Source organism: Doryrhamphus excisus, linkage group LG9 (assembly GCF_037039965.1).
Source record: "Doryrhamphus excisus strain RoL-2023G ecotype Guam linkage group LG9, RoL_Dexc_Guam_v1.1, whole genome shotgun sequence".
NCBI classification, from domain to species: Eukaryota; Metazoa; Chordata; class Actinopteri; order Syngnathiformes; family Syngnathidae; genus Doryrhamphus; species Doryrhamphus excisus.
Genome location: NC_136365.1, coordinates 15802403 through 15874491, shown reverse-complemented (window position 1 = coordinate 15874491; position 72089 = coordinate 15802403). Strand labels below are relative to the sequence as shown.

General features: G+C 39.5%; 3 protein-coding genes and 1 long non-coding RNA gene across 6 annotated transcripts in view; 3 read left to right on the top strand and 1 right to left on the bottom strand.

Annotated features, from left to right (window-relative positions):
• palm3 (paralemmin 3) overlaps positions 1 to 31526 on the top strand; it is a 34855-nt gene extending 3329 nt beyond the window's left edge. For both annotated transcript variants that reach the window (XM_058091594.2, XM_058091593.2), the window contains exons 2-8: positions 18583 to 18635; positions 20201 to 20281; positions 23066 to 23181; positions 25683 to 25743; positions 27199 to 27229; positions 27495 to 27551; positions 29659 to 31526. In XM_058091594.2, coding sequence (XP_057947577.2) covers positions 18591 to 18635; positions 20201 to 20281; positions 23066 to 23181; positions 25683 to 25743; positions 27199 to 27229; positions 27495 to 27551; positions 29659 to 30488 — 1221 coding nt within the window. In that variant the 5' untranslated portion in view covers positions 18583 to 18590 and the 3' untranslated portion in view covers positions 30489 to 31526. The remainder of the gene's footprint in view (positions 1 to 18582; positions 18636 to 20200; positions 20282 to 23065; positions 23182 to 25682; positions 25744 to 27198; positions 27230 to 27494; positions 27552 to 29658) is intronic.
• Positions 31527 to 41112: 9586 nt separating this feature from the next.
• On the top strand, positions 41113 to 51561 carry misp3 (MISP family member 3). Of its 2 annotated transcripts, none has more exons than XM_058091589.2 (4): positions 41113 to 41259; positions 43689 to 45700; positions 47707 to 47780; positions 50525 to 51561. In XM_058091589.2, exons 2-4 carry the CDS (start codon positions 43765 to 43767, stop codon positions 50612 to 50614), a joined length of 2100 nt encoding a protein of 699 aa, XP_057947572.2. In that variant the 5' UTR covers positions 41113 to 41259; positions 43689 to 43764; the 3' UTR covers positions 50615 to 51561. The 2 variants fall into 2 exon arrangements, with proteins under 2 accessions (XP_057947572.2, XP_057947573.2); XM_058091590.2 differs by having other exon boundaries at positions 41134 to 41259; positions 43750 to 45700.
• A 4749-nt stretch (positions 51562 to 56310) lies between these two features.
• Positions 56311 to 66177, bottom strand: LOC131141440 (uncharacterized). The gene is made up of 11 exons (XM_058091598.2): positions 66051 to 66177; positions 65807 to 65955; positions 65560 to 65716; positions 63800 to 63865; positions 63436 to 63717; positions 62461 to 62484; positions 58818 to 58919; positions 58691 to 58721; positions 58568 to 58617; positions 58472 to 58506; positions 56311 to 57141 (listed from the first exon to the last, which is right to left on the bottom strand). Exons 1-11 carry the CDS (start codon positions 66103 to 66105, stop codon positions 57064 to 57066), a joined length of 1029 nt encoding a protein of 342 aa, XP_057947581.2. The 5' UTR covers positions 66106 to 66177; the 3' UTR covers positions 56311 to 57063.
• Positions 66178 to 67115: 938 nt separating this feature from the next.
• LOC131141503 (uncharacterized) lies at positions 67116 to 69803 on the top strand. Its single transcript, XR_009132539.2, has 2 exons — positions 67116 to 67150; positions 69595 to 69803. It is a non-coding gene; the product is annotated as an uncharacterized LOC131141503 (long non-coding RNA).
• Positions 69804 to 72089: the final 2286 nt, after the last annotated feature.

The following is a 72089-nucleotide window of genomic DNA, read 5'->3' as shown; positions in this document are numbered from 1 at the left end:
CTTCTTTAAATGGGTCTCCTGAATGCCTTGTATTTTATATATATGCTCTTTCAGCCAATTTTATGCTTAAAAATGCTTAACTTTAGGCCAAGACTACATAAGAATGAATCATTTATTGACTAGTATATATTTGAAAACAAGTGATAGAGCAGTGACTGTATTTATCTCCATCTGTCTGCTGCACCATTGCTGAAGTCTTCTGTCTGCCTTCCACTTTGAAAACATCTGCTCTTGTGCTGTTGTTGTGATGTAGCTTTTGTTTAAATGTGTGCTGCACCTTAGCCTCACATTGACGGGGTAGCCGTCTATTGTGCTGTTGTATTGACAGATGTCAGATTCATATCGGATGCATCTTTATTTGGAAGAGCCTGATTCAGAGCTGAGGATATCGAACTGCATTAATTTTTCTCTTTTGGCTGCCATGATGCATATCAAAATCGGGACACTTGGGAGCAAAAAGTCAGACACGTGAACCTTGAAGTGTAAATCCGGGCTAAGACGTAATTTATTTTATTAAAAAAAAGGGGGATATTCTGACTGAAAAGGGAGATGGAGGGAGATTTTGGAACCGAAATCCGATGTGGCAGGAAGGAGAGATGAAATTCACCTCTTACACTAACTTGTCAAACTGGTTGATGGATGGATTTTCAGGAAGAGAGAAATTCCTCACTTCAGCAATGCTCTTGGTGTATCTCTCCGGCTCTATCCACAGTTGGTGATATTGGACTATCTCATCTCTTTTCCATTATGAGCAACATCATGACCGTAGCAGTTTTACACGTTACAGCAGGGGTCTCAAACACGCGGCCCGCCGGCCAAATGTGGCCCGCAGGACACTAGTTTGAGGCCCCCGCCTTGATATGAAAGTTTAATGTTAGTGCGGCCCGCGCAAGTTTGATATGGATGCTGTATGGTATCATGTACCCAGAAAAAAATATTACATTTGATTAATGTTCATGTTAAGGGTTAAATAACTGTTAATAGTTATCTTCCCTATCCTAAGTTTTTGGCTATTTAAGTTTAAAGGAAATAACTTGAAGGCTACCGTTTAGGTCGCTAGCTCTCTAGTTTGCGAGTTAGCATGTGTCTCAAGACCCTGCAGTTGCACAATATGTTGTAAATAATAAGAATATAAATGTGACTATAGTCGTGTTTTGTCATGTCTACAGGGCTCTAATAATGCTTTGTTCATTTTAATCTGAAAAAAATAATTTGTCTACCCACCAACTATATGTGGTTTCTTAAGTTTTTATTATTTGCCGTTTTATTATAATTATTATATTTATTTATTACTGATTGATTGATTTTCTTTATTCTTGATTTGTTTATTTATTTTTCATCTTATTTTGTGCAGAAAAATAAAAATTAAGATATTTGAGAACAGTGGAATGTTTTATCAGAGCTTTTATTGTAGAAAATCGGAACCAGAGCACTGAAAAAGTTTGTATATTTTTCTGTTTTTAATAAATGCGTTGGCACGGCGGTCTAGTGGTTAGTGCGCAGACCTCACAGCTAGGAGACCAGGGTTCAATTCCACCCTCGGGCATCTCTGTGTGGAGTTTGCATGTTCTCCCCGTGCACGCGTGGGTTTTCTCCGGGTACTCCGGTTTCCTCCCACATTCCAAAAACATGCTAGGTTAATTAGCGACTCCAAATTGTCCATAGGTATGAATGTGAGTGTGAATGGTTGTTTGTCTATATGTGCCCTGTGATTGGCTGGCGACCAGTCCAGGGTGTACCCCGCCTCTCGCCCGAAGACAGCTGGGATAGGCTCCAGCACCCCCCGCGACCCTGAATGAATGAATGAATAATAAATACGTTTTTTTTCTTTTGGAAAACCTCCAGTGGCGCCCAGGTAAATTGAGTTTGAGACCCCTGCTTTACAGTCTTTCATAAAAATAGCATGTTGTTGTTTCTAATGCTAAGAGTCCACTGGGCCGGCGCCAGTTGGTGCCAGTTCACGCCAAAGATTATGTGATTGGCGCGTAGTTGCTTGCTGTGGCGCTGAATTATATTCGCTTGGCATGTTGCCATGTTGCTCTTAATTTAACGCCACAACCACTACGTGGCAATCACATAATCTTTGGCGAGAACATGATGCTAGGAGTCCACTAGGCCGGTAGCAGTTGGTGTCAGTTCGTGCTAATGTAATTTGCTGTGGCACCTAGTAGTGTCGCCAATAAGGTGCCTCGTGGGGTGCAGTGGCTCAAACTGCCTCTAAATGGCTTGTGGTGGCTCGTAACAGCGGCAAAAATTTAGTTTGGCGGCAAGAAAATTTCAAATTTGTGTAAAATCTTTGTCGCGCCAATTGCTTGATGCAAGTGTCCACCAAGTGGAACCAAATTTCGCTTATTGGAATCCACTGGAATGTAATGGCGCAAACAATCCGCCTATTGGAATTTACTGGAATGTAATGGCGCAAACAGTCCGCCTATTGGAATCCACTGGAATGTAATGGCGCAAACAATCCGCCTATTGGAATCCACTGGAATGTAATGGCGCAAACAATCCGCCTATTGGAATCCACTGAAATGTAATGGCGCCAAGTTGCGCCAATGATAAGAAGTCCAAAATGTGTGTAGAACAATGTGGTGGAGTCTTCCTTCCTTTTGGCGAATTTTAAGATCCATTGTACGAAGCCCAGTTCACCTAAACAAAGTTGTCTTGCACTATCCTGGAAATGCCAACAATCCAAGGACTACTAGAATGTCCTGAGCAATTGGCTCAATGACCATTTTAGCATTCCATCCAAACTGTGTTTAAAGATCGCACAAAATCCCTTGGGTCACTTCTGTTAATATGAATGAACCAGAGATTCCAAGGACAATGGCCTTATTTGTGTACAGTTGACAGCAGGTGTGGTGAATAATAACTCCATCATACTAGGACTCATGAGCCTCACTATTATTTTTCACTATGCCTTCAGTCGGTGTACACATGATGCAGGCTTGTGCTTGATGATTGTGTCCATAAAGTATGAAAACGGTCTAGAACTGAAAGTACATCATTTTGAAGTACGTAAAAAAAGAAAGGTCATGTATAGCCACAACACAGGAGGGAATCCAGATATCATTAATGATGGATAGACGTGCTTTAAAAAAAAATCTAATCAATTGTTGAAGTTGTTGAAATGTATGATTTTATATTAATCATCGATTTTAGTCTTGGGGGCAATCAAAGACTGCCTGTATTATTTAAAATTGGCCTGTATTTGCCTGCTAACAAAGAAATGATTCTGAGTCTGAGATTGTATTCATGCCTTAACATGAAAGTGCAAACTGTCCTCTGATGTTTGCTTTGCAAGGACAGCGTGTGTGTGGAGAAAACACACTTTCATTTGCAATTATCTGTTGATTTAAAGTCTCAGATGTCCTGTTGAAGTAGAGAGGGTGGAGGAGGGAAAAACATTTCACACGTTCTGTTTACTCTGTTGTTCTGACTTTGCTATCCTCTTGACCTTCTTTTGACACCGACTGCAATGTATTGAGCCAGCAGACAAAGATTAGACTGTAAGGACGTATTGTGTGATTGTGAAGGTGATCAACTTTCTTTGTCGTTAGCGTTGCATTCTGGAGTCCTGGGACTTGTATCACAAGTTAATTCTGGAACCTCGAATGTTGAGCATCTGGATACGGAATTAATTACAATGTTCTGTTGTAGTACGCAACTGCTAGGCTACAATTTTGTTTTCCTTCGCTCTTGTCGGCATTGTTGTTGTTTTCCCGCTTCATCAACCAAACCTCCGCTTGAATATGCTTTTGGTGACACGCCCCAAATACAACAATGGAGCACATAATCAGACCAAATTTTGTACCGGATGTTAAAGGCAAGTTGCCAGCAAGCTTTCTCCTGTTACACATCTTCCCAACATTGATGTGGGACGCTGTTTTCCTCATTTTACCGGACTTTGTTGGCCTTTGCTTGCAGGATGTACAAAATAAATATCCTTCTTTTGTGTCTTAGTATTTGTTAAGAATTTCATTTTCCGTTTACGGAGACATGCAGCATTCATGAAACATATGATTATGTTGAGGAGAATTCTGTTGTGGAGAACCTGGTGAGTTCAACCCAAGTTTTTGGAGGCTTTTGCTCCGTAAGCAGCTTTGTATTGACACTGCATTAAGTAAATCATACTGACAAACTGTGAACTGTGAACAGAGAATACTCTTTGGTTAAGAAGATCATGACTTCCTGTTCTTCAGCTGTACCTCCATAATCAGTCTTGGCTTTGGTTTTATTTATTTGGTAATCAATCTAAATCCATGTGTTCCATCTGTGAACTTAGGAAACCGTATGGCGCGTTCAATGGTCAAAATTCTAAATTACTGAAATAAATCAACTTTTTGGTCATATTTTAATTCATCAAGAAGCATCTGCATACTCCTAGCTCCCTGCTACAATGGTGAAAATATTAGGAAACATAATGCATGTCCAGGATATAGAATAGAATATTCTATTCTGTCTAGAATAGGAAAGCACTAATGTACTAATGCATTATGTTTCCTAATATTTGCACAATTGTAGCAGGGAGCTAGGAGTATGCAGGTGCTGCTCGATGAATTTACAATATGACCAAAACGTTGCTTTATTAGAGAATTTAGATCAGCCATTGACTGGGCAAGTCCCAAATATTGACTGGTCGATCCCAATCGATGGGTTGGCGACCCCAGCTTTAGCTATTGGTATTAATGGTTATATGACGTAAATGTTTGATGTAACTGCTGGATTTAAAGGTCATTTTGGCACACAAGTTTTTTTTTTTCCTTTATTTCAACTATGCATAATATCGGTAGCAATTTGTCCTTCACCAGACACTAAATTGGGGGTGTCATCAGTCTAATTTGTTCAGGGGTGGTGTGGAATGTCCTCTCCATGTTTGTCCTCAAAGATAATTGGGAAGGAGGAAAGTTAAATATTGGCCTGCCTGAGTTTCAGATGTTTTTTTTTTTTTTTACGTGACCAGATTAAAATGAATTCTCATAGATGACCACAATGTATCCCACAGACTATCCTCTTACTGTTAACTGTACCTTAAGAATTGTTCAAAAAAATGAATAACAACTCTCAATGTCAGCTCACTGATGTCATATGGCATCAACAAAGTGACGTTTACGTTATCGACGCAATCGACGTACTGAGCACCTCCTGTATTTGAGTATGTATGTATAGTATGTTGATTCTTTGCTGTAAAGAGAGCAACATCTTGTGGCTCCCAGCACACAAGCCTACAGGCTTTTGATACTTTTTGACAATAGTGCAAATGGGCTGAGGGCAGATTACACTAGCGCTGCATTCTGCTCCAAACCTGTTTGACAGACATTCTCACATATACAAATCTTGCAAACAGGAACAAAGTCACCGCAAGTGAAACACTGGTGCAGGGAGAATGATTACCGACAAGAATAGCGCGTTCATGTGTGTTCATGAGGCGTTCAAAAACTGATTAAGAACAACTCCAAAAATGTAATTACAGAAACGATGATCGTGAGTGATTAAAGGCATACTGTACTTTAAAAAAAGTCTCATCATCCACAGTCAAACATGAACACGTCTTTCTCGTTTCTGTGCAATCTAAATATTGAATACTGCTAGCATGTGGCAGCTAGTCATACACTTCATGGGATTCACTTAGTCTGCCTATAGAATCCTCCTATTACAACCCATCTTCTCACATTTCTCTCTTGTTTAATCACTCTCAAAGTTTGAATTTTGTTTGTAATTTTAATGATCATCCTCCTAGGTTGGACATAAAAAATTATGAAATGACTCATATGTATCATGCATTGTTCTGGTGCTGTTCGGCTGTGGTGTTTTTGTATCCTCGTTAAAGGATATTGCTCCTGTAGTAGTATTTTACTCCTCCTTGAACTGTAGATTAATTTCCAGTTTTCCATAAAGGCGCCCTACATTTGCGTAACTTCTACTTTCCTTTAGCATGTATAATCGCTAGCAAACAGCTAATGATCATACAACAGAAAACAGTGTTGCATGAAGGAGATTGGCTGTAGACCATTGTCAACCAATCAGAATGCCGAACACCATGGGCAGATTCTCCTTTAGCCAATCAGGACTGTTGCAGGTTTGTATTGAGCTGGCTAGACATGAATTTCAATTTGTAAATGTTTTAAGGCAGTTAAAAGCGCAATTGTGTTACATGGAGGAGTTGCCATAATATGGATGGCTCAACATACATCGTATAGTAGTTAATATTTAGTACACAAAATAGTTAGGATTGAATCAACAGTGCCTCTGCTGTTGGTATAACATTAATATTTGTCTCAAGAGCCTGTTTATGAGCACCAAACATAAAAAAAAAGTATACCATCTCTCTCACTTGTTTGCTCCACTTTTGAGAATATAATCCTCGTTTTTGAAGTTTTGGCTTCATGGACATGATACCACGTCTGACTTGCCCCTAGCGAAATGGTCTCGCTACATGTATCTGCCCACCACTTCACCACAGGACAGCGTAAAAAAAGTCTTAAAATTAAGCCTGGAGCTCTGTCAACTCTAAGCTACAGAATCAAGGGTAGATTTTGGCCAGCACACATATTGTGGGACCTCTAAAATGAGTAAAACTAGTATAATATGGGACCTTTACTGTCAGTGTTTGTGTATGTGCATGTCCAGACAAGTAAGCATGGTGACATAGTGGTGTGAGCTTCATGTGCGTCACTGAGGTTTCTTTAGTGAAGTGACAAAACGAATGTATCGCATCCTCAAGTACCTTGTCGAGACTTGTCAGAACAGTCACCAAAGTCGCCGTCTTAGCAACACGCCGTCGTTTTGAAACCTCTCGCCCTTTGCGGTGTTTTCCATGCGCATGATGTCTTATTTTACCCTCAGTTGTTGTTGCTTACTTGTGTTTTGCAAATTTAATTCAACCTATTTCCTGATTAGATTAGTCAGCAATTGTATGAGCGCTGTGTGACTCTTTCTGATTCTCTTTTTTTATTTGATGGTATCAAACTGAGATAAGACACAGTTTGTACTTGTTGTAATTGTTTAGATTAGAACAACATGAGTGATAATTCACAAAACCGCACGGTTTGTAAATCTGAAGGTGAACCGCTGTAATGACCTTCAGTCACCGTTTTTCCAGACAAATTTGCCTTTAGTCATGCTGTCTGAGTGCCCCATGAAAATACTGCAAGCTTGTAATCCCTATTCATTGGCAGAGCGGAACAACAAACACACACACACACACACACACAGCATTCCTTGTCGCATTTAAAAGACAATGTTCATGTTCTTATCGTATGTGGCTTGACTGTCTATACACAAACTTTGAGGGATTAAGCGACAGACGTGATGGTCCATAAATGCCAAAGCATTTAGAAGTCGAGACCTTTAGTTTACTCACCATTTTAGCACTTTACTTATTGGTAAGTATCACTTATTAAAATTAAATTACTCTGCTAAACAGTGACTCCCCTCCCCTCATCTTCAATTGGCATTAACCTCTGTTCTTAAAAACACAAAAAATCTCCAAAATAACCAGGTGACACATGTCCTGCACGTCTGCGGAGTTGCCTCGTTGGCCGTGCAAGAAGGCAGCCACTGTCGGCGGTTCTCTTGACCCCTGTGTCAAGGTGCGGTGCATCTGTTTTTGAACACTTCAATATCCGCTAAGGCAGGGGTCTCAAATATGCGGCCCGTGGGCCAAATGTGGCCCGCAGGACACTAGTTTGAGGCCCCCGCCTTGATATGAAAGTTTAATGTTAGTGCCGCCCGCGCAAGTTTGATATGGATGCTGTATGGTATTATGTAACCGGACAAAATTATTACGTTTGATTAATGTTCATGTTAAAGGTTAAATAACTGTTAATAGTTATCCTCCCTTATCCGTGTGGAAGTGGTAAGTTTTTGGCTATATAAGTTTATAGGAAATAACTTGAAGGCTACCGTTTAGGTTGCTAGCTCTCTAGTTTGCGAGTTAGCATGTGTCTCAAGACCCTGCAGTTGCGCAATATGTTGTAAATAAAAAAGTATAAATGTGACTATAGTCGTGTTTTGTCATGTCTACAGGGCTCTAATAATGCTTTGTTAATTTTAATTTGAAAAAAATAATTTGTCTACCCACCAACTATATGTGGTTTCTTAAGTTTTTATTATTATTATTATTATATTTATTTATTACTGATTGATTTTCTTTATTCTTGATTTGTTTATTTATTTTGTGTAGAAAAATAAAAAGTAAGATATTTGAGAACAGTGGAATGTTTTATCAAAGCTTTTCTTTTAGAAAATCGAAACCAAAGCAAAGTTTATTCATTTTTCTGTTTTTAATAAATGCGTTTTTTTTTTTTTGGAAAACCTGATGCGGCCCAGTCTCGCCCAGATCCTAGCTCCAGTGGCCCCCAAGTAAATTGAGTTTGAGACCCCTGCGCTAAGGTCTCGGGGCTGCGTGGCTCAGGTGGTAGAGTGGTCGTCTCCAAACCTGAAGATTGCGGGTTGGTTCCTTCGTCCGTCCGTCCGTCCGTCCATGATCATGCATCATGCCCAAGGATACTTGGTCCATGATCATGTATCCTGCCCAAATATCCTTGGGCGAGATACTGAACCCCCAGTTGCTCCTAATGCTGTAGAAGTCAGATGTCATCAGTAGGTAAATATGCTTTGAGCTCCTTGGAGGTGAAAGACCATATACTCACTTTACAACAAGGTACACAAAAGGAACTAATGAGCAACTAATAACTAAGGTACATACAGTAAATTTAGAGTAGTTGGTAGTGGTTCGGGTTAGGTAGGCTTGTTTTTCATTAACTTGTGTAATTTTGCTGACAACTCACATTATGTAATTTACGATGGTGGTTCAAACCCTGTGAGGCATATTTTACTTTTAAAATTGTTCGACGCCATTCTATATCATCAATGTACATGGCCGAAAAAAAATCAAACATTAACATGCACAAGGAACAATGTATCTGCAATCCAAATATTGTATGAAACATCACTGGCTTTCATTGAAAGTGCATTTCAAAACCGAGTCAAATTATAAAAACCATTAGATAGCGTCTCCATAGAAGCGGAAAGACAATATAAAGCATGCGTGGAAATAACATTAACCGTTAAAACTGGAACACCATGTTCATCACACTTAGCAAGCCAAGATGACTAATTTCAAATACACATTTTTTTTTACTATATATAGTCCAGACGGCCGCAATAACATGAGGGCCCCAGATGAGCTTTGTAGAAAACCGTCACCATGCTGTCACTTGAAATCTACTGCACAGCTCAGAGGCTGTAAAACTGATTTTCCTCACAGAAAATCTTTCCACTTTTCATTTTTTTAAACGTGGGTGGCAGATGGTAATTTGACATGGCTTGTTATCAGACGCGTGTCCAGATTGGGAGCCATTCAGAGGGCAATATCAAGCCATTCACAGCTATATCAAGAATTAAGTGCTCTATCAATCATGTGTGTGCCCGACGAGATTGTGGCTGCAACTGTGCTCTGACAGTATTGAGAACTTTAAGTCAATGTGACTTCACGTTTCCAATTTACTCCCAAAAGTAGCCAGTATATGCAGTATACTGCATATTGTATTGGTGTGCAACCTTATCAGACTTTCAGTGGGTTTGCTTGATAATACCACAAACCATGTTTGTTTGAAACATACTGTATTGGCCCGTTGTGGTAATGCAAATCTGACCAAAAACCCCAAAGCTAAAAGCAAATTAAATGCTGTTGTTCCTGTTCCATCAAGACAAGAAATACATTTTCACGTGTAATTGTTCAACATTATTTGGAAAGCATGGTAACATGGCAGAGATGAGTGCAGGAAAACAGCTGCTGATTGCATAGCATTTTTAGAACTGCAATTAGCACAGTGATTCTCAATTATTTTCTGTCATGCTGCTACTGGGGGACAGAAAAACAAATATTTTTGTGCACACCCCCTACCACCACCACCACCACTGGTATCTATTTATTTATCTGTACTTATACAGACTGAAAACAGCAAAATGCAACAAAATGAAAAGCAGTGAAACATACACGCGTATTCAAAAGTCAAATTGCATGCTGAGTATGACAAATTTATACATGTTGGCATGCTGGTCTACACCCCCAGTTGTGTTCACCGGATTCCCCAGGGGGGCTCATCCCACTGTTTGAGAAGCACTGACTTAGCAGCAGCATAATCATTGGTTTAAATTAGGGGTGTTCATACTTTTTCTACTGAGAGCTGCATACTGATTTTTTATTTTTTATTGTAAACCAGCTAGTTGGTTTAATTTGTTGGATAATGAACCATTTTATTCCTTAAATTGACATTGTGCATAGTGTAACTGGTGGTTATTTTTAGGACTATATATACTATATGCAATTTGACTGCACATTTTTTATTAAAGTGAGTTTATTATGCTCATTTTTTTACCCTTTGTATTGAGTTGTGGACTCCTATAAAGCAACCACACACAATAACCCCCGCAGTTATAGATCTTCCAGAATCTGCACCTATTCCAGAGTATTCCAAGGTACACCCTGGACTGGTTGACAGCCATTCGCAGGGAACAAATACAAAAACCTTCACACTCGCATCCATACCTATGGATAATTTTGAGTCATCAATTTGAACCCAGGCGTCTTGACTGTGTGGCCAACATACAAACCACTGGTCCAAAATGCAGCCCTAATAAAACAATAAATAAAATAAAATTAGGTCAGTGTCTCATGCTGGGTTGAAAGCCAAAGAATAAAAGTAGGTTTTGTGATGAGTTTTAGAAGTTTACTCAAAGAGAGCTGTCCAATTTCTAATACACTCAAAATCATTATTACATTTAATAAGTGTTTCAAATTTCTGAAATAATCGCCTGTCTCTCCAATTCTACCTCTGTCTTTCTGTCATAGATGATTAACTCTTTACATTGTGAGTTGGAGGACACTAAATTGTACAGTTTGTGTGTCCTCTCTGTGAAGTACAGAGATTAACTGGATTAAACGTGCAATGGGAATTGTTGATTTAGGTAATCCCCATCGCACTCCAAAGGCTACTGCACAATCAAGGACAAATGTCCCATTTTAAACAAACATTTGTATCATAAACGACATGCATTTCACTCCTGATTTAAGGTGCCATTCAAAGTGGCTTGGCTGCATTGTGGTTCAACCACCATTCCCCCATAGATTAGCTTGTGCTGTGCAAACATACATGTGTAAATTCATTCCATCCCGCTGTGACACATTCATATCCATCTAGATTAGCAGTAATCCATTTCCAATCATGTCTGTCATTTCTGTTACTGTCTATAAAGGAAGGGAAAATCGGTGGCTGATGAATGGCATTTTAGCAGCAGTTGTCAGGCTCCTTGCAGCTCAGTTTGATCTCAGTTTCTACTAACGTGCAATCTAATTTCAAAGTGACATTAAAAACAATTAATAAGCTCCATCACAAACAAATACTGCCATTTTTACTCAAGGACTTGCGCAGAACTGACATTGGAATGATGGCCAACGCAATCAGGAGGCGAAGCAATCACATTAATTAATAGGACTTTTCTTTTGACATATGTTTAATTGCATTAATGTTCTGTGTATTTGTTCATTTCTATAAGAACATGCCCCGTTAACTCGCTTCCTATAGGACCTACTGGGAAGAAGGACAGAAAAAAACCATTGGAAGTTGGTTTAAAGCAGAACAAGAACGAGGAGGTTAATAATAACGATAAGAATAATACAAAAATATAGTGTGATTTCTTAATGTAAGCACATGGCTTGTGTGCACACAAGCGAGAAAAAAATCCTCCCAGAGAGATCACCATTCAATTCTAATTGCGTCTCTAGGAATTATTCTGTTTTTAGATGTATAAATTGGGTCTTTTCCTGAGCAGCGTACAGTGACGACAAGCAGAGGATGTGCAAGTTCAGGGATCAGGGACTATGCGATTACATGTTCTGTCGTGAATCGTCCGGAGGAGAGTAATGTAATGTTTGTGCACTTCCTTTTCCCAAAGACAAGAGTGGAAGGATGTATTCCGTTAGCAGTGGCCTTGGAATACTTGCCAGCACATGTGAAACTGTTTGGAAGGACTAACTTTTTACCTTTTAGGCCGGAATTTAGCATATACTATATCTTCTTCTCCATATCTCAGAATTACTCATTAGTATGTTTATGTCCAGTGTTTAAATGTTAAATAATAGATGAATAACTAAATAGAAAATATATGAAAATATACATAAATGCATACTTAAATAAATACAAGAGTTAAAAAATTGTATAATGTGTAAATAATTGCAGTATATAGACAAACCAATTCCATATACTGATATACCAAAACCCTTTTAGTGTTGTTTGTGTATAGATGTTTTTATATTACATATTTGTTCCCTATATTTCTCCCTATTGTTGAAAAACTGTTGTACATGAGCAGGGTGGTTGGTGCTTTAAATGTGAAATGTACCAGATCTGTGAAATTCATTATTTGTGATTTGGAGAAGGGGGGTGTGTGTATATTCTGTCCAGCATTATGTGTATTTTGTGCAGTATCCTAAATGCCATTTTCCCCTTTTACACATAGTTATTTTCCCATATTGCCACTCAATAAAAACATACTCAGATAAGAGTCAACAGGCACAAGGTTCTGCCTACCAGCTAAATGTCATCACTAAAATACAATGGTATTCAAATAGGACTTGATATAATTACTTCTTAAAATGTATATTTAATAAAACCACACCAGTCTGAATCACTGATGTGTCTATTACAATGTTGGCGGTAATACAGGGTTACAGTTAACACCTGGACATTTTACAAGTTACATTTTACATAAAAGTTCAGTATTATTTTCTATAATTTATATCGGGTCTTACATTTTTTTATCAGGAGTGTATTTATTCAGGAGTGTAAGTCCTCAGAACATAGAACACAAATTAGGTGGTGATCAAGGCTCAAAACTCTGGAACAAGTTACCTTTCATTGTCACGCAGTTACCTTCAGTGGCTTTGTCTTTAAGTCTCATTTTAAGACTTATTTTTATTGCTGGGCTTTTGACTCGTTAGCAGTCTTTGTCCTCGTTGCCTGATTTGTATTGATGCGTGGGTGTTGTTTATTGCACAGCACTTTGGTCAGTTCTGTACTTTTTAAAGTGCTTTTGTTTGGACAAATGTCTATCGTCCAATCAGCTTGGGATTTTATGCATATGTGCAATGACAGTGTTTACACCGCTGTAACTTTTCTACCATTATTTCCTACCTTTTAAGAATTCCCATGTCTGAGTATATCTCTGGGACTGCACGGCGGACAAGTGGGTAGCGCGCAGACCTCACAGCTAGGACACCCGAGTTCAATTCCACCCTTGGCCATCTCTGTGTGGAGTTTGCATGTTCTCCCTGTGCATGCGTGGGTTTTCTCCGGGAACTCGGGTTTCCTCCCACATTCCAAAAACATGCTAGGTTAATTGGCGACTCCAAATTGTCCATAGGTATGAATGTGAGTGTGAATGGTTGTTTGTCTATATGTGCCCTGTGATTGGCTGGCGACCAGTCCAGGTTGTACACCGCCTCTCGCCTGAAGGATAAGCGGTAGAAAATGAATGAATGAATAGTACATCTTTTCACTTCTTCACTTTACCATCCGTTTTTGTAGTTCCAGTAGTTCCCTGCTTGGCTCAGCATCGGCAAGGCTTTGTCAACAAATATCCCAGTTCAGTGAAGCCTGGCATTAGAAATGGCCTGAGCAGCAGTTTTCATGCTCCACACCTTCCAGTCACGTAAAGGCCGCTGTCCCCTAACCTCACCCGAAAAATATGCACCCGTAACCGTGCTTTGAATGAACTAATTCCTCATTCATGACTTGAATTCCTGAAGCGCTGGCCTTTCCTAGACAGCAAGCTGATGTCATCGGTTAGACCTACTTTCACAACAACATTCAACATTCTTGAAGTGGCATGGGGCACTGGAGGTACAGCATGTAAATACTGACTTTTGGCAAAAGACCTTTAAGCCGTTGGAGGACCAAATACTAATGCCTGGCCTTTGTGGAATTACTGATTGAAAATAGGATGAAAGCTCGTCTAATTGTGGATTAATTTGGCATGTAGCTAAAGTCTCCAGGCATGGTTTTCTACTCTTTTGATGAAAAGGAAATATGTGTCGATACTTTGTTTGGTTAAAAAAGCTATGATATTAACAAGATCTTAAAAGATTTTCATTCTCGACACCCTGCTGTTCTTCCATCTGTTCCCGCAGAGCCAATGTCACAGCACCTGTACTGCTCAGTATATAGAATTCACGGCTCCCTACTAAGCAAATATACACTCTTATATAAACATGCACATGTGCACTGAAGGTAAATATACTTTTGCACCAGGGCAGGAGCAATGTGTGCAATGAAACCATGAAGACAGCCAGGCTTGCTTGGAATGTTTTTGGCCAGCCCACCCTGTCATGGTTAAAGTATTTATTTAAACCATGTACGTTGGGAAGTAATGAAATAATTCCATTGTGTTATGCAGAAACAGTGCAGGAAGTCACTGTTTATTCTGTCACTCGCTGCTGATTGCAGTTGATTGATGTATTGTTTTAATTGGCTTTAAATTTCCGAGCTAACAAGCACATAATCACTTTCTGCTTGGACTATCATCAAGATTGGCGTTTTTTTTCGTATTTTCATGTGTAATGAAGATCTCATGACAACAAAGATTCTGGAATGAAAGTGATCAGCGCACCGCACTCCCTTGTATTTCTGTTCCATGTGTTCACCAGTGTTTCACTGTTTTCTTGACTGATGGGGCGGGCGGGTCATACCACTCGGATTGAAATAGCGCCAGTAGATTCTAAACTGGTCTCTAGGTGTCAGTAATGTTACATTGATGAGACGATTGTATTATATTGTATCAACTCGACCTAATAACTTTTACAGTGGTACCTTGGTTGTCATGATTAATTCATTCAAATAAGATAGATGAAAACTGAAATGCATGACAACCAAAGCAATTCTTCCTGTTGGAATTAATGTAAATCCAATTCATCTATAATATTAACAAATGCAAATCATTTACATGAAAGAAACTCCCAATTAGCACCTCGTTGGGAGTGACCAGGATGGATAGGATTAGGGACGAATACACCAGAGGGACATTACATATTAAAGGCTTCGGAGATAAAGTCAGAGAGGCCAGACTGAGATGGTTCGGAACTGTAGATCATTTTAATAATCAGTGTTGGTTCCCACAGACACATGAATACTCCTCCACAGGATAACCAGTATGAGCTTCCTTTCTTCCACCAGATACAGTATATTTGCATTTTTTGGCCTACTAGTAACATCCTACCTCTTCTGAGAGCTGTCTGAACCACCAGGAAAGCAAGGAAGCCGAGTGACCGCAGTTTACCTCTTAATGATGAGGGTCTTATAAGAAAGAGACTTTAGTCCTAACATCACCTCATTCCCCTTCTCATCTTGTCTCTGTGGTTCTTGCAGTGCATCCGACCACTTCAAGTTTTCTTCCTCTGTGTATTAACTTTTTATCTACGTCAGCATCCTTGCTCTATCCTCCTGTATTACATCTAATTATTGGAGTCAGTGTATGTCTTCAGGGAGATCCTCAATATCGCTTCATCAAAGCTGCCAATTGGGTTTGCTTGTTTATCTCTGGCTGGGGCCATGTTGAGATGCAAGTCTCTGGTCCCTCTGGAGGCTAATACTGTAAGCTGCCATCTCCACTCAGTGAGAGCAGTAATGATCCTAAATATTTGTGGTTTTTGTCTTGTTTTTTTTACACAAATTCCGTAATATTGCCACATCAGAGACTCTGACCAAAGGTGTCTTGCCCACTGAACTCAGCAAAGCAGGACAGCCCTGTAGTTGTGCGAGTTGTGAGTGACTTCAGAGGGGAAAGGAGACGGAGTATGAAGAGGGTTTTAATTTAAAGTGACAAATTTAGTGAAACTGCGATTTTACAATACAAACAGTCCAGTGTTGTTTTGATGCATTTGTTAAAGATTATGTATCAAATACATACAATAAATAACCTTACATGTAAAAAAATAATAATTAAATACTAAATTAACTTTAATTACCACGTAAACACCCACAAATACCAATACCATATCGGTTCAAATGTGAAAAGTATAGTATGTAGATCTTCTGTTCTTCATCTTGCCACCCCTTTTCTTCATAACACCACTCTGAGTGTTAATTTCCTTGTTTTTATTCTTATTTGATCGTTTTTCATTTTTTGCTCCCACAGTAGACTTATGATACATTGGCACGACCCACCCAATAGCTGAAGGCAGTTTTAGGGCTCCCTCAGGTGTTGGCTTGGATTCATTTTTCACTGTGATCTCTAACATCCCTAGGGCTGTAGAAGATCTATCACTTTGGAAGACCACAACATTTGCTAGGTTACCCTAAGACATTAAATAGTCTTGTGTATATCTTCCGGATTTTGTTTAGCCGAACACCTATTTTCTAACTCCTTAACCTGGTTTTCTTATGTAGTCGTATTAATCTGATTGGGGTTGTACAGAAATTTGCCTCAGATGTTACAGAAAGCTTTATACTAGTTGTTTCTCTGCAGGTCATTTCCAGAGAGACACTCACATTAAAAAAGTTATACTCATACTGAACAAAGCAAAATTTGTTCTCAATCAGAAATCACTACACACTCTTTATTGCTCTCTGGTTCTACCATATCCTACTTATAGTGTGGAAATATGGGGTAATAACTATAAAAGCAATCTTCACTTGCTAAAGGTACTGCAAAAAAGGTAAGTAAGGATAATTCATAATGCCGCCTACAGAGAACATTCTAACTCCTTATTTCTAAAATCACAAATACTTAACTTGCTGATGTAGTTAATCTTCAAACAGCTAAAATAATGCATAAGGCTAAAAATAACCAATTACCTAAAAATGTAATCTAATACTTCTCTACAAGAGAGGAGAAATATGATCTCAGGGAAGAACTACATTTGAAACACTTATATGCTAGGACTACGTTAAAAAGCCATAGCATTCTATATATATCACCATATTGACAGGTACTGTGGTACCCATTATTGTATGTCATTGTATGGTCATATCACCTCGTACTTTGGTACGTGACAAAAAATTAAAAAATAAAAAAAACAAACTGTATTATGGAAAGCAGGAAGTGAACATAAAAAACAAATTGTATTATGGAAAGCAGGAAGTGAACAAATGTAACAGTTACTGATTGTAAAAGTACCAGATGGAGGGGTAGGATTTAATAAGCTTTGCTTCTTCCTACTCCTTTTGGACATGTGGAACTGTGAATTGATTATGTGATGCACTCAACTGTAATCTGATGCATGTTCAAATTAAATAAAACCATTATCATTACCATACTACTTTATTCGTGTTGTCACTACTGGTCACTATTTATTGTTGTTGGAGTGTAAATGTGACTATAGGGGTGCTATTTCATGTCTACAGGGCTCTACTAATGGTTAAAAAAATATTTAAAAGTGACAAACAGGTTTTCAATTCTACTGCGAAAATATTCTGTTCATTAATATTGAACCCTACCAATTACTCCTCCGATAAGCGAGGCACAACTGTACAGTACGAGTGACTTAGTAGCTATACTTAGTATAATTTAGGTGTAATATCTGACTTACATCGCTTTCTTGTAAGTCAACAGAACTTTTATGTGACCCAATGACCACCGACATTGGTTCCACTGTAGTGTGAAATGTGCATTTGTTTTACTGCTGCCTGGATTTCTTGTAAAAACTAGAGATGGGTTTAATCTCTCCTTTGCTTTCCTCAAACAAAAGTTTATGAGAGTACATGGAGCGTGTGTGTTTGCGATTCCATTGACAACAACGAATTTGCTGCTCAAGACACTTTTCATGGAATTTAGTGAAAGTAATTATGACATTTGTTAAAGAAAATATAGCTTTGATCTTTTTGTTGTCATGCAGAACATTTGCCAAACCCCGGGTAGAATGACTTTTACTGTGAAGTGATTGTTTTCATTATATAAGAATATTTCCACAACCCCAAGTAATAAATGGTAGCAAAATGAAGTTCTCTTTCTTTGGGTTTTCCCAGTGTCAGCAGTCGGATGAATTCAATTATTTGTGTGTTGACTAAATTAGCCATTGATGCAGTGTGAGCCTCGTAAACTAACTAATCTTCGTTAAGTGTTTGTTCTTTAAATGCAGCATTAAAGCTTTTTAACATGCAATGTATTATTCGTGGATTGTGTTGCAGGGTGTAAACTTAGTACAGTATCATTGTTCCAAGTTCCACACACTGCATACCTGCACATTTTTTTTCATTGTGACTTTTTCTGAAGTTCAAATGATGCCTCGGCATTTACTGGAGGTACCCAAACATTTCCTCAAAAAACTTGTTTGGAAGGGTTGTGTCATGATGGAAATTTGTTGCATACTGGAAGGCCAGCTCCTTCTCAGGCCGGGGGACTCAAACGAATGCAACCATAGAGTTAATTTAACGAAGCATGAAAAGATGCATCCATGACCAATGACTTGTGAAATAAGCAAGGTCCATTCTGTAGAGCGGGTGGACTCAGTCAAACCGGACAATGCGTTGTTTTGTTTAATCCCTCGTCTTTAACCTTTGACCCCTTTTGTCTGTGTCTCAGGTGCAAGGATGGATGAAGCGGAGAAGTACAAACAGCGTCTGGAGGCCATTGCTGTGAGTCCACTGTAAAGAGCTGTTGGGAGCTCATACATAATTTAGAAAGAATGGAAAACAACATCAGGTTGCACTGAGCGCTACGGGGTATAGTCTTGTTAGTATTAACAGTGGCCAAGGCACAGACATGCCTGTCATGCTTTTTCACTTATGTTCTAGTCACTGTTATTTCTTCCATTTTTGTTCATTTTTATTCACGTTATTGAACCAAAAATCTAAAAAAGATGAATTATCTTATATTGACGTTATTGAAACTTATACATGCAAACCAACGCCAAAAACCTTCAGCCCTAGCGAGTCTGAGCTTTTCTTCCTGTGACTTACACACACCAGTGACCTGGAGAGATGGATTCCCAACACAGGAGTTACGGCTGTTTATCCTCAAATAACCATTCCACGTTCAAGACATCTTCTTCGTACTGGGGTTCGACTCCGACTGGTTGTGTATTAATTAATTTTTACGGTGTTGGAGAATCACTCCTGTATCAATCCTGTCCATTTACATGGACCCAAATATTCCAATTTCCTTTCAATTTATTTGCTCAAACGGAAAGAATGTAACTTTTGTATGCACCTCATTCCGAAAGAAAAGTGTCAATCCAAATGAATGTATAATCGGATTCAAAGGGGTGGAATATTCCTTTCCCCAATCCGATTGAGGTATCTTGTACCCGCTCAATCAGAAAGTTGTCAGGGTGCGTTCTTCTTCGTGGTGTTTTTCTTCGTGGCAAGCAGCTTTTGAGTGCATTACCGCCATCTGTGGAACAGAATCTAAACCCTTCTATACGCCATTCACAAGTCCAGTTTTATTAAAAAAGAAAATAATTCTTAATTATAAAATATTAGCAAGATTGAACTTTATCTTTTCCTGTTCCCGGGTGCATTCTTTCAGCGAATGCTGAGATATGACATAACACGCAGCTGGAGATGTTCTTCGAATTAAAAAAGATGGCGGCGAGCAATCTGCACTGGACTGCTGCAGAAAGTTTGTTTTTGAAACGAGATTTCAAGACTGGACGAACGAAAAACTGGCAATACGGAGTTATTCCAACAAGTGAAAGAAAACCTCGAGGAAGTCAGTATCACGTGATGTTGGTGTTTACGCTTTACTGCGCATGCCCCATTGACTATTCTGGTTGATTGTAGCGGCGCATGTAGACACGCGATTGGAATATTCCTTTCCACAAATATCATTGCTTTTGGAAAGGTCGATCGGAAAGATTCCATTCGGAAAGAGAAAAACTCCTCATGTAAACGTGGCTAGTGTCAGTGCCGACTTAATACCACTTGGAGTTGGTCTGTGTGGATCGAGCGCACATCTTTTGACAGTTGTGACTGAATCAACAGCACCCCTGCTGCCATCAGCCAAGTAGTGCATTCCATTTTACCTCCATTGCTTCAAGACACAATAAATCATCAAGCACTTCTACACAGTACTCTTAATGATAAATGAATTGAGTAATCACTTTTATGCCCGTCTCTCCAATCTGGCTACTTAATTTATGCCACAATTCATTCTCTTATTCAATTTCTGGCCTTCCTACCGCCTACATGTCTTCTTTCAGGAGAAGCGGCGGCTGCAGGAGGAGCAGGAGCGAGCCAAAAGAGAGATGGAGGATGAAAAACTGAGACTGCAGCAGCTCAAGGTCTGACACCTACCTGATTACTTAAGATGTCTCACTTCATGTCCTACCTCTCTCTTACACACACACACACTCAGATTCCTCAGTAGACTCATTCTGACTTGTTAGAGAGCAGATAGCCTTCATGTGTGTTTCCTGTTCACAAGCTCTCAACCTTTTTCTCCTGTTGAAGTGTTTCCACCCAGTGCAAGTCACAGAGGGCCTCCATTGTTTTCACATCAACAGCCTTTCCCACTTCCTACTCTGCTGTGTTACGCAGCCTGCGGCACATTCCTCAAATTGTGCACTATAGTGCAGCCTGTCGTATTGTGCATGCAGGTATGACTGCATCTGCACCCCGTAGGATACATGCATCCATGAGTTTGTTGACGTTGTGGCCATTAAAGCAAGTTGCAGGATGCTTTAATTTTTCATGAACTTCCGTCCTTTGGAGAGAGTTCTAAGTAGTACATTTATTACCTTTAACAATAGTGTCGCAGTCATAAAAGGAAGAACTTGTGGCAGGGTTATTGTATTTTACCTTCCGCTTAATCCATCACTGTCAATGTCAGCTGTTTGTTAAAAAGAAAAGAGAAGCATCAGCTTGAATATTGCCCCTAGCCTTGGTGGAATGTTTTGAGGTAGGCTGCATCAAGCCAGGGAAAGGGGCATGCAAGGTAACAGAGAAGAGCTTGTTCTCTGCGGCAGGAGAAGACAGAGATGGTTTTGTGCCCATTATGGTTAAGGACGCGAGCAAATAACTGTTGGCAGACTTTTTGGAAACCGGAGGACATTGGCTGGAGTGGAGACAGAGATTTCGGAAGCGTGTCATGGTGGCCAAATATTGCTGCGTTGGTGCTTTGTGTAATATTTTCTTTATGCCCTTGGAGACATGTTGTTGTGCAAAATTTATTTTACTTGATAAAACTTTGGAACCTCTATAAAGTGTGGCTCCTCGGAGAAGATAATACAAGTGGGACCTCCCCTAATCCCAGAAAAAGTGATTTTTCTGGAGCATGTTTTATGGGGCTTTCTGACGGTGTTTCCTCTCTCGCTGTAGGACCTAGAAAATAATTTTACTTTTAAACATAACTTTAGGTCACTTATTAGGTTTGAAGATGTCTGCATATATTTCTACCATGCAAATGTAGTTTTTTTTGGATTTTCATTTATTTTAAGGTCACCTTTGCAGTTCAGTTTGACAAATATATATGTACATCCAGTATCGGTATCAGATTCTTTCATAACTCACGCATTGGGAATTTCCAATGGCACCTTCGGAGAAATCCCATCTAGCTGTTATTCCTGCCGGCTGGCTTGAAAATGTAATGCAATGCGTCAGAGTTTGTGGAGAAGTATGTTCTTCCGGAATGCAGAACCACTATTTTCAAGTTACTAATCCTCGCCTCCGTGGTTGAAATAAACTATATTTGTCTCAAGTATCATTATCACTGAAAGAGGACGAGGAATAGGGCTAAGCCGAGACAGAGAAACAATGCTAACCTCTGAGCTCGCTTGAATGGAAAGTAGCAAAACAACAAGTACCCGAGCAAGTACAAGAGCAAGTGCTTAGAAAATTCCGAATTAGATTATTCATTCATTTTCTATCCCGCTTGTCCTCACGAGGGTCGCGGGCATGCTGGAGCCTATGCAAACTGTATTTGGGTGAGAGGCGGGGTACACCCTGGACTGGTGGCCAGCCAATCACAGGGCACATATAGACAAACAACCATTCACACTCACATTCATACCTATGGACAATTTGGAGTCAATTAACCTAGCATGGTTTTGGAATGTGGGAGGAAACCGGAGTACCCGGAGAAAACCCACTCATGCACAGGGAGAACATGCAAACACCGGAATCGAACACTGGTCTTCTACCTGTGTAGCCTACGTGCCAACCACTCAGTAGATTATTCATTCATTCATTCATTCATTTTCTACCACTTTTCTTCACAAGGGTCGCGGAGGTGCTGGAGCCTATCCCAGCTGTCTTTGGGCGAGAGGCGGGGTACACCCTGGACTGGTCGCCAGCCAATCACAGGGCACATATAGACAAACAACCATTCACACTCACATTCATACCTATGGACAATTTGGAGTCAATTAACCTAGCATGGTTTTGGAATGTGGGAGGAAACCGGAGTACCCGGAGAAAACCCACTCATGCACAGGGAGAACATGCAAACACTGGAATCGAACACTGGTCTTCTACCTGTGTAGCCTACATGCCAACCACTCAGTAGATTAGTAAGTGTCAAAAGAGAGAATATGTAGTTCACTCATGGGACAAAAATGAGCTAACAAGGTGCTGCCAGCCATGGAAAGTGCCGGAACGTCGAATGAGATTCAAACATGTGCGATCACACACGTTGGCATAGATAGGCTGAGCATGTGACACGCTGTCGGACTATTGCTTATTTTCCCGATATGTATATAGTAAGAAATATGTTTGATATATCTTTTACAGATTGCATTCGATTCATAATATGTCAGGCCACTATTTATGGATTTGAGATCCTGCAGAGCATTTAAAGAATGTTACAAATAATATCCTATCATATCCCAGGGAGTTGGGAAATGTTCAAGCAATACGGGCAAAATAGAAGTACTATTTTAACAGGAGGCATGCAGGGTGAGCCAGGAAAAGGCAATAGTGAACCAGCAGGAGGAAAAAGAAGAGGAAACAATAATGAGGATGAATGTGACAAAAGATAATTATAACTTCAAGGCCAATTACATAGTGCAGACCTCCACCAAGGCTAATAGTCTTCTTCTGATGTGACAACGCTCTGTCTTCCCCCCTAGAGGAAGTCTCTGAGGGATCAATGGTTGATGGAGGGAGCTCCTTTGTCTCCATCCTCCCAGGATTCCCAAAGCCCACGCTCTTTTCCATCGGCATCTCCGGAGGTGGGAGAGAACAGGTATGAACACAGCCACAGTGTACAGAAGACATGCTTTAGTCGTGATTTGACACCTCATGCATAACCTATGACGCCGTGCTCCCCTTTTTGCTGCGTCTTTCACTTGTAAGCTGTGCTGCTGTTGTGCATTATGTATGCTTTGGCAAGAGTTTTTACTCTGCCAACTCTTTTCTCTACCACACGGAACAACATTGTCAAGTCCCCAAAGACGACGCTCCCATGATTGCATGTGCTTTTATTATTGTAGAGTGGCTCAGCTCCACCTCGTTTAGCCAAAATTTTAAAGTATGGGTGTGCAGCAGTGTGACCATATTGCTATCATCATAATTAAAAGGAGTTTTCAACGACTATACTGCTGTAAAAGTTCATTGTTTACATTATTGTATGGGTATCTTTAAGATGGGGATGACAGAAAGTGGCATAAGACTGAAATATGTTGTCAGCTACATTAACTCATTCAATTCCAACAATTTTTCAAAAGCCATCCCGCTCATTCCCAGACATTTTGGATGATTTCGATGAGCCTCCCATCTTTCATCAGGAAATTAAAAAAAAACATTTTCTGTTCTTTAGTAATCAGCAGTCGAACTTAGGTAAGTTTCGGCAAAATATCAGTTCTCAACAAAAAAAGCATAACTTTCACTTTGACAAAAATGTAGTCATATATACCGTATTTTCTGGACTATAAATCTCACTTTTTTTCATAGGTTGGCTGTTCCTGCGACTTATACTCCAGAGCGACTTATAAATGGAAAAAACTGTCTAGATTTCCAAACATTATGTGTGTAGCAGACATTGCGTGCATATTTTTTTTGCAAAAAAGCACATCAATCATGATTTCCACTGCAAATCATTTAACAGGATGCAATTATAATTCATATCATATTCATACCACTCAATAAAACCACGATATTCCTGCAGATTTTTTTTTGGTCCTACCAGCCTATCCCACTAATACCCAGGATTAAATCATCAGTCAATAAAAGCCCAAACGTGACCTAAGATTCATTTTATTGTCACTGTACCGTACCTCAATGATGTAACAACTACACCCATGGAGTTTGTATTTCACCTACGGCTAACAAATTCTAAAAAAGTATTTTCCGGACTATAAGTCGCACTTTTTTTTAGGTTGGCTATTCCTGCGACTTATACTCCAGAGCGACTTATAAATGGAAAAACTGTTTATATTACATAAACACTGGACACCTTTTCTGTTCGTTTATTTTTTGTGTAGCTGAATAACCATTGTGTTAGCATATCTTACACCTATTCAGCCTGTTTTCTATTCTTTTATTCATGTTAGAACTTGCCTTCCAAGAGGACGTAATGTCTGTTTTGGTCAAGTAGTTTGTAAATTTGTAAAATAAATTACCCGCAAAAAGTGTGAATTATGTATGGTTTTTTTCTACCAAATTATGCATTTTTGGCCTTATACTCTGGAGCGACTTATAGTCCAGAAAATACGGTATTTAACCAAAATGTCTAAACAACGATGCCACAACATAAACAAAAAAAAAGATTATTTTACGTGAAAATTACCATTTTTTTTAAAACGATAACACCATGAACAATTTACAATTTCCACGTTCGTAACTGGACTGTGTGCATGCGTTAACATTGCCCTTTCCTTCTCGCTTCCCAACAAGATGCCTTTTTACTTTGTGGTTGCTGCTGAGCATGTATTTCTATGGGAGAGGTGGCATTTCTGCCACCTTGTGGCTGTTTTGTTGGCTTAAAACCACACCACACACAATCTATACAATTGTAGAGTTGCATCATCACCTCTTTGTGCCTCTCACTCCAAAAAACGTAAAAGACGTATAGATAAGTGTTTGGTAGCGGATGACTTGAGCTACAATTGCATTTATGTTACTCAAAACCTATATAACATTGATGTTATATGTCAATATGCATAATTGGAAACAAGTAAATACACAGTGTGTGGAATGAATAATGGCCTAAAAGATTGCTTCCAGCTTCTCTGCTGTTGCAAAGTGTTAAGGAGAGGACGACAGGGATTGTCCGTGATGGAGAGTAGTTTGCTCACTGAACCTTTGTCCTTGACTGACTCCAGTGTCTGAGGCTGAAAAAGACAAAGCAATGGATGTTTGTGCTAAACATGAACCATCGTGTCTCAACATGGACATTGTGTGGTACAATGATGTCACCACAACATGAGAAGTGTCCTTGCCTGCCCACTAATATTTTAGACCGAGGTTACAATGGAAAAATGTTTCAGTTTACAAAGCAGTGTTGAAATAGAGTACATAGATACAATATTGTATAATATTGAGCCCACTTCCATCTTGCACTGGATCTATAAGCGCAAAAAAATGTTAGCTCTGATGCTACGTTGCTACGATGATACGTTGGCGAGTCCACCAATATCCTCCTCAGTCGCCATGGCAATAAGAGAGCTACTATTCTCCTTATTACAAGCCAGTGTACATTATTGCTATCAGTGCATTTTTGACTCTGTGTGTATGTACCCATTTTAGATCAAAGAGTGAAGAGGTTTCAGGGGAAGAGGAGGAAGAAGAGACCACAGTGGGCCAAATGGTGAGACACACACACACACACACACACTTGCCTTCATCGTGAACATCAGCAGGTAGAATCTGTGTCAAACAAGCTTTTTCTATCATCTTCCATTCGGAGGATTTATCCCAACTTCAAAAAAATAAAGGATTTATGTTGCTAATGTTCTGAACTCCTGTTGCTATGGTAGTATTGTATTGATCAGAATAATGCTGCCTGGAGGAGTTGTGACATAGCTGGTCTGTGTGAATGGACAGTACAGTAAATACTGTAATTAAAGCCGGGATGTTTATTTACCTAATCTGGAAATAGGACGGGCGGTTAATTGGGAGCAGGTGATGATTTGGAGAGAGATTGTTATAGTTATTATTATTATTATTATATTAGATTATTATTATTTGAGAAATTCCATCCATTTGTTTTCTGTACTGCTTGTCCTGCTTAGGGTCACGGGTATGCTGGAGCCTATCCCAGCTGTCTTTGCCAACCAATCGCAGGGCACATATAGACAGACAAACATTCACATTTACATTCAGACATGTATGCCAGAGGTGTTCATCTCGTTTTCATTGAGGGCCACTTGTAACTGTCAATATATATATGAATACTCTATGAATGTCAATATAACCTCATGATATTATTACATAGTTGCATGGGATTACTGCATTATATTTTTACTAACAAATGGATGGAGAATGTCAAGGCGACAGGTAGACATTCGGGTATTTATTTTGGTAACAAAAATGCTTGAAATATCTTGATCAGATAATATTGAAGTTGAGAAGCAGAACTGAAGGTAGCAATGATGTGGATGCTGAGGTTCTCATTGGGAGTGACCAGGATACATACATCAGAGGTACATCGCATGTTAGAGGCCTTGGAGATAAAGTCAGCGAGACCAGACTGAGATGGTTTGGACATGTCGGGGGGGTGGAATCAAAATTTCTTCGAGGTTGACAGGTGAGGAATATAATTACGACAATCTCAATAGATGTAGTTATTTAAACATCAGTCAAGTTCAGTTAGAAAAGTAAGTCATTATTACTCTTCTCTTGCTGTTTTTTTTTCTGGGTGTTTTTTTTAATATCCATAGGAAACCTTTTAGCTAAAATCAGCCAGTTTTATTAACAAAAAAAAAAAGAATAGCGTAGATGAGTGATGCAGGCTGTGATGGAAGAGACTTTAATGTGTGACCTTTACATCAATTTGCCGGCAACAAACCCTGCCAGAAAATCTTTTAGTGGGCACGCTGAGGGTAATTGACAACAAATGTCTGTCACTTTTCTTTTTTTTTCCATTTTGGCATCTTTTTACTGTATTTTATCTTGGAAGCAGGCTGATCTTTTCTCTTCGATGCACTTCTGTTTTATGGTGATATTAATGAAGCTTTATGAATTCACATACTTGAAAGACAATAACTTTGCAGCTCACTATCACAAACTCAATCACCATAAATACATATTTGCCTTTTTACAGGAAGCAGTGGAAATGGAAGAGGATGGAGTGGGTAAGTGGGAGGACTCATTCTTTGGCAGGTGTTAAACAAAAATGGCAATGTGCACGTCAGAAAATCTGATGTTGTGGAAGACTCATAGATATGAAAACAACTTGATGACATCCATCTGTCTGCATCGTGTTTTATTTTATATTAATAACACTGTGCCACATGGTAACTGTTTGCTCCAATTTTGACTTCTCCCAAACAAAATGTGAGTTCCACAATACACCTGTACGCAGAACAAAACTTGACAACAAAACATTTCCCTCTTCAGAAATGTTACGAGGTGGCGTTCTGCAGAATGGAGACGACAGCAACACAAAGAGATCAGGTGACCTATTTGTAACAACACACACATACGACCTCGTCATAAATATCCACTCACCCTGAAGCCTATTATGCATTGGATACAGACATACCAGCTTGTTCATGTCAACATGAATCCATGTCAAATCTTCTTCAGCCTTCTCCTATAAAGTCACATTTCCCTCAGGCCATAAGTTTCAATTTCAGTTTAAACCACTCGTCATGCATCGCTGCACGTTATTAGGGAATTTTCCATCTAGGAAATTATGTAAGTCCAATTAATCAGTTCCAAAATATACATTTAATAGCGTTTCTCACCTTCTTTTTTAAATTGTTGTCACTCACAATTTTTTTTCGACCCCATGGTGGGTTATTTAGTAATCAACACTCAATACAAAATGCACAGACAGTGAGTCAGCAAAGCAAAGGTTACAATTATTCTGAACCAAATAGTACAGCGCAAATGGTCAAGGTTGTTACATGTAAAATTGTATGAAAACTGAATTTAAAAAAATCTATTTTGTATGGCAAAGATTGGTGCTAAATCCAGACAGATGGGAGGTTAACCAACATTTTGGAACGGTTAGTGTTCACCCTCGGGTGTTACTGTTAAATATTTATAACAGTATTTATATATTTAATTATAATTATGTATAATTATATTCATTCGTTCATTCATTTTCTACCACTTGTCCTCACGAGGGTCGCGGCGGGGTGCTGGAGCCTATTCCAGCTGTCTTCGGGCGAGAGGCGGGGTACACCCTGGACTGGTCGACAGCCAATCACAGGGCACATAGACAAACAACCATTCACACTCACATTCATACCTATGGACAATTTGGAGTCGCCAATTAACCTAGCATGTTTTTGCAATGTGGGAGGAAACCGGAGTCTCCGGAAAAAATCCATGCATGCACGGGGAGAACATGCAAAGTCCACACAGAGATGGAGGGGGTGGTGTATAATTATATTTAATTAAAATAATATAATAATTCTTATATATAATTATAATAATATAATAAAAATAACTTAAAAGAGTTATATTTATGTATAACAGTATAACAATATATTCATATTTGCACATGTGCTCATTCATATGCATACCGTCTTTTAATACCACCCGGGCCTAAATCCATGTGTCGCCTGGAGTTTGCAGTTTTAGACGGCACTAAGTTATGCAGCCTTGTCCCCGCTGCGCTTCTCAAGGTGATTAGTCACATAGCAAACGTATCTTAATTAAAAAACATTTATCGTGGGTGATTGACACTGTTGGCATACAAGTGTAAAAATAAGTTAACCGCTGATAAAAGCCAAAAATACATAATGAAGAGAAATACAGTATATAAAAAGTATGTAAGACAAGTCGCATTTATTTAGACATGTTGTAAACATGTTAATTAACTATGTTAACAGAACACATTAACTCAGCTGCATCATGAGTAGGCTAAATTAACATGACAAGCCAGCAATTCAAACAACTAAGTTACCGATAATCTAGTATAATTAAATTTTTTTCTTCAGGAGTACAGCCGTCCCTTGCAACCTCACTCTATTACGTTTTTTTTAATTGTTTGATTAGTAAGTGACACACTGTTTTGTTTGACCATGGACTATTATTAGTTTCCGTCTTCCTCCCACATTCCAAAAACATGCTAGGTTAATTGGCGACTCCAAATTGTCCATAGGTATGAATGTGAGTGTGAATGGTTGTTTGTCTATATGTGCCCTGTGATTGGCTGGCCACCAGTCCAGGGTGTAACCCGCCTCTCGCCCGAAGACAGCTGGGATAGGCTCCAGCACCCCCGTGACCCTCGTGAGGAAAAGCAGTAGAAAATGAATGAATGAATGAAGTTCTATGGTTATCATCATTCTTTGACTGTGTGACTTTGGTCAGTTTCCAACGTTAAGGGCGTTGCAAAGAGAGCTGTTCCGCATAAAAATGAGAAATGAGTTTTTCTGATGTATTGTTGGCAAAGCATAGTCTAATTGCAGTGAAGCGATGAAACACAATCATCCCCAAGGATGTGGTTGCTAATAAAATGAGCATATTAAACGATGAAGAGCACCATCTTGTCATAATCTAATATTTGATGCTCTAATGAGCAGGAGATTAATTGAAGTCATATCTTCAGGGAAAGTTCACGCTGACGTGAAGGCGAGCCAAACCTCATGGCGGCGGGATGAAGATGGAATTGCCAATGGCGGCGGAGACTTGACGGAAGGACACGTCAGTCAACATGATGGAGATTTGGAGCTTTGGAACTCTCAGGCCAACACCACAAATGGACCAATCGAGGAGAACGCTGAGTCGAGTCTGCTTGTTAACGTGCCAACTCTGACCCACACGGAGCTGGATGAAGGGGTCGTGGTCATGAGGGCAGAACGTGTGATCATCACAGATGATGAGGAGGAAGATGACGCACCACAGGAGGAGCAGCAGTACAAGGAAATTCCACATTCAGTTGGAGAAACGGTTGAGAAGGTGAAAGTATCTCTGGAGGCTTCCATTGAATCAGTTAGGAACGAGCAAACGGGAACAAATGAGGACAACCAAATGGAAGGTTCAGCATCTGTGGTGGTGATGCAATCAACAGCCGCCCCTCTAGACGGCCCCCCAGTAGCTCCTGTGCCGGTCTACTCTGAATCACAACCTTCAGATGCTCCACAAGCTGAAGTAGAAATCACAGAAACAGCTGACTCGTCTTCCTTAAAAGCCTCAGACGAAGGCATCGCTAAGGCCTCTCAGTTCCACGAGGTTCCCCTCAGCGATACTCAGGAGAACCGCACAACGGAGGCGGAACCTGACGAGCAGGTACCACTCCTGGAGGAGGTCAAAGCTCCAAGCGTGCAGAAGGAAGAGGCTACCACGGCTTCTGATAGCCAGCCGTCTGGCACAGAGACACGAGGAGAGGCGATACAGGAGCCTAAAAAGAAAAGCTGCGAGTGCTGCAGTGTCATGTAAATCAATAATTGATATTATAACCCCCTCATACTTTACGAAAAATACCTTTTTACACTCATTTGTATTGAGTACATGACGTCACTGGCTCCTGCTTCTTTTAAAATGAAGATGCACCTTTTTTTTAAAGATATGACATGCTCTCCGAACCTGCACAGATTACAAGAATCTTTATGTATACCATATTTTTTGGACTATAAGTCGCTCCGGAGTATAAGTCGCATAAGGCTAAAAATGCATAATTAGATAGAAAAAACATACATAAGTCGCAGTGGCGCAGACCTCACAGCTAGGAGACCAGGGTTCAATTCCACCCTCGGCCATCTCTGTGTGGAGTTTGCATGTTCTCCCCGTGCATGCGTGGGTTTTCTCCGGGTACTCCGGTTTCTGCCCACATTCCAAAAACATGCTAGGTTAATTGGTGACTCCAAATTGTCCATAGGTATAAATGTGAGTGTGAATGGTTGTTTGACTATATGTGCCCTGTGATTGGCTGGCGACCAGTCCAGGGTGTACCCCGTCTCTCGCCCGAAGACAGCTGGGATAGGCTCCAGCACCCCCGCGACCCTTGTGAGGAAAAGCGGTAGAAAATGAATGAATGAATGAAAGTTGCAGTGGAGTATAAGTCGCATTTTTTGCGGGTAATTTATTTTCCAAACTACTTGACCAAAACAGACATTACGTCCTCTTGGAAGGCAAGTTCTAACATTAATAAAAGAATAGAGAACAGGCTGAATAGGTGTAAGATATGCTAACACAATGGTTATTCATCTACACAAAAAATAAACATAAACAGAAAAGGTGTCCAGTGTTTATGTAACATAACAGTCGCTCTGGAGTATAAGTCGCAGGAACAGCCAACCTATGAAAAAAAGTGCGACTTACAGTCCGGAAAATACTTTTTTAGAATTTGTTAGCCGTAGTTGAAATCCAAACTCCATGGTTGTAGTTGTTACATCATTGAGGTACGGTACAGTGATGATAAAATGAATCTTAGGTCACGTTTGGGCTTTTATTGACTGATGATTTAATCCTGGGTATTAGTGGGATAGGCTGGTAGGACCAAAAAAAAAAAAACTGCAGGAATATCCTGGTTTTATTGAGTGGTATGAATATGATATGAATTATAATTGCATCCTGTTAAATGATTTGCAGTGGAAATCATGATTGATGTGCTTTTTTGCAAAAAAAATAAAAAATGCACGCAATTTCTGCTACACACATAATGTTTAGAAATCCAATAACAGTTGTTACTTTGGTGTCCTTCGCCGTTGGACTCGTTAAGCCAAGTATGGAGCCAAATTACCCCATGAAAAAAACATCGAAAAAAAAATCATGTGGTGTCCTGATCATCATGATTGTTATCAGAGACATACATATATTTCGTTAAGTGCAAGGTTTTATTTACTACTGTTTTTCATAAACTTAACATTGTACAGTTACTTTTTTATTTGTCTTTGCGGCGATTGAACACTACATAAAAATTAATTTGAGTTAATCTCAAATCTTCAAATGTTGACGGCCTTATTGGGTTTTTAAGCAGCAGGTTCAGAGAACGTGTCACAATTATTATTATCATGCTAATTAAAAGTGCTCATGGCATTGAATCCATCGCAACTGGACTAATGCTAGTCTGACTAGATAGAACAGTTCTAGTCTAGTGATTTGTCAAGATCTAACGTATTTATCCTCAAAAAAAGAAGGACCAAACGACCATTGTTAAGATACAATGGAGTGGGGACTCTGCCAGCCAATGACAGACAGTCGTTAGGGTGGATGGGTGATGGTGGACCCACCTGAAGCCAAGGTGGCTAGGACTACTATTACTAATGCTACTTTAGCTTTTAGTACCTTTATTGTTCTAGGGTTCCATTCAAGACACTATGCTAAAATACCGTTTATGATGTTACCCCAAGTTTGGACACACATTCCCATGCTGGGCATCCAAACGTTTGACTCGTAGTGTATACTGTAGAATATTTAGGAGCCAAAACAGTGTAGTAGTTACATTTTTGTTAACATTTGTATTGTTTTTAATTTTCCCATTTTTTGCAGGGTATTTACCCCCTTAATTTCTCAAAGCATTTTTCCAGGACATGTCATAAAACCTACATTTTTATTCATTTTCTACACCCTTGGTCGTCATTAGGGTGACAGGAGTATGCTGGATTCTAACCCAGGATACACCCTGGACTGGTCACCAGCCAATCGCAGGGCACATTTCAGATTCAATGACATGAGAGACATATTTTATAATCAGTGAATTGATGTATACATATAATTCATTTGAATGTAAATACAGTATTCTTGCTTAAAATGATGCAGAGCAGTTCAGAGAGGATATTTTTCTAATTAAATGACTTAAAAAGATGAATTATTTAATACATTAAATATGCGGGGTGACTTTTACACCTGTTCATTCATATGAAAACCAAAGTTTTTAATTTAACCATATTGAAGAAAGTTTTGTATATACATATTTATACTGGATACAGAAAAAGGGTTTGTGCTTGTAGGACTTTTTGCAATGGCTGGTGTAATGATTAAAGTGGTGTTATATATTGTTTGCTGTTTTTTCTTCTCCCCCCAACCCCCACCCACCCCCCACTTGTGGACTTTTAACCAATATTGACAACATCACATGTACCCAATTTCCCAATCCAGTTCAGTATTCGGTATGACCAGGGGTGGGCAAACTTTTTGACTCGCGGGCCGCATTGATATGACAATATCAATACCCGGGGGGGGGGGGGGGGCAGACTATATATTTTACACGTAACAGTCCACCTGGTATTATTGTATCTGTAAAATTGTCATGCAATCTGCTTTTATTATTTTATATTTATATTTAAATATTTCAAAATAATAAAATATTATAATAATTACAATAAAATTAAAATAATAATTATTATATTATTATGTAAAATATGCAAATATAACAATAATATTATATATAATTAATATAATAATTAGAATTAATATAATAATTATAATAATCATAATACTTCTAATAATAATTATAATAATCTAATAATAATAATTATTATTATTATTATGTGCTTGTGTCCCTTTTTTCAGGAGCACTTTGTAAACAACAGACCATGTCAAAAAACGAAATTGATAAAACCATCAAAAGGTTGGCTCAGGCCATGATGCCAGGTTGTATGTTGAGTTTAAATGAAATACTTTGGAAAGATTGGGCGGGCCGCATTCAAACACTTGGCGGGCCGGATGTGGCCCCCGGGCCGTAGTTTGCCCACCCCTGGGTATGACCATCATGATCTAGGTCTACAGATTTATACATGCTAAGCTTAACCAACAGGTGGCGCTAAACGACTTTTTCCTCAGTGAGTCGGAGCTTTTCTTCCTGCCACTCACACACACCAGTCATCTGCATAGATGCAGACACACGACAAAAAAGTCTCAACGGTTGTTGGCAAGTTTGACAACCATAGAGGAGTTATGATGATAATGGTAATCAATGAAGCGAAATATAATATTTCTTCAAAAAGAAGAGATGTCTTATGTTTGGGGTTGTCTTCTCTTTTTATAAATATGTTTACCAATATTGAAACATTATTTATGAAATAATTGTTGTCTTTTTGGTTGTCTTTTTGATTTAATTAATTTTTAAATTAATTTAATTAAATTTTAAATTAATTTAATTAATTTTGGGTTATTTTGTTAAGATATTGTTTTCAAATAACGCGCCTTGAAAAACACAAACTATCATCAATTCAATGTCATTTTATATTTGGGTTAATATGTTCACTCAAATTTGAACATGATTTAAAAAAAAATTTCTCTTTTCAAAGGAGAACTGCACTTTTGGGGGATTTTGCCAATGAACACATTTTATTTCCCTTTTCTGGCCATTATAACACAAGAAAATTGGTTAATTTGAGCTAGCTTACGTGCTGCACGGTCTAGTGTTTAGCGCGCAGACTTCCCAGCTAGGAGACCAGGGTTCAATTCCACCCTCTTCTCCCATTCCATGTGGAAGTGGTACAATTTTGGCTTCATACTTTGGCTTTCTTGCCCACTAAAAACCTTAAGTTTAGACTAAGTAAATCGCGAGTGGTTAGCGCGCAGGCCTCGCAGCTAGGAAACCCGAGTTCAATTCCACCCTCTCCTCCCATTCCATGTGGAAGTGGTACAATTTTGGCTTTATACTTTGGCTTTCTTCCCCACTCCTAAAAACCTTAAGTTTAGACTAAGTAAATCGCGAGTGGCGAGTGGTTAGCACGCAGGGCTCACAGCTAGGAGACCCGAGTTAAATTCCACCCTCTCCTCCCATTCCATGTGGAAGTGGTACAATTTTGGCTTTATACTTTGGCTTTCTTCCCCACTCCTAAAAACCTTAAGTTTAGACTAAGTAAATTGCGAGTGGCGAGTGGTTAGCGCGCAGGCCTCACAGCTAGGAGACCCGAGTTAAATTCCACCCTCTCCTCCCATTCCATGTGGAAGTGTTACAATTTTGGCTTCATACTTTGGCTTTCTTCCCCACTAAAAACCTTAAGTTTAGACTAAGTGGCGAGTGGTTAGCGCGCAGGCCTCACAGCTAGGAGACCCAAGTTTAATTCCACCCTCTCCTCCCATTCCATGTGGTAGTGGTACAATTTTTTGTCAAAAATTTTTATTTCTAAGTTTGAAAGCCTCTTGCATTCCCCTGACAGATCAAATGGGGGGGGCAAAAACAATGTGTCTTTAAAAAGGGGGGTCGGTTTATATTTGGGTCAACATGTTTATTTTACTTATATTAAAACATGTTTAATAGATTTTTTTTTTATTTTTTGTGTTTAAAAAAAAAAAAGAAAGGAGGGCTGATATTATATGTAGGGTCGTCTTATATCCATCAATTTTCTAGACCGCTTATACTCATTAGAGTCGTGTTTTTTGTGTGTTTTACCATGTTTTTCTAACAATGGGCCTAAAATGTTTTTTAACAATTTGGAAAATGCGCCTTGAAAAATAAGGGTCGTCTTATATTCACGGTTGTCTTGTATTCGAGTCAATACATTTACTTCACTGATACTGAAAATATTTTTTCTGAAAAGCTAGTCTTTGAAAAAGAAGTTGTCTTATATTGTAAATCAATCTGGTAAATTTTCTACGCAAGAAAAAAATTTACTCTTTACAAGAAAAATAGATTTTTGTCTTTTGTTTGTTGTTCCGTGTTTGATTTCTGTGAATGATTCAACGACAGTGGTGGGTTGTCTGGTCTGTGGTGTCTGCACTGTGAAACTTTGGCCCCCCCCCACCCCCCAATCTATAAAAGCAGCAGTAACTGCTAGCATCACCAGTGTGACAAAAACCAGCTCAGAATGATTTTGGTTTTGTGCGCCATCACAGTCCTCAGCCTTATCTCAGAGGTCACATGTGTTCCTCAGACATGTGAAGACCTGATCAAGCCGCTGGTTGGAACGAATGTTGGCAATGTGGAGGGAACGTGGGCGTTGGTCGCCGGCAGTTTGAACAGATCGGTGGATGAAAGCGTCCTCAAGCAGAGAGACAGCATCACTTTCCACGGCTTCAACAACACCTACGTCCAAGCCAACCGTTTCGGAGACGAGTGCAGGTCCTACCCCCTCAACGCCACCGCGGAAGGCCACGTCTTGACACTGAAGGGGAAGCACTATGTCTTCACCGCCACCTTCCTTTCGACCTCCTGTTCGGACTGTGTCTTGTTCCGCTTTGACGTGGACGCGCTGACCCACACGACCACTGACCTGTACCTGCTGAGCAAGAGGCGAAAGCTGGATCCTGCAGAGGAGGAGGAGTTTACATCTCAAGTCAAGTGCCTGAAGTTGCGGCAGCCGGTCTGGATGGATCCCGACAAGGAGCTTTGTCTTTTATAGTGACCAAATAAAACTCCTGATGCATACTCAATTTTGTTTTCCTTTTATTGCAAAGGTGTTCAAATCCGGTCTTGTGTGAAATACTGTATTTGCTCTTTTGATGCAACAGCATGCAATTGCCCACAAGGGGCGGGACACATGTAGTACTCGACGTGCTTCACACTGCATTACCCATGAAACATTGCACACATTTGCATAACAATCCAGCAATTCTTAAAGGGGACCTATTATGCCCTGGAGTTGTCGACTCCTATAGAGCAGTTACACACAATATCTTCCAGACACTTTCTGCAGTATTTCAGTTGACTTTCTGCTCTCCACCTCCTCTTGTTACGCCCACTCCGTTGTGTTTGGGCTGTTCCCGAGGACTTCCGGAACCATCGATCCATGTTTAAAAGCATAAATAAAGAAAACCACTTCATATTTAATATTCTTCTACAATACAATTCCTCTCGAACAATTCATAATTGTAAACCGTGAACAGTTTCAGGTGGTGATGGATGTCATAGTTTTCTTTTCAAAACGAGGTCAGTCTCTCGTTCTCACTTTTCACCTAAAAAAAAATTGAAACAAACTGAACTTTGAACTCGTTGAAATGGTGAACTATGAACATGAACTTTTCATATTTATACTGTGTCAACTCAACTTTGAACTCGTTCATGACAACTATGAACTTGCACAACGCTGCTGATCAGTCTTTCAATATTTCTCGACAAATATGTCATAATCAACTATGAAACCAAACAAATAATGAGGCCTGTGAACGATAAACCGATAGAACTAGATATCCGGGTTGACAAGCATATATCTTCCCCAGCTAAAACCAACAGAGGTAAGTATGGGTACCCAAGGACCATCAGCACATGTCTCTGGGCTGGAAACACTTTATCAAGTTTCACCTCACTTTGGTACTTCATATAATGTATGCTAGAGTGAGACTACTTTGGTTTTGTAGTTTATTTTCAGTTGTGCAATACTGAACTCCAAAGAGTCGTGCTGCATGTGTCCACGTGTCTTTATTTGCCAAATACACAGGGCGACCCAAAAAAAAAAACATCTACACACTTTACATAATTGTAAAATATGTGTTTATAATAATTTGTTCAATTTTCAAAATGTAATAGAATTTACAAAAATTATTTTATTGTTTTGTCACCACATGTCTGACGTCTGATGACAGTTCTGGTCCAGGTATTGCTAAAAATGCAAAGAAATGAAACCCTACGCTCGGTTTCAAAGGGCGTGGTAAAACTGTTCCTTTGTGACATCACAGAGGGGTGGACTTCCTTATACAGTAAACCTCGGATATATCGGACTCGGATATATCAGAAATTCGCTCACAACGAACAGATAAAAAAGAACCAATTTTTCTGTAATGCATTTCTAATAAAAATTCATTGCATATATCAGATTTTTTATAACGGATTTCGCCTATTTCGGACAAAATCTCCAGTCCCGTTCCAATTTCCCTCGCATATATCGGATGGCCGCATCGTGGCCTTTGATCCATCTTTGATCCATGTTCACAGCCAAAGCTGAAGATTAACATGCTATTGAAATGTATGGAAATTTGCCGACTTGTCAATAGCCTGTGATGTCATTATCGTTTGCGTTTACGTTTATCGTTTGGTTTCTAAACCTCCCTAGTAGCAACAAGAAGGCATTTCTACAGATTTGAGATTTTTTTTTTATTTCGTTGTACATGCTCATGTACATGTCTGTAATTCATACAAAGATGTTATAATCTTCAGCTTTGGCTGTGAACATGGATCAAAGAAAGTTCCCCCATGGCATTGCGCGTCCGTGTAATGAATGTGGCGGACATTTTCCGGTATACACATATAACGGATTTCGCTTATATCGGACAAAACCAGTGGGAACAATTGAATTCGATATATCCGAGGTTTACTGTATATAAACTCTCTGCCCTCCCCTAAGCTCTGCTCCTCGGTTTACGAGACAAGCTCAGTCAAGTTATTATATTTGGTGAGTCCAAGCAAGAGAAAACAAAAAATAATTTGTCAACGGCATTTCACACGGGACTGTTTTTGTGAAAATGAACGTGAAATATCCGCCAAACTGTTGTCAAACTGTTTCGCCGGGAAAGGTGCATCCATTTCAGACACGTTGTACGTCCACGCGCCGCCCTAACGTCCGGCTTCTCAGCTCCACCACACTAACGGCACCTGTGACAAAGTGTGCGTGACAACTCTTCCTTGGGCAGGTGGCGTTGCAACACATCCGGATTTTCTTGAGCGCTACCATTACCACTGAGTTCATACACGGTAAGTCAGGGGGCTAAATTAAAACAGTCCGTTTTGGTTAGGTTTTGAATAGGTTCAGATTCTGTGAGGGTTATTGTGTGTAGCTGCTCTATAGGAGTCCACATCTCAATACAATGGGTCGAAAAATGAGCAAAATAGGATTCATCCAACTGGAGATTACTGGACTTCAGCTGATTCAGTGTTCAATCAAGATTAGTCTACATGTGTGTCAAAGTCCAGTGGGATAGGCTCCAGTTCCGCCGTGACCCTGAACTGATTCAATTGTGTGGTTTTATAAATTACAAGAATGTGCAAGTGGAATTAGGACTCTGTCTGCTTGTTTGTATTGGGAAACTCGAAGCTTTGGGCCACTGGTTTCTCAGTCCTCATGTTAACGTGTCCCTATGACAACAATTTGCATTTGTTACTCCATCAGTCAATCAACAATTTTCTATGCCGCTCAAAGGACAAATGCACTTTTGGGGGATTTTGCCAATGAACACATTTTATTTCCCTTTTCTGGCCATTATAACACAAGAAAATTGCTTAATTTGAGCTAGCTTACGTGCTGCACGGTCTAGTGTTTAGCGCGCAGACTTCCCAGCTAGGAGACCAGGGTTCAATTCCACCCTCTTCTCCCATTCCATGTGGAAGTGGTAGAATTTTGGCTTCATACTTTGGCTTTCTTGCCCACTAAAAACCTTAAGTTTAGACTAAGTAAATCGCGAGTGGTTATCGCGAGTGGTTAGCGCGCAGGCCTCGCAGCTAGGAGACCCGAGTTCAATTCCACCCTCTCCTCCCATTCCATGTTGTAGTGGTACAATTTTGGCTTCATACTTTGGCTTTCTTCCCCACTAAAAACCTTAAGTTTAGACTAAGTAAATCGCGAGTGGCGAGTGGTTAGCGCGCAGGCCTCACAGCTAGGAGACCCGAGTTAAATTCCACCCTCTCCTCCCATTCCATGTGGTAGTGGTACAATTTTGGCTTCATACTTTGGCTTTCTTCCCCACTTTTAAAAACCTTAAGTTTAGACTAAGTAAATTGCGAGTGGTTAGCGCGCAGGCCTCACTGCTAGGAGACCCCAGTTCAAGTCCACCTTCGGCCATCTCTGTTTGGAGTTTGCATGTTTTCCCCGTGCATGCGTGGGTTTTCTTCAGGTACTCCGGTTTCCTCCCACATTCCAAAAACATGCTAGGTTAATTGGCGACTCCAAATTGTCCATAGGTATGAATGTGAGTGTGAATGGTTGTTTGTCTATATGTGCCCTGTGATTGGCTGGCGACCAGTCCAGGGTGTACCCCACCTCTCGCCCGAAGACAGCTGGGATAGGCTCCAGCACCCCCGCAACCCTTATGAGGAAAAGCGGTAGAAAATGAATGAATGAGCTAGCTTACAATAGTCATTGGAATACACCTATTTTGGCTATGTAGCCCTCTGTAGACAGATGTCACCATACTTTCCTTTAGCATACCAGACAATAACTATGGCGCCATACCAGGAATGCATGCATTAGTAAGTGGATGGGATTTGTTTGCAATACCTGACAAGATGATATACAGTAAAGTCTCGTTATATCGATACTTTCAGGAGTCGGAAAAAATACCGATATAACCGGACTATCCATATATCCGATCCTGCGCCGAACAGCATTAAAAGTGGGCAATAATGCACTCGACATCAATCTTTGCTTAAGGATTTCAATACCAAAAAAGAACACGGCGAACGGCTGCTTCCAGTCAACTTTATTTTTCACACTTCCACCACCAGAGCACAGCACACACACCGATTCCCAAACACATGCCTGCAACAGAAGAACCAACGAAAGCCACCATGTACATATGAAAAACAGTGATTATTGCAAGCGATAAAAAGATATCTGAATACAACACAATTAAATACATGTATTTGTACGCTTGTGTCTTCGTTGGAATAGGTGTGTATGCTATGTCAGTTGGTTCTTCTGTTGCAGGCATGTGTTTGGCCAGCTATGTGGGGCTGGTTGAGCATGACCTGTGAACCAGGAAGTGCGGGAATCGGTGTGTGTGCTGCGCTCTGGTGGTGGAAGTGTGAAAAATAAAGTTGACTGGAAGCAGCCGTTCGCCGTGTTCTTTTTTGGTATTGAAATCCTTAAGGAAAAATTGATTTAAGCTGCTTTTGTATCGATATAAGCAGACCAAATTGGCTGGCGGGAGATGAAAAGGGCATCGTAGTAACCGGATTATCATAATAACCGGGTATCGTACTAACAGAACTAACTATATCATAAAAGACTAGAAATTTGCCGGGAAATGAAAATAGTATCGTAATAAGCAGTAATTCGTTATAACCGATATCAATATAACGAGACTTTACTGTAATAAAAAATATTACGCCAACTGATACTGAACTGTAGGTTGTTGTTATGAGCACATTTCTCTTTTTGTTGTCTAGCTTACAAAAGTAACACGTGTCACTTCCAAACAGGATTAGTTGAGCATTTCTTAATCCACAGCGGCAATAAAGTAAGCCTCTTGCGCTGGTGAGCATATTCTTCATTGTGGTTAATGGATTAGACGATGATTGCTGGTCAGCATTGTGTGCAGATGTGTTTTTGCGTGAGAGTGGACTTGTGTTGTTCCAGCGCTACATGTGTCATTCCGAGAGTGTGAGAAGGTAAGCGGAGCAATATTCTTTTATATTATGGTAATAGTCTGACAAAATGCAGCTATTTCTATGGAAATTGAGCATTACAAGTAAATATTGCATAAGGTGCAAAGGGCAACTGTAAACCAGCATACAGTACATTGATTTCATGTTTCAGTTTTTCTGCAAAATTTCAGTAATTTCTTTCTACCACCTTGGGACGCTGCTGCTCTCATAAAGGAGGGCAACTTTAATTTGTGCCGCCTGCACTAGATGTATTTTTAATGATGTGAAGATTTGCCTTTTCTTTTGATATTAAAACTATCTCCCTTGGATAATGAGACAAACACAATGCTGTTATGTAACTGGCCGTTTTAATCCACGCTCCCTTGTGGACTCTTTGAGCGTTTGAGGAGATACACCACTGTGATGTCCACTTTTTACATATGCAGTACAATAGTCCCTCGTTTATCACTGTTAATTCAATTCAGACCCGACCATGATAAGTGAATTTTGGCAAAGTAGGGTTAAATATTAATAAACTGAATATTTTTGTAGTTATAGCACTCGTTTATGATTTTCTAGATACATTTTTTTGACATTATTAGACATGAAACAACACTTTTGGTCACCTTTAAACTCCTATTATTCTTTGTTTACACCACATTGTACAGCTAAGGGATCATTGCAGGGACATCGACAGCCACCTGTGACATAGCAAACTAGTCAGCTAACTACTTAGCCTCTGTGATTTACTTAGTCTAAAGCTGAAGTATGAAGCCAAAAATGTACCACTTCCACATGGAATGGGAGGAGATGTTTTGTTTCACTCTCTCATGCTACAGAATACTTGATGTAACTTTTCATTTATTCATTCATTTTCTACCTCACATGCTGGAACCTATCCCAGCTGTCTTCAAGCAAGAGGCAGGGTACACCCTGGACTGGTCGCCAGCCAATCACAGGGCACATAAAGACAAACAACCATTCACACTCACATTCATACCTATGGACAATGTGGAGTCGCCAATTAACCTAGCATGTTTTTGGAATGTGGGAGGAAACCGGAGTCCTCTGGGAAATCTTACGCATGCACAGGGAGAACATGCAAACGGCACACAGAGATGGCCGAGGATGGAATTGAACTCGAGTCTCCTAGATGTGAGGCCTGCGCGCTAACCACTTGTCCGCCGTGCAGCCCAAATTCACAACTTTATTCTTGAAGTCTTTATTTTTTTCAATGCGGCCCTAATTGTACACGGATTAAGAGACACATTTACACAAAAATAATTTTGCGCTACCAGAAAAAAAGCTTCCTTTTACCGCATACATTATGTGATGAATGGACCTGTTGTTTGTTTATATCATATCATGCGCTAACCACTCGCCAGTCACAATTTACTTAGTCTAAACTTAAGGTTTTTAGGAGTGGGGAAGAAAGCCAAAGTATGAAGCCAAAAATGTACCACTTCCACACGGAATGGGAGGAGATGTTTTGTTTCATTCTCTCAAGCTACAGAATACCAAATATAACTTGTCTTTCAATAATGTATTATTGACTATTCAGACTTCAGCAACCACAGATTAGATTAGATTAGATTAGATTAGATAGATAGATAGATAGATAGATAGATAGATAGATAGATAGATAGATAGATAGATAGATAGATAGATAGATAGATAGATAGATGGATGGATGGATGGATGGATGGATGGACGGACGGACGGAGGGAGGGAGGGACGGACGGCTGGATGGATGGATGGATGGATGGATAGATGGATAGATAGATAGACAAATAGATAGATAGACTTCCTTTATTGTCATTGTACAATAACCCAGCTGTGAAATTGCCAATGAAATGTCGTTGCCTGGCTCCCTTATAATAATAAACAATAATGTGGAGAATAAATAGATGACATCAAATATGAACAATGATAAAATACAATAAAATACAGTGAGGTAGCGATATTTGAACGGCGATGTAGCGAGGGATGACTATGTACAGTAGGCGCCATATCCAGTGTCTCTGTTTACAGTATGCACGTTTGTCCCAATCCCAGTTTTCCAGTCCAGATTGTCTCTAATGATTGATGATTAGGACCTCATTTTATGCCTGGAGAATGGGAATTGTGTGTGCGTGAGAGAGAGATAGAGAGAGAGCGATAGAGAGAGAGAGTTTACCCCCAGGCTTTAAGCTGATTAAATAAAAGGTGAGTTCATGAGCTGCACAAGGGTCTAATAGAGCACTGATGCAGAGTACTTAGTTGAAGCAGTTATGTTAATCAAAGTTGAAAATATGCTTATAATAATTAGGAATCGGGGGGGGGGGGTCGGAGGGCCTTAGGCTACTTTGTGGACTATCAAATTGCAATCTGTGCAGTAGCACCGGTTACAAAAAGAAGAAGTAGTTGTCTTTGTCATAAACCAATGATTCCTCTGTCACTTTGTGTCCTTTCAGCCTCGACTGACTTGGCTTGTGATCAAAGATTCTCACTGGTCTTTTAAAAAAAAAAAAAAAGAAGAGATCCGTCACCATGGCAACAGTGTCCCTGCAAAAAGAAGAGGGTCCAACTGACTCACTTGAAGCGCAAGAAAGCCAGATGCAAGGTGACGCAAACCTCAGTTCCTCTGCGCTGGACCCAAAAGCTCCCAGAACAGAACCAGAAGAAGACACTGATGACGTGTTCCGAGACCAAACTGATGAAATGCTGCCAGAACTAGTACAAGATTCCCAGCATTCCCAGTCGAATCAGGAACCCGACATGAATCAAACAGATCAAAATGCTATCCAACCGCCTCCTTGTCTGTCCCTTAATGCCTCACAAAGACAGACATATCTGGAGAAAGAGAAGATGGAAGATACCACTGATGAGGTTAACTCCAATGAATACTTTATATCGACTCAATTTCGCCCAAATGTTCAAGAATCATCAACTTGTGAGGAGATTGCTCCACTAGCTGACTCTTCTCAAAGCAGTTTCAACACAGGTCCACCTAGAAGTATCCCAAGTTTGGTTGCCCAACAACAAACATCTCATTTTGCTGATGATATCAAAGCGGAGACAAACAAGGCGTGTTCCAAGTCTGCAGACCCAACTGTGGATGTAGTTCCCTTAGAAAACCAGCAAGGGGAGCTAATACCCGAAGGTCTACAAGGACCTACCCCCAAGGGCTCAAACCAGGAAGCTGCTCAACAGGTGCTTGGCCAGACCTCTGCACCTTTGTGTGTGGTTGCCATGGAGCTGTCCAATCAGGGCAGGGCTGCTTATAAAGGCTGTGTTGTCACTGTGAGAGAAAAGAAGGCTGGCTGGGTGGGGGAAAGGACACAGGGTGAAAGCGAAACAGGAGAACAGAGAAACGGCGGACTTGGAAAGAACCAGTCACAAGTTCTCATCGAAACGCAGGAAGAACATCTACAAGGACACATCAGTATGGAAAGCGATTCGAGCGATGATAGCCAGAGTGACAGTGGACTATCTGCAGACTTCTCACCACGCAGCACTTCCAACATCTCTACGGACTCCCAAGCACCTCCACTGAAAGAAACCCCCATTGATAAGGAGATCAGACGTGCCATTGAACGTGAACAAAGTCTGAGAAGATCCAGAGGGATGCCACATACATCCAAAGAATTTGTTGAGATCCCAGTAAGGAAAACTATTGGCGACTCCTTTGTTTCTTCCAACTCGGACAAATTCCAAGGCTTAGACAGGCAGCTAGCAAACAAAATGGTACAACAGGAAATCAGCGAGGAGCTCCGTCGAGAACAAGATCTGGTCAAGCTGGGGAAGGTTCCCGGTTTCTACGACAAAGGCACTGTTCGGCAACTTAAAGAGAAGAAGCTGATTTTCGAGGCCTTTCAAACCCACAGTGAGCCACCTTTGAGCGTGTCAGGCAGGAGTAAGGCTTCATCCTGGTCCTCCAGCAGTGACAGCTCCACTGTGGACACCCACGACGACAGCTCATCGCAGGCATCTACTGTAAAAAGCTCAGAGATGAAACAAAGTAGAGAAGATCAAAAAAGAGATGCGTATGCTTCTTCAACAACAAGAGGACCAGGATTATCTGAAGGCATGTCCTGCCAGGTCATCATCGTGGAGAACAACATGACTCTCTCAGGACAGAAGCTCCAGCGTGGCGTTTTGGAGGCAGACAACCCGAGTCGTGTTGATTCAGAAGCTTCTTATGTCTTCCCATCCAGTTCAGAAGGACACATTTTGGAGGCGGAAGAGATGATGTCCAAGAGGAACCCCTTTTTCAAGCTGCGTACTCCTACAAATGTCATTAAAGTGGAGCAGGATATCCGGGAGGCTCAAGAAAGGGAACGGGAGCTCCGTAAGCAGAGGGTCCACCTGTATGGGGGTGAGGGGGGAACAACAGGAGGAGGAGGTGATCTGAGAAGAAGCCTCCAAGTGTCTGTTCCAGATTCTTCTGCCTCACCTTCCAAGGGAGGAAGTGGAGCCACAGGAAGTAAGTACTGCAGTATGTGTGTATGGAGTATTGGGGAGTTGATGGAGGTGGCCCAGGGGAGAAGACACTGGCCTCCCAAGCTAGGGATAGTGGGTTCAAGTCCCAACTCGGTTTTGGTATATAGGTCTTCAAGCCCGAAAACCACAAAAATGATATTCGTTCATTTTCTACTGCTTATCCTGGTTTCCAGCCAATCACAGGGCACATATAGACAAACAACCATTCACACTCACATTCATACCTATGGACAATTTGGAGTCGCCAATTAACCTAGCATGTTTTTGGAATGTGGGAGGAAACCGGAGTACCCGGAGAAAACCCACGCATACACGGGGAAAACATGCAAACTCCACACAGAGATGGCTGAGGGTGGAATTGAACTTGGGTGTCCTAACTGCGAGGCACCGTGTGCTAACCACTCGCTAAAAAATAGCCAAAAATTATATTGATATTCATTCATTCATTTTCTACCGCTTATCCTCACAAGGGCCATGGGGAGTGCTGGAGCCTATCCCAGCTGTCTTCGGAGAGGCCAATCACAGGGCACATATAGACAAACAACCATTCACACTCACATTCATACCTATGGACAATTTGGAGTCGCCAATTAACCTAGCATGTTTTTGGAATGTGGGAGGAAACCGGAGTACCCGGAGAAAACCCGGGAACAACATGCCAACTCCACACAGAGGTGCTAACCACTCAAACACCGTGCAGCCAAAAATTCTATTGGTATTGATAATGATAAATGATAATATTGTGGTACACCTCCACAGTCTAAACAGATTCAATATCAGAGGTGTGTCAACATTTCTGACATTTCAAAGATAATAATGCCAGCTTCTATATTTGCTTTAATAATTCAAATGATACTTTTCCAGTCATGTTTATCAGGGAAACAGCTGTGTGACAGCTCTTATCATTGAATGTCATTATATTGGTGGCGCACCTCATGACGTGTCCTTATGATGTGTATCCAACGTGCCTTTGGACATTTCACACCAAAGTATATATATCATAATAATAATACACTGCAGGAAGCTCACGTCTCTGTTTGTTGTCAGGGAGTGTTGCCCCTGCTCTTTGTGTGAGTCTGAGTTGTATCATGGAGTATTAAAAGAAGGAACACAAAGCATGAACAGGGTGCGGCTATGATTTTTTTTTTTTTTTGTCCTGCGAAGGTATTCCTCCCACATTCCAAAAACATGCTAGTTTAATTAGCGACTCCAAATTGTCCATAGGTATGAATGTGAGTGTGAATGGTTGTTTGTCTATATGTGCCGTGTGATTGGCTGGCCACCAGTCCAGGGTGTACCCCGCCTCTCACCAGAAGACAGCTGGGATAGGCTCCAGCATACCCTTGTGAGATGGATGGACATTTGTGCAAAAGGAAAAGTTCCTTCTCCATTTATTTCAGTGTACTTATAAGTACACTGAAATAAATAGAAATAGGACGGCATGGCGGATGAGTGGTTAGCGTGCAGACCTCACAGCTAGGAGACCAGAGTTCAATTCCACCTCTGTGTGGATGCGTGGGTTTTCTCCGGGTACTCCGGTTTCCTCCCACATTCCAAAAACATGCTAGGTTAATTAGCGACTCCAAATTGTCCATAGGTATGAATGTGAGTGTGAATGGTTGTTTGTCTATATGTGCCCTGTGATTGGCTGGCGACCAATCACACTTATAAGTGTACTTATAAGTACACTGAAATTAAAAAAATATATATAAATAAATATATTTAAAATTTATAAATAATAAATAACAGAAATAATAGAAATAAATATATTTATTTTTTTGAATATATTTAAAAATAAATATATTTATTATTATTATCCTTAAAAAGTAGCCCTGAGTTCTGTAATAGGATGTAAAGGATTTCTGTAAAGGATTTTTGACTAGCATTCTTTCTAATAGAATTCTAAAAACAGCAAAGCACTCCTGTGACGGAGAGGATCTTTGACATTTTTGCAGCCAAGTTTGAATCAATTGTTTCTGCCTCCCCCAGGCCGCCCCGCTGTTGGAAAGCTCAGCATGTGGCCCCCAGGCCAGGATCAAAAAGAGACAATAAACAAGCCAAAGGTAAACAAAGTTCCTTCTCCATTTAACACTTTTACTTCAATTCTTCAGTTCTTGAGCTATTACGTTGTATAACAGTTTATATTCGATATTTGTGAAAGAATGGATCTGACGTACAGTCGCTATAGAGAATAATAATGTCAAGGAGATATCTAGTTCCATTAGAATAAACTCTTCCGCTCCAGCAAAACAGAGGGGGTGGGGGGTTATTCCATTGAGTGTTAATGAATATGAGTAGTTGTTCAAAGCAGGCAGGCTGCTGAGAGGATGCAAGCATCTCTTTTGCAGCAAATATGGGCCACAAACATCTGATAAGGTTCAGAACACACAGCAAGCAGCTTGTCTTCATAGATAAGAAGGAGGGAAAGGGGAGCGCTTGTTTATCTGCATGTGTGTGTGCTCTTGTCTTTCTATCTTATAACTTGACAACACACCTTTATCATGATGGTGTGTGTGTGTGTTGGTGGTGGTGTGTGTGTGTGTGTGTTTCACTCATTATCAGAAGGACAGGGAAGTCAATTGCACTAATTTCCATTACGTGCTCCGTGTCTTTTCCCGCTCACTTTTTTGTTCTCGCTGGCTGTTTGCTTATCTGTTAGACCAAATTGCTGATTAAAGTTTAAGAATAAACAAGACAATTTCAGGTCTCAGTCTTGCTAAATCACCCCCCCCCCCCCATCAGAATTTGACCTAAATGTAGTGGGATAGAAAAATTCAGTCCAAATGTCAAGGAATGGTTTCTGTAGCACCAATTCACAATGGACGTTATCTCAAGATACTTTATGTATGGAGACTGTCAAGATCCACGCCCCCCCCCAAAAACCAAACCCCACAAGAGCTAAAAATAAATCTTTCTCGACTATTTGGGTTGACATACAATGCAATGGATAACATAAATAATAGAGCTGTGGCACATGTGACCTTGGGGACGTTTCTGACCTAACTCATTTTTTATCAGTAAAAATTCGTTGTGTCACAAAATCTCATGAGATTAAAACAAGAAAAACAATTTACACTAGGTCTGGGACAATAATAAATGAATTAATCACACAATAAATGAAAATGAACTCAATATATTTTGCCAGGAAGAGAGCTCACAAGTTGGTTTGTTCCATAGAACAACAGCATGAATGGAGTGAGCCCCTTTGTTAGTTATGGAGTCTCTTTGTTTCAGTGGGTGAAGGCGGGGCCACACACACATACATACAGTGCAGAAGAGTGTAAATTAGTCAAAAATATTTGTTCTCACTTTCTAATAAGGTACAAAAATACAGTAGTTACTGAGAAACTAATGAAGAATTAACAAAGAACTAATGAGTAGTTACTATCTATCTATCCATCCATCCATCCATCCACCCATGCATCCATCCAACCATCCATGCATCCATCCAACCATCCATCTATCCTTCCAACCATCCATCCATCCATCCACCCATCATCCATCCATCCAACCATCCATGCATCCATCCAACCATCCATGCATCCATCCAACCATCCATCCATCCATCCATCCACCCATGCATCCATCCATCCATCATCCATCCATCCATCCATCCATCCACCCATGCATCCATCCAACCATCCATGCATCCATCCAACCATCCATCCAACCATCCATCCATCCATCCATCCATCCATCCATCCATCCTTCCATCCATCCATGCATCCATGCATCCATGCATCCATCCATCCATCCACCCATGCATCCATCCAACCATCCATGCATCCATCCAACCATCCATCCATCCAACCATCCATCCATGCATCCATCCAACCATCCATCCATCCATCCAACTATCCATCCATCCAACCATCCATCCATCCATCCATCCATCCATCCAACCATCCATCCATCCATCCAACCATCCATCCATCCAACCATCCATCCATCCATCCATCCATCCATCCAACCATCCATCCATCCATCCAACCATCCATCCATCCATCCAACCATCCATCCATGCATCCATCCAACCATCCATCCATCCATCCATCCATCCAACTATCCATCCATCCAACCATCCATCCATCCATCCATCCATCCATCCATCCAACCATCCATCCATCCATCCAACCATCCATCTATCCAACCATCCATCCATGCATCCATCCAACCATCCATCCATCCATCCATCCATGCATCCATCCATCCATCCATCCATCCATCCATCCATCCATCCATCCATCCATCCAACCATCCATCCATCCAACCATCCATCCATCCATCCATCCAACCATGCATCCATCCATCCATCCATCCAACCATCCATCCATCCATCCATCTATCCATCCATCCATCCATCCATCCATCTATCTATCCTATAATCTTCTCTCTGAAAAACAAACTCCAGGCTCATACTGGTGGATGATGAGTCTGTATTCATTTTGTGCTTTTAATTTGATGTTGTTCCTGTCTTAGTTTTACACAACCTTCAGTCCGCCAAAGATTTATGGGCACACTAGCCGGTTCATGTGTCCAAAAACCTGTGTAGGACCTTCTTTTTTAATAATATTAGAGCCCTCTAGACATGAAATAACACCCCTATAGTCATCTATACAATCATATTACCCAACATTGTAAATGCTAAAATATTTTTGTCACCCAGTGGCAGACTCACCGTGACCACTGTGGAATACTACATATACTACAATACTACAATACACATACATCCATCATTTTTTTCACCATACTTCACACCTTCTTCTTTATGATAGCTGACTCTCTCATTGTGCATTCTTGCCACCAGACTTCCCACAGCTCCAGACAGAAGACCCCTCTTGTCCACCTGTGGGAGTCCGGCCTGGTCAACGGACACAACCTGGACCATCAATCATGAAGAGACACTGAAAGTAAAACGAAAATAACATTTTTTGAAGTGAGCGAGTGTGGGTTAAGAAGATCAGCAGTGTGAGGGAGAACGAGGTCAAGGATTGAGGTAAGAGGAGTCCTTCAGGAAGATGGTCTATTTCTGGTACGGGTTGAAGAACACCACAACCTCAAAGCCTTTGACGACAAAACAAGTGCGGTTATCATTAATTTTTGAATGAATGTAATTATCAATAACCATTAACCAATCTGTCACCACTTCTTTAATGTTTTTATGATATGTTTATTACAGTACAAAGTTATAGTGTTTATATCATGATATATTTGACATTTTGAGTATTTTGATTACTGAGTTCCAATACAACACTACTATCAAAAAAGACCAAATCCCTCATTATTATAGAAGTTATCATAGAATGATATATATGTAATTAATTGCTGTATTTGTGTATGTTCCCAAAAAGTTGGCATTTTCCTAATGAGCTTCTGAATCACTCAGTGAGTCCCCAGATTGAACAAACGAGACTTCATCTCGTAGGCAACTTAGCGTGCTACATTTGGATTATGGTGCAATAAAGTTGATCTGGATTTAGGAGGTGAGTCATGACGGTCCAGAGTGCACATGCTTGAATAAAAAACACTCCTCTTCTGCTCCTGAGTCATGTAGTAAAATGTTGAACTTTGGAATGAAACTGGAGGAAGTTGGCACCCCACCTCACTCAAAACAATAGTCAGGTGGTCAAATAGGCTCAGTTTTTAGTGTGACGTTTGTGCTGTTTTGTGCAGTTAAAATGATCATTTGTGCTGCTTTTGTTTTTGGAATTTCATATTACAGTTATTGTTGCTATTTATGTCACTCCAAAAACAAGAGCAGCACAAACGTCGCACTAAAAACTGAGACTATTTTGGTTTCCGTTTCATTAGACTATTTTGGTTTCATGCTCGGAATGAAACCAAAATAGTCTCATTTTTTTGTGCGACATTTGTGCTGTTTTGTGCAGTTACATTGAACGTTTGTGCTGGTTTTGTTTTTGGAATTTCATATTACAGTTATTATTACTATTTATGTCACTCCAAAAACAAGAGCAGCACAAACGTCACACTAAAAACTGAGACTATTTTGGTATCATTTCAAGCATGAAACCAAAATAGTAATAATAACTGTAATATGAAATTCCAAAAACAAAAGCAGCACAAACGTTCATTTTAACTGCACATAACAGCACAAACAAAAATTTGGCTATTTTGGTTTCATTCCGAGCATGAAACCAAAAGAGCCACATTTTTTGTGCGACTATTTTCGTTTCATGCTCGGAATGAAACCAAAATAGTCTCAGTTTTTAGTGCTACGTTTGTGCTGTTTTGTGCAGTTAAAATGAACATTTGTGCTGCTTTTGTTTTTGGAATTTCATATTACAGTTATTGTTACTATTTATGTCACTCCAAAAGCAGCACAAACGTCGCACTAAAAACTGAGACTATTTTGTTTTCATTCCGAGCATGAAACCAAAATAGTAATAATAACTGTAATAAGTCACTCCAAAAACAAAAGCAGCACAAACATTCATTTTAACTGCACGTTTGTGCTGCTTTTGTTTTTGGAATTTCATATTACAGTTATTATTACTATATGTCACTCCAAAAGCAGCACAAATGTCACACTAAAAGCTGAGACTATTTTGTTTTCATTCCGAGCATGAAACCAAAATACTAATAATAACTGTAATATGTCACTCCAAAAACAAAAGCAGCACAAATGTTAATTTTAACTCCACAAAACAGCACAAACGTCGCACTAAAAACTGAGACTATTTTGGTATCATTTCAAGCATGAAACCAAAATAGTAATAATAACTGTAATATGAAATTCCAAAAACAAAAGCAGCACAAACGTTCATTTTAACTGCACATAACAGCACAAACGTTGCACATAACAGCACAAACGTTGCACAAAAAATGTGGCTATTTTGGTTTCATTCCGAGCATGAAACCAAAAGAGCCAAATTTTTTGTGCAACTATTTTGGTTTCATGCTTGGAATGAAACCAAAGTAGTCTCAGTTTTTAGTGCTACGTTTGTGCTGTTTTGTGCAGTTGAAATGAACATTTGTGCTGCTTTTGTTTTTGGAATTTCATATTACAGTTATTGTTACTATTTATGTCACTCCAAAAGCAGCACAAACGTCGCACTAAAAACTGAGACTATTTTGATTTCATTCCGAGCATGAAACCAAAATAGTAATAATAACTGTAATAAGTCACTCCAAAAACAAAAGCAGCACAAACATTCATTTTAACTGCACGTTTGTGCTGCTTTTGTTTTTGGAATTTCATATTACAGTTATTATTACTATATGTCACTCCAAAAGCAGCACAAATGTCACACTAAAAGCTGAGACTATTTTGTTTTCATTCCGAGCATGAAACCAAAATACTAATAATAACTGTAATATGTCACTCCAAAAACAAAAGCAGCACAAATGTTAATTTTAACTGCACAAAACAGCACAAACGTCGCACTAAAAACTGAGACTATTTTGTTTTCATTCCGAGCATGAAACCAAAATACTAATAATAACTGTAATATGTCACTCCAAAAACAAAAGCAGCACAAACGTTAATTTTAACTGCACAAAACAGCACAAACGTCGCACTAAAAACTGAGACTATTTTGGTATCATTTCAAGCATGAAACCAAAATAGTAATAATAACTGTAATATGAAATTCCAAAAACAAAAGCAGCACAAACGTTCATTTTAACTGCACATAACAGCACAAACGTTGCACAAAAAATTTGGCTATTTTGGTTTCATTCCGAGCATGAAACCAAAATAGCCAAATTTTTTGTGCGACTATTTTGGTTTCATGCTCGGAATGAAACCAAAATAGTCTCCGTTTTTAGTGCGACGTTTGTGCTGCTCTTGTTTTTGAAATGACATATTACAATTATTCACACTCACATTCATACCTATGGACAATTTGGAGTCGCTAATTAACCTAGCATGTTTTTGGAATGTGGGAGGAAACCGGAGTACCCGGAGAAAACCCACGCATGCACGAGGAGAACATGCAAACTCCACACAGAGATGGCCGAGGGTGGGTGGGATTGAACTCGGGTCTCCTAGCTGTGAGGTCTGTGCGCTAACCACTCGACCACCGTGCAGCCTAGAATGAAACCAAAATAGTCAATTTTTTTGTGCGACGTTTGTGCTGTTTTGTTATTAGAATTTCATATTACAGTTATTATTACTCTTTTGGTTTCATTCCAAGCATGAAACCAAAATAGTATCAGTTTTTAGTGCAACGTTTGTGCTGTTTTGTGCAGTTAAAATGAACGTTTGTGCTGCTTTTGTTATTAATACTATTTTGGTTTCATGCAGCACCCAGGTGAGGAAAAGCAGCATAGAAAAGATGGATGTTTCTATATTCATAGCATACATCTAACACAGGAAATATGCCATCCATTGGTATTTTTCATGCCGGAAATAACAAGACAAACATATTTTTGGTGTAATGAGCACTTGAATGTATGTCAGCTATAAAAGTGTTGACGATAAACGGCGGCAGATACGATCTGAATAGATGTGCTTACAGAGAAATATGTCATAGATATGTTTTAGTGGCCTGCTGTAAATTATTGATCCCCTTATTCTTGCTGGACATTGACATTGGTCCCATTGGCCCAGTGGTTATTTGGAATTGTGTTGTCATAAAATATAAGTATTTTGGATGAAATCATGTCCCTGTATAATATACAACTATACTATAATATTTCACTATCATCAAGACATATCGGAATGTGGGATTGATTTTCTCACATCTTGGTATCATAATGCGTGTGGGTGTGTGTTGAATACAAAGAAGAATATAATAGCAGAACTGAGCTACAAATGTGTAGAGATAAATATACAGATCTACAGTACTAAGGACAGCGCCCTCATATGTGTTGAATAAAACGGATAGACTCATTATCAGGGACCTTTCCTTCACCTTGATGCTATTATGAAATGTCAGCCCTCCCTTTCGCCATGCACCGTGACATAATCAAACCTGCTAAATGCATAATGCCAATGTTGTCAGATTCAATCAAATAGGACTACAAATGTGTGGGAAAGACATTTAGGGGTGTTGACGACATGTCAACAAATACCACAGTGCTCTTTCAAGTTCATAATATACCACGTAGGTTGTCCTTGGAAGGGTGATGGATATGAGGAATATCACCACTCATTCATACAGTGAAGATTACAGATTAAGGTGGGGGCCACTGAGTTCGCCAACGTGATTCAGGCCTCTATAGGTATTACTCTGCAAACAGACCAGCCTGACATTGTAGACACACAGCAAACATTGCAAGATTGCAGTATCAGTCACCTCCTTTTGAATACCATATTACGCAGCACATATTGTATTATTAAAGTATTTTGACAACATGTCAATTGTTTTTATTTTGTTTGTACATTATGATACAATAATGCTTAATAATGGCTCTTAGTAGATATGATATTATCACAATATTTTGATACCATCCATGAACCACAAGCAGCTTCAGCTGATTCCTTTCAGCAATTAGTCCTCGCAGTACTTAGTCCTGCGGTTTATCCTGGTTGTCTGTGTATTTTTTCCCTGCTAACGATGTACTGCTGATGGGTCGTTACTCAGTAAGCAAACCATTTTGCATCGTGTTTCCGCATCTGAACTAGTTTCGTCCCAGCAGCCCCTTTTGTTTGTACTTTTAATGGTTTTACTTACGGTGCTTTGTTGTTGAGTTTCAGTCACGGTCTCTCTTGCTTTGAAATACTATAACAGCAAAATAATGTTTTATTTTGAAATGGTCTCCATTGAAAGAAAAATGTAGGTATATGTAGCATAGGTAATATTTCATTGTTGAAACATGAGATGAGATTACCGTCACGCTACATGGAGTCAACGCCATGCCGTCATGACAGAGTGAAAATAAGTTCTCCTCCCATTCATTGTGGAAGTGGTAAGTTTTTGGCTTCTTTGTTCTTCTTCACACTCCATTTTAAATCCCTTTCCTAATTTTAAAATACCATACAGTAAAGAATTTTGAGGCTAACTAGCTAGCTTGTGAGCCTGCTAATGTTGTTAAGGAGGCAAAATGTTGTGCCAATGAGCGTGAATGGTTCTGATAAAGGTACAGGTTGAATTAAGAAAGTCCTAAACAGGTCGTCTAATGCTTCAAATATGAAAACATTCAATTTATTAATATTGAATCCTACTTTGTAGTATCATGATACAGAGATTGTGGCTTTTTAGCAGTGGTATGAATCTAGTATATAGACATGAATGAATCTGGTGGTATGAATAATTTACAATATGATATGATATCTGGCCCACAATATCACAACAATCACTCTTTGTAAGGTGGAAATCATGAGAGAAAAAGTGGTAAGACTTTACAATAAAGTTAAATAAAGATATGAAGTAGTTCATTAAGAATGAACCTACCTAATGTTAACCACTACTCATTAGTTCCTTGTTAGTTCTAAATGTATGTAGTTACTAATTTCTCAGTAACTACTCTATTTATAAGTTTTCATTCATTGTTCAAAAACTATGTATTGCCTTAATTTATTGCCTTAGTCACTAGATAGATACTTTATTAAATGGATAGATGGATACAATAATTGAACAAGAATATTAATAGTATCACAATATGTACAGTGATCACACTTAAGGACCGAGTATCTCACTATGTGTTTGCCAACTTCCATATTATATTTGGTCATATACATTATATAAACAAAATAGCTTGCCAACTGTATCACAATATGGTGATTGTATGATAACCACTCATAGGGCTCCTCGGGTGTGACTGACATAATCCAAGTATAGGAGCTATTGTCCCCCATAAAAGCTCCCAAAGAGGTGAAAGTTACACCCTCGGCCTACTCTGTGCTGTTTCTTTGATACAAGTAAAAGTAAGATGACTTTTGTGGTGCATTTTTTGGTTTTGTGTGCAGCAAGATCAACTGAACTTATTGACATTGTCTTGATACATGAACAGTGCCCTCTGCAGTTTAGTCAGCGACACTACAGCCACACTCAAAGTGGCTCTCCTGTGAGGCGTTCAAAGTGCTCAGGTCAGTGTCCTTTCCGCTGATAAGCAGGATTTTATTTGTTACAGAAAAAAATACATGTGTATTTTATTGAATATTGAAAATGCTATGCACAATTATATATAAAACTTTATCATCTGTCAAAAATAATTAGTAAATTGAACTAAATGAAAGGAGTACAGATTAAAGGTCCCAATTTATGTCATACTATCCATAACAAAAACCACCTTCAGTCTAATTATAAACACAAGTGTGCTGCTCTGCATGAAAGAGGAACTTGAGGAAATTACTCTTCCTGTCCTGCTGCGTTAAAGGCAGCTGATGCTACATTTGGGACATATACTATGACAAAGTATAAATACACTGAAGAAAGCTTTCTAATGGATGGGGTTTGTAAACGTGGAGAGGGAGTTCCATAATGGGGATCTGGAGGTTGTGTTCCCATTGGCCCATTCCTGCACACAAAACAACATCAACACAATCACACAAAGAGCGAGCTGCGAGTGAGCCCAGCGTGAAATCATTTCCTGCAGCGGGGCTTCAATTTCTACACGGCTTACATCCCCGCTTGGTCAACAAAATACAGAGGAAATTCAGTGTGGGGAGCTGCATTTCTCTATAAAGCCACGATAGGTGATCATTTGGCCTTGGAGTACCAGCTTCCACATCATATTGATGGCTATAGCTTTGAATAGAAAGAATAGCCTAGATGTTGTTGCCAGGGCGACTGTTCTGAATGTACCTGTTCAGTGCTAATAGAAACTTTGCTGCACATTAAAATAATCAGACGTTTATTTCAAGACTTGACGTTGTGTTGATTGCTAGCATTCACTGGCTGATCGAAATGTATGTTTACACTGATCAACCGGTGTTATTTAAAGGCTCTCTACTATACAAAATTGACATTTAGAGCTGCACGGTGTTGAGTGGTTAGCTCACAGGCCTCGCAGCTTGGAGACCCACGTTCAATTCCACCCTCGGCAATCTCTGTGTGGGTTTGCTCCGGGTACTCTGGTTTTTTCCCACATTCCAAAAACATGCTAGGTTAATTGGCGACTCCAAATTGTCCATAGGTATGAATGTGAGTGTGAATGGTTGTTTGTCTATATGTGCCCTGTGATTGGCTGGCGACCAGTCCAGGGTGTACCCCGCCTGGGATAGACTCCAGAACCCCCGCGCCCTTGAAAATGAATGAATGATGTTCTGACAGTATTATGTGTCATAATGAAGAGAAAAATATTTTCATCTGTCAACGGCAGTTTTTGAGAACATGAATGTGAAATATCCATTAAACTGTTGCTGAAGGCAGAAGCAACGTGCTCTCGCCGGGAAAGCTGTCTTAATTCCGGACACACTGTGCATCCATGCGGCGCCCTCAGGTCTGGCTTCTGAGCTCCACAGCACTAGTGGTGCATCTGACAAAGTGTGTGCGACAATGAGTGATCCTCCTCAAGCAGGCGAGGTTGGAAGAGCGTACTTTTTGAGTTCATACACCGCAAGTCAGGAGTGTAGTGTGTGTTTCCCACCCCTGCCCGATGGACACATAAGAGATTTAAAAGACAAATTAAATTTCATTTACATGCTGACTTTTCTTGTCTGGGGTCAGCTGGTTCCTCCAAAGAGTCCACGTTACATTTTTTTCCTATGAATTGTAGCAGCCTTATCTCAGTTTGTACAAAGTTAGTTCCAAAGGTTGGAATAAATCATTGGTAGCTTAACTATCAATCAGTGACCTGTCTTTGTTGTTGTTGGCAAGTGAAATTATAGTTGATGATTAATAATTACCTGGGAGGTGACGCTGGAACACCTGACGGAAAGGTCTGCAAAAACAACACTATTAATCCAGTCATCCAATTCTGGAAAAGATCATGCTCCACTCACCGACAACATGGTCCTTGCTATGAACTTCAGTCCAAAACTTAGCTTCCTGCCTAAATCATTAAAGAACAAGATACTTCCAGTTAAGACATTCATCATAACGCACTAATGAGCTTGAATAAATACCTTTTCTTTTTTTCCTCAGCGGCTGCTTTGACTATTTTTGGAAGAGATGGAGAGCTCATTTTAGGATTTTGAAAAAAAAAAAGTGAACATGACAAGGTTTGAGGTTGCTGGTGCAGTGGTAAAATACCTTTCTTTTGGATTACCACAGCTACCAGTGCCACTGAGATGAGGAAGAGCACCACAGCAGAGAAAGAACCCAAAACAAGAGGCCAGTCCACGCTTGGCACATCTACACACATTCACACATGACATAAAGATGCATTAGATTGGCTTATGTTCCGAGACCATCTGGGAATGGAACATATAGTGGTATGTTGTATGCATCTTGTGTGGCGACACTTAAAACATGACGAGATTAATTGTCACTCTTTGACGATAATAAATACATTTATGAATTAATCACACCATAAATGAAAGTTTTCCTTATCGCTCTCCTTCAAACGGGCAGAAAAAGAGTTCACTCTGTGCATTGGTTCGGCTTCTATACGCTTCATAGAACAACGGCGAACAGAGTGAGACCACTCACGCTTTGTCCCTGTGGTGGAGGCAGCATCTCTTGCATAGCCTCATGAGGAGTAATGCAAAATAACTTCATAGAATTCAGGAGGGAATAAGATGCTCAGAAAGCCAAATGCCAAAGACCCAGTATGGGAATATTAATAAGCAAGGTGTGCCTATCAACACGAACAAGCCAGCATGATGTATTCATAAAAGGCAACAAAACGAACTTGCCCACGGGAAAAAAAAAATTCACCTTGCTTATTTTTCCCATTTGGGAAAAAAAAATCAAGAAATGCAACTTTTGGATATGGTTTAATAGCCAGCATTTCAAGAAATGCTGCAAACATTTGACAGACAGTATGAATCACCTGTGAAAAATATGTCACAAACACTACTTATGCAACTTTACGGAGTAAAATTTCACCTTACTCATTTTTCCCATTTGGGAAAAAAAAAATCAAGAAATGCAACTTTTTTATATGGTTTAAAAGCCAGCATTTCAAGAAATGCTGCAAACATTTGACAGACAGCATGAATCACCTGTGAAAAATATGTCACAAACACTACTTATGCAACTTTACGGAGTAAAATTTCACCTTACTTATTTTTCCCATTTGGGAAAAAAAAAATCAAGAAATGCAACTTTTTCATATGGTTTAAAAGCCAGCATTTCAAGAAATGCTGCAAACATTTGACAGACAGTATGAATCACCTGTGAAAAATATGTCACAAACACTACTTATGCAACTTTACGGAGTAAAATTTCACCTTACTCATTTTTTCCATTTGGGAAAAAAAAATCAAGAAATGCAACTTTTTTATATGGTTTAAAAGCCAGCATTTCAAGAAATGCTGCAAACATTTGACAGACAGCATGAATCACCTGTGAAAAATATGTCACAAACACTACTTATGCAACTTTACAGAGTAAAATTTCACCTTACTAATTTTTCCCATTTGGGAAAAAAAATCAAGAAATGCAACTTTTTTATATGGTTTAAAAGCCAGCATTTCAAGAAATGCTGCAAACATTGGACAGACAGTATGAATCACCTGTGAAAAATATGTCACAAACACTACTTATGCAACTTTACGGAGTAAAATTTCACCTTACTCATTTTTCCCATTTGGGAAAAAAAAAAATCAAGAAATGCAACTTTTTTATATGGTTTAAAAGCCAGCATTTCAAGAAATGCTGCAAACATTTGACAGACAGCATGAATCACCTGTGAAAAATATGTCACAAACACTACTTATGCAACTTTACGGAGTAAAATTTCACCTTACTTATTTTTCCCATTTGGGAAAAAAAAAAATCAAGAAATGCAACTTTTTTATATGGTTTAAAAGCCAGCATTTCAAGAAATGCTGCAAACATTTGACAGACAGCATGAATCACCTGTGAAAAATATGTCACAAACACTACTTATGCAACTTTACGGAGTAAAATTTCACCTTACTTATTTTTCCCATTTGGGAAAAAAAAAATCAAGAAATGCAACTTTTTTATATGGTTTAAAAGCCAGCATTTCAAGAAATGCTGCAAACATTTGACAGACAGCATGAATCACCTGTGAAAAATATGTCACAAACACTACTTATGCAACTTTACGGAGTAAAATTTCACCTTACTCATTTTTCCCATTTGGGAAAAAAAAAATCAAGAAATGCAACTTTTTTATATGGTTTAAAAGCCAGCATTTCAAGAAATGCTGCAAACATTTGACAGACAGTATGAATCACCTGTGAAAAATATGTCACAAACACTACTTATGCAACTTTACGGAGTAAAATTTCACTTTACTCATTTTTCCCATTTGGGAAAAAAAAAATCAAGAAATGCAACTTTTTTATATAGTTTAAAAGCCAGCATTTCAAGAAATGCTGCAAACATTTGACAGACAGTATGAATCACCTGTGAAAAATATGTCACAAACACTACTTGTGCAACTTTACGGAGTAAAATTTCACCTTACTCATTTTTCCCATTTGGGAAAAAAAAAATCAAGAAATGCAACTTTTTTATATGGTTTAAAAGCCAGCATTTCAAGAAATGCTGCAAACATTTGACAGACAGCATGAATCTCCTGTGAAAAATATGTCACAAACACTACTTATGCAACTTTACAGAGTAAAATTTCACCTTACTAATTTTTCCCATTTGGGAAAAAAAAATCAAGAAATGCAACTTTTTTATATGGTTTAAAAGCCAGCATTTCAAGAAATGCTGCAAACATTTGACAGACAGTATGAATCACCTGTGAAAAATATGTCACAAACACTACTTATGCAACTTTACGGAGTAAAATTTCACCTTACTCATTTTTCCCATTTGGGAAAAAAAAAATCAAGAAATGCAACTTTTTTATATGGTTTAAAAGCCAGCATTTCAAGAAATGCTGCAAACATTTGACAGACAGCATGAATCACCTGTGAAAAATATGTCACAAACACTACTTATGCAACTTTACGGAGTAAAATTTCACCTTACTCATTTTTCCCATTTGGGAAAAAAAAATCAAGAAATGCAACTTTTTTATATGGTTTAAAAGCCAGCATTTCAAGAAATGCTGCAAACATTTGACAGACAGTATGAATCACCTGTGAAAAATATGTCACAAACACTACTTATGCAACTTTACGGAGTAAAATTTCACCTTACTCATTTTTCCCATTTGGGAAAAAAAAATCAAGAAATGCAACTTTTTTATATGGTTTAAAAGCCAGCATTTCAAGAAATGCTGCAAACATTTGACAGACAGCATGAATCACCTGTGAAAAATATGTCACAAACACTACTTATGCAACTTTACAGAGTAAAATTTCACCTTACTCATTTTTCCCATTTGGGAAAAAAAATCAAGAAATGCAACTTTTTTATATGGTTTAAAGCCAGCATTTCAAGAAATGCTGCAAACATTTGACAGACAGTATGAATCACCTGTGAAAAATATGTCACAAACACTACTTATGCAACTTTACAGAGTAAAAATTACTTATTAAAAGAAACATATTGTGATGATAGTTATTTCTGGTTATTATTATTATGTTATCATAGCAGTGGTTAATTTGGTCTGAAAAAGTGTTGAAAATAACATTGTTTTGAGTCAATTTGTGGATCAATAAAGGAACCTGCATTGTTTTGTGACGCAGTTAAATTTGAAAAAGTTTGTTTAATCAGTCATATTTTTTCATTATACTTTTTGTCTCATGGGTTAGATGTCTCATGACGCCCCTAAATTCAAGTCTTACTATTCATTACACATTACCTGGTGTTGATGGAGGTGGAGGACCTAAAAAGACAAGAAAAAGGCAGGCAGTCACATTTTATGTAACATGCAAATCGACTAGATCACCATGTGGGAAATCAAAGAAAAAGGGAGATAAATGTATATTAAAACATATAAATGAAAATTGCATGTCACAACACGCATTACAAAGACACAATTGTGTGACCATGAACCACTGACTTCTTTAATAAATAGAGTGCAGTAGGTAACATCTTTATCTGTTGGGATTCAACTATTGATACAAATATTAATATTTGTTACTTTATATTCTTCCTTGGTCCAGGTGGCACCCCTCTATACAGTTTAGAGGAAATTGGTTTTGTATTTTTAGTGTAATTCTTCATCTTGTGTCTATTGAGTATATTAGCGTGTCAAAATAACAGCAGTCATAGAATATCCTGTATATTATTTAGTGATTATTTCATGGTTGTTATTTTTATTGTTACATGTAATTGTTTTCCTTTGCTTTACTGATTCTAGTTTGAAGAAAAACATGTTCTCTGAGTGGCGGCACGGCGGTCTAGTGGTTAGCGCGCAGACCTCACAGCTAGGGTTCAATTCCACCCTCGGCCATCTCTGTGTGGAGTTTGCATTTTCTCCCCGTGCATGCGTGGGTTTGCTCCGGGTACTCCGGTTTTCTCCCACATTCCAAAAACATGCTAGGTTAATTGGCGACTCCAAATTGTCCATAGGTATGAATGTGAGTGTGAATGGTTGTTTGTCTATATGTGCCCTGTGATTGGCTGGCAACCAGTCCAGGGTGTACCCCGCCTCTCGCCCGAAGACAGCTGGGATAGGCTCCAGCACCCCCGCAACCCTCGTGAGGAAAAGCGGTAGAAAATGAATGAATGAATGTTCTCTGAGTTTTAAATGGATTCATGTCTTGCTGTTGTTACAATTGTGATGTTACACTGAATATTATGAATCCATCCACACAAGGAGTGTTATCAGTACCTCTGGAAACAGCCAGAGGGCGGCTGCGTTCAGAATGAATCCACTTCGCTCCCAATAGGACACTGTACTGGCACTGGTAGAAGGCCACCAGTGTGTCCTGGACTGGCACTGGGAATGTGGTCTCATGGCTGGTGGCTTGTACACGGTGACTGGAGACAGGAAGTTGACTGTCCAGGAGATGTAGGGTAAAAATGGCACCGGGGTATGCCGGGGACCCAGTGCAGAGCATATTCCATACTTGTGTGTGTTGTTGGAGAACGAGGGTGGGTTCAGGCAGCTTGTCTGGACACACGAGTCAACAGGGGACAATTAGAATTGGGCAGTGTGACATAGTATTATATATAAACAAATAGAGACAGCACACCGCTGGGGGGCTCCAACGATAAGACTGGAGGTGGCAGGGACGGGATGGCTGAAGTTGGGGAAACACCTGGAAAATAATGCAATATTTTATTTGAGTAGTAGTGGATCATCACGCATTTTACTCAATGAACTTATCAATCGTTTTTTGGCGACTGATCAATGGCAAATGATCATCAACACTATAGGTCTCCTGTAGGGCATCAGGGAATGGGCTACTTTTGCAAGAACCCTGAACTCAACTCCATCTAACACCAGCGATATGAACCATAGAACAGGGCTGCCCATTATAACAATAACCGGTTGATCGTACGTGTCACCCATGTCATAAACATCTCTTTGTACATGTCATGTGACATGAGTCAGCTGACATTCTTGACTCTCCATTGGGCCTCCACCAGAGGAAGTGGTGAACAGATGTCTCCAGCGAGACACGGAAATGCAACTTTCATCTGTATTATTCCAATAACGGATAAACTAAGTAGTAATGTAGAAAAAAAGGTCCATTGTTTGATGGCTGCCTTAATCCACTATGGAAATATGTGTTTTCTACACTTTCTTTTCTTCTACACTTACTTTATGAATCATTTTCATGTCTTGTACAGTTTTCAAATGAATTAATCATGATTAATCACCATTTACCACACTTCCAAATGAACTGGCAAATTAAATCAAGTTAAAAGATACCACACTTATCTGAAAATATATGTGTCTCATGCTAGTGCAACAAAATATTTTATATAAAGGGTTGCATTGAAAGACACCACTTAACTTAAGTAAATTGAACATTATAAATGTACATATTTAAATGCAGCAAATTGTACTTCCACACTGACAGTTACGTTAGCGAGATACAAAAAAATATCAACTTTCTGTATTTATTTGTCTTTCTGTTTATTTAGACCCCACCACACGCATAATAAAGATGTTTTTCTGATTTTCCGAGTGTCAGCGAATGCAACTCGCTGTGGTGACAATGAGGAAGTGTCGTTCCCAGGACGAGCGGGCTACAGATGTTTGTGAGTTGAAGATACACATATGAAATTATATGAATTTTATATACCCGAATGAGGATAAGTGGCATAGAAAATAGATTGGTGGATGGATATATGATTTTGAAAATGTGGGGACGCTATTTTGATTCCGTTTGCCGTCAGAGATGAGGCTTGACACTAAAGATTTTAGGATAATGAATTAAATAAATGAGTTGCCGCCATTAACACGCTATTTTTGACAGCATTAGCTCTGTGTTTATAGTAAATGGGACTTTGGGACTTACTGTATTCATTTTAAAAGTACTTCACAGGCTGAAAAAGTGTGAGCACCCCTGAACTACATCATTCCCACAGACAAGCTCCAAAATCTTGTAAAAGTCTTCCCAAAAGAGTGGAAGTTGTAGTTGTTGTACTTTCATGTTATCTTTCATTTTATACTATCTTCAATGTAGTAATATTGTGGAATGGTTTACCACAAACCTCTTGCTGTAACTGTCAGCAGCACGCCTTGTGTTTGATCTTGTGAGTGGGTGGGTGCTTTCTATATACAAAATGCAGGATGTGACAACCACACACACACACACACACACACCCGCAGAGCAGAAGACAATGAGAAATTGCAGGGAGCACCTGCATGCAGCAGGGGCGGATGGGAGTGTTTATTATTTTATGCCAAATGTACAGCACAATCAGTGCAGATTGATTTTTTTTCTGCACTATGGAGTGGTGTTTAATGTTCGATATAGCCAAAAAAATAAAGCGTACTAACCTCTTTGCTGCTCTATATGTAAGTAGGGACTGACAGCACTGTAGAGGCCTTGCAGGTTCTTGTACAAACAGCAAAATATTTCAGGTTCAGTTCCCTTCTTGAGCTGGACAGTGAAGTGAACATCCTCAGAAGGAGACTCCAACTCCACCGACGCCACCTTAAAACATGATGAGACAACAACAATCAAATAAGTCCAATGGAGGTACACACAACACCCCACAAAATAAAACAAAAAACAAATTAATACCTCTTCTCTGGATTGGAATAGTGTGAAATGAACCCCGTGTTGGCCCTCTGAGGCCTGACAGACTAAGACCACTGAGTTTGTGGACAATGAATGGATAATAAGCTTAGGTGCCGGCAGGCTGAGGGAAGACGTGGAAGCCAGGAGTCCTCCTAAGTCAAAGAAGGGGATGTAACGCAACAGAAATCAGTTTCATAAGCAGTATGCAAACGCAATGCTAAGCATGAGAAAATTGGTGAATGCTTACCCAATAGTGATAACAAAGGTAATATCAGTGTACCAAACGATTGTCCAAAAGGCATCTTAAACTGACTCAAGAAGAAGAACGTTGGTTGAAGCTGCCACAAGCAAGAGGAGCTCTCTCTCTCTTTCTCTTTCTCTTCCTCTCTGATTTCTTCATACATATGACATCCTCTTGAGTACATAGTGTAGTCATGAGTAGGGGGGGGGCTGTAAACACACTTCCTTTTATGGAATCCACCACAAGTCGGATACATGATATAAACCAGGGATCTCAAACACGCGGCCCGCGGGCCAAATGAGGCCCGCAGGACACTAGTTTGAGGCCCCTGCCTTGATATGAAAGTTTAATGTTAGTGCGGCCCGCGCAAGTTTGATATGGATGCTGTATGGTATCATGTACCCAGAAAAAATTATTACGTTTGATTAATGTTCATGTTAAAGGTTAAATAACTGTTAATAATTATATCCTCCCTATCTGTGTGGAAGTGGTAAGTTTTTGGCTATTTAAGTTTGAAGGAAATAACTTGAAGGCTACCGTTTAGGTCGCTAGCTCTCTAGTTTGCGAGTTAACATGTGTCTCAAGACCCCGCAGTTGCGCAATATGTTGTAAGTAAAAAGAGTATAAATGTGACTGTAGTCGTGTTTTGTCATGTCTACAGGGCTCTAATAATGCTTTGTTAATTTTAATCTGAAAAAAATAATTTGTCTACCCATATGTGGTTTTTTAAGTTTTTATTATTTGCCGTTTTATTATTATTATGATTATTATTATATTTATTTATGTATTATTGATTGATTGATTTTCTTTATTCTTGATTTGTTTATTTATTTTTCATCCTATTTTGTGTAGAAAAATAAAAAGTAAGATATTTGAGAACAGTGGAATGTTTTATCAGAGCTTTTCTTGTAGAAAATTGAAACCAAAGCAAAGTTTTGTACATTTTTTTGTTTTTAATAAATGCGTTTTTTTGGTTGTTTTTTTTAGGAAAACCTGATGCGGCCCAGTCTCACCCAGACCCGAGCTCCAGTGGCCTCCAAGTAAATTGAGTTTGAGACCCCTGATATAAACAACAGGTCCATTCATCACCTACAGATGGCACTGTGGTAAAAGGGAGCTTGTTATGTTTTTTCTGGTAGCACAAAATTATTTTTGTGTACATATGTCTCGTAATCCTGGAGTTTGCATGTTCTCCCCGTGCATGTGTGAGTTTTCTCCGGGTACTCCGGTTTCCTCCCACATTCCAAAAACATGCTAGGTTAATTGCCGACTCCAAATTGTCCATAGGTATGAATGTGAGTGTGAATGGTTGTTTGTCTATATGTGCCCTGTGATTGGCTGGCGACCAGTCCAGAGTTTACCCCGTCTCTCGCCCAAAGAGGCGGAGGATAAGCAGTAGAAAATGAATGAATGAATGAACGAAAGTTGTAAATTTATGTGAAAAAAATAAGAAAAAAGTCGTAATTTTATGTTACAGGCATTGCCGGAGACAGCTATGTATGAAAAGGGCAGACTTATTTGACCTCGGTATGAAAGGCGGAAGTGAGAAGGGCCAGGCATACTAATCTGTTTGGGATCAACCGTTCTGTTTCGCTGCCACGCTATGAATAAAAGCTTGAATGATGCAAGAGAAAAGCTATGCGCTATTTTCTCTTTGACACATATGACACCATGACATATTACGACTTTATTCTTGGAAATAAATCTAACTTACATATACAGTAAAGTCTCGTTATATCGATATCGGTTATATCGAAGTACTGCTTATTACGATACTATTTTCATTTCCCGGCAAATTTCTAGTCTTTTATGATATAATTAGTTCTGTTAGTACGATACCCGGTTATTATGATAATCCGGTTACTACGATGCCCTTTTCATCTCCCGCCAGCCAATTTGGTCTGTTTATGTCGATACAAAAGCAGCTTAAATCAATCTTTGCTTAAGGATTTCAATACCAAAAAAGAACACGGCGAACGGCTGCTTCCAGTCAACTTTATTTTTCACACTTCCACCACCAGAGCGCAGCACACACACCAATTCCCGCACTTCCTGGTTCACAAGTCATGCTCAACCCGCCCCACATAGCTGGCCAAACACATGCCTGCAACAGAAGAACCAACTGACATAGCATACACACCTATTCCAACGAAGACACAAGCGTACAAATACATGTATTTAATTGTGTTGTATTCAGATATCTTTTTATCGCTTGCAATAATCACTGTTTTTCATATGTACATGCTGGCGTTCGTGGTTTCTCTCGTGTGTATAGATTCTATACACACAAGAGAAACCACGAACGCAGTTGGTTCTTCTGTCGCAGGCATGTGTTTGGCCAGCTATGTGGGGCGGGTTGAGCATGACCTGTGAACCAGGAAGTGTGGGAATCGGTGTGTGTGCTGCGCTCTGGTGGTGGAAGTGTGAAAAATAAAGTTGACTCGAAGCAGCCGTTCGCCGTGTTCTTTTTTGGTATTGAAATCCTTAAGCAAAGATTGATTTAAGCTGCTCGACATTGTTCTATAGTATAGAACAAAAAAAGTGCATTATTGCCCACTTTTAATGTAGTTCGGCGCAGGATCGGATATATCGACAGTCCGGTTATATCGATATTTTTTCAGACTCCCGGCAATATCGATATAACTAGACTTTACTGTACTATATTATAACTTTTATTGCCCGCCAATTGTCTGTGTACAGCTTAATTTCCCATCACTGAGTGACACAAAGACAGTCAATTATATGCAGAAACACATGCACAGAACATTTCTTCAAGTGTGGATTTCCCTTCATTTTAAAAAGATGAGTCCTACGCTGCGAGAACCAAGCACGTTACAGACGTCTTTGTGAAAACCCAACCTGCACACTTGAGGATCCATCTCAACTTGTGCTCTGTTCTCAATTTCTTTCTTTTAACCTTTTCTATGACCTCAAAAATCTTAAAATAACTTTGGAGACACTGTGGAGAACATCACTTTGTGACCCATTTACAAGCTAGCAGGGTGTGAAATGACCCATTTTGAGTGTAGACAATGTTTTTCATGCAAAGCATCAGGACACCCCAGCAGTTTTCTATACTGGGAAAATGTTGTTTCCATTTTAGTGAAATTAGCATTTAGCATTGTTGAATGTAAAAGAGCTGTGGGATGCTTGTAACAAGAATAATGCATTATATTTAGATGAGATGCAGATTGCTCAGAGTGTCATCAGTGAATGTGAGATACATAAATGTCTCATATTTTACATGTACACCCACCGGACACCTTATTATGCCATGTTGAAATACATGTACATGTTTTTTCCGGTGGATTCTAGCATTTGCTATGAAACATTATAGATAGAAAATAAATGATCATGCACAAAACAATGCAACCCAAGGGTTTCTGCAATGGCCACAATTTGTAGTTATTCATGATATGGATATCTTTTGTTATAGATACATATAGGCATCTTACCGCTAAGTTAGTTTATCCATAATCACCATAATAAAGATGAAATATCAACTCTGTGTGTAGCTTATCTGCTCACCAATTTATTTTTGACGTGGGAGGAGGACCAGCGACTACCTTCGCAATCGACCAGTAGCTCGCAGTCAATCCCTTTCCTGGAATGGAGTAATGTTTTAACGAGGATACAAAAATGATACAGTACAGCGGAATGGCGCCAGGAAGAAAAGGCACGGTTCAAGGAGTGAAATATGTGTCAGTTGTAATTTATTGTGTCCAACCTTGATCAGTAAAAATTCTAAGGTTTTTCAAACTAACTTTTTTGAGTGAATAGTGTATAAAGTGTATGGTGAGGTGCCTTAAAACATACAGTATATTCATTCATTCATTCATTTTCTACCGCTTATCCTCACAAAGGTCACGGGGGTGCTGGAACCTATCCCAGCTGTCTTCGGGCAAAAGGCGGGGATACACCCTGGACTGGTGGCCAGCCAATCACAGGGCACATATAGACAAACAACCATTCACACTCACATTCATACCTATGGACAATTTGGAGTCGCCAATTAACCTAGCATGTTTTTGGAATGTGGGAGGAAACCGGAGTACCCGGAGAAAACCGGGAGAACATGCAAACTCCCCACAGAGATGGCCGAGGGTGGAATTGAACTTGGGTCTTCTAGCTGTGTGGCCTGTACGCTAACCAATTGTCCGCCATGGAGCCACATACAGTATGTTATATTTGTAACAACCGCAGGCTATTTTGGGAACTTATCCCCTGTGATAAACAAGGGAGCACTGTACCTGTACTGTTATAATACAGTACTAATTATTGTGAAACTAAGTAAATAGGCCATGGCTGTTGCTATGTTTAGTTATGCATCCTACGTTTCAAGTCTCTAAGTGATTATTTCCATTATTCATATTAGTTGGTTGCCCACTTCACTGTATGGTTTTGTTTATTTGTAGTTGAGGTTCTTTGCCAACCTCACAGTGTGGGGGATTTTAAAAATTTAACATTTGTTGAGGGCTGCACAGCTGCAAAGCCCTCCACCATGATAAGGTGGTGATTCACGGAGGAGAAGAACGTGATTGTGAAAAATCACAAAAAGATCATGACAATGACTAATCTGTGATTGACCATGATTAATCTATGAGGAACAATGATTAATCACAGATTAATCTAACCACAAGGGGCTGATTAATCACAGATTAATCATTGTCACTATTAATCATGATTAGCTACAGATTAGACATGTGATTAACGTGATAATTTTTTAATCGATTGGCAGCACTAGTTAAAATGCCCTTTAAAAAAAATTCCTGAACATTTACAAAAGAAAATATTTATATTTCCGGGCGGCACGGCGGTCTAGTGGTTAGCGCGCAGACCTCACAGCTAGGAAACGAGGGTTCAATTCCACCCTCGACCATTTCTGTGTAGAGTTTGCATGTTCTCCCTGTGCATGCGTGGGTTTTCTCCGGGTACTCCGGTTTCCTCCCACATTCCAAAAACATGCTAGGTTATTTGGCCAATCCAAATTGTCCATAGGTATGAATGTGAGTGTGAATGGTTGTTTGTTTATATGTGCTCTGTGATTGGCTGGCGACCAGTCCAGGATGTACCTCTCGCCCGAAGACAGCTGGGATAGGCTCCAGCACCCCCCGCAACCCTTGTGAGAAAAAACAGTAAAAAATGAATGAATGAACATTTGTTGAGTTTCTGTTATTGGCATTGGTGTGCTACTTCAGTCTGGTCTAGTAATGATGTTCAATTATATTACAGATGATGTTGGCTAAGTGATAAAGACAGGTGGCGACAAGTTCATTACAGCACTGTATGAGTCTGCTAGTAATGAGGTAAGGTTCAGGGGAGCTGCTCATACTGAAGTTTATTGGTGGCTTCCTGTCCAGGAATTCACTAGCGGTTGACACTCAAAAATGTCAGTCATGGTTTAAAAGGGATTTTAAGACAGTGAAGATTTGGGTCGTTTTACATCACATATTGTACTGCTCATCCCACAAAAAGCATGAAACAAGCAGTTTGGACTGAAATGTAACAAGACTGCATAGCCACAAGGTGGCAGTATGTTGCTGCAAAGATAGCACTAATAGTTACATTTGCCTTTTAAGTAAATTATCTCTATTATGTATTTAAAAGGGTTCTCTACAAATCAAACTTATAGATTTGGATGATGGATTAAAACAAATTTTAATTTCCTTTCAAACCCTCTAATAGTAACTTCAATCATAATCATGTTTATTTATACACACACAAGAACTAGTTATGTTGGATTGTGACACATGTTGACCAAAGTGTTCAAATTAAAACTTTAAAATTAGTGTAATTTTAGATGTAAAAATGTTTAATCATATCAGCCACACAGTGTTATACTGTAATTAGATCACATAAAATCACATTATATCCAAGATAGGTTTTCCTGGATCATTGATTTTATGTGTGATAGATATTTAATAATTTCATGGACTTATAACTCCATTAACTTTAGTGTCATCTGGACCATGTAATTAAAAAAAAACATCACACATAACTGTGCAAAAGCTGCATTTGAATGTCAAATGTTTGACTTTTAGAGTG

Coding starts and splice junctions, on each gene's coding strand:
- misp3 (XM_058091589.2), top strand. CDS start 43,765: ATGGCAACAGTGTCCCTGCAAAAAGAAGAGGGTCCAACTGACTCACTT. Junction 45,701..47,706: donor AGGAAGTGGAGCCACAGGAA/GTAAGTACTGCA, acceptor TGCCTCCCCCAG/GCCGCCCCGCTGTTGGAAAG. Junction 47,781..50,524: donor AGACAATAAACAAGCCAAAG/GTAAACAAAGTT, acceptor TCTTGCCACCAG/ACTTCCCACAGCTCCAGACA.
- LOC131141440 (XM_058091598.2), bottom strand. CDS start 66,105: ATGCCTTTTGGACAATCGTTTGGTACACTGATATTACCTTTGTTATCA. Junction 65,717..65,806: donor TATTCCAATCCAGAGAAGAG/GTATTAATTTGT, acceptor TCATGTTTTAAG/GTGGCGTCGGTGGAGTTGGA. Junction 62,485..63,435: donor CCCTCTGGCTGTTTCCAGAG/GTACTGATAACA, acceptor TTGTCTTTTTAG/GTCCTCCACCTCCATCAACA.